This window comes from Tachyglossus aculeatus, chromosome 21, assembly GCF_015852505.1.
Source record: "Tachyglossus aculeatus isolate mTacAcu1 chromosome 21, mTacAcu1.pri, whole genome shotgun sequence".
Classification (NCBI taxonomy): domain Eukaryota; kingdom Metazoa; phylum Chordata; class Mammalia; order Monotremata; family Tachyglossidae; genus Tachyglossus; species Tachyglossus aculeatus.
In genome coordinates this window covers 3,985,022-4,047,230 of record NC_052086.1, presented here as the reverse complement: position 1 = coordinate 4,047,230, position 62,209 = coordinate 3,985,022, and the positions used below count along the sequence as shown (strand labels likewise).

The 62,209-nt window shown below is 47.3% G+C and overlaps 1 protein-coding gene across 1 annotated transcript; it reads left to right on the top strand.

The window, feature by feature from the left end:
- Nucleotides 1–7,354: 7,354 nt before the first annotated feature.
- On the top strand, nt 7,355–42,079 carry LOC119942750 (glycolipid transfer protein). Its single transcript, XM_038763671.1, has 5 exons — nt 7,355–7,488; nt 29,768–29,826; nt 32,312–32,445; nt 34,545–34,695; nt 40,234–42,079. Exons 1-5 carry the CDS (start codon nt 7,386–7,388, stop codon nt 40,414–40,416), a joined length of 630 nt encoding a protein of 209 aa, XP_038619599.1. The 5' UTR covers nt 7,355–7,385; the 3' UTR covers nt 40,417–42,079.
- The last annotated feature ends 20,130 nt before the right edge of the window (nt 42,080–62,209 follow it).

Genomic DNA, 62,209 nt, shown 5'->3' with positions numbered 1-62,209 from the left:
TTCTATGTGGGATAGGGACTGTGTCCAAACTAATTATCTTGTATCTACCCCAGCACTTAGTACACTGCCTGGCACATAGTAAGTGCTTAACAAGTTCCGCAATTATTATTATTATCAATAATAATAATAATTCCCCTCCTTTCCTTTTGAAGAGTTTGCTGTTTACCAATTTTAAAGCACAGCGACCAGGAGGCCAAGCAAATACCAACTGGAGCCATCTGGGCCATATAAAAAATTCAGCAATATTAAATATTTAGTGACAACTAGGTAATGCTAAGGGGAGGTTCTGGCTCGTGGCCACAGAAGTAGGATATGTCCCATCCAGTTAGCTTTACAGACAGGCACTGGCTATGGGGTGGAGAAGGACTTATACTTTGATTTGTGATGCTAGCCAGAAAAGCAGTGTGTCCTAGTGGAAAAAACACAGGCCCGGGAGTCAGAAGGACCTGGGTTCTAATCCCGGCTCGGCCCCGTGTCTGCTGTGTGACCTTGGGCAAATTGTTTCACTTCTCTGGGCCTCAGTTCCCTCATCAGTAAAATGGGGATTTGAGCCTTATGAGGGACAGGGACTGTGTCCAACCCTATTATCTTGTATGTGGCCTCCATGGACTCCCAGTCTAAGGAGGAGGGAGAACAGGTATTTCATCGCCGTTTTACAGATGAGGAAACCGAGGCCCAGAGAAGTGAGGGGACACACAGCAGGCAAGCGGCAGAGCTGGGATTAGAACCCAGGTCCCGCGCCTCTTAGGCCTGTAGTCTATCCACGAGGCCTTGCTGCTTCTCTAAATACACCAGGTACTCCAAAAGTTGTTAGACTCTGGCTGTTGTGTGCATCCAACTCACTCTTCTGCAGCCCAACATCAGCTGAAGGTCAGGAATGATCTATCCGAATCAGGTTTCCAGTTACTCGTGGGGTTACCTAGGAACTGTCCGGATACAATTCCGTGTGGTTGACTGACCCCAGGTAAAGGCGGAGTGGATGGTCTTCCGCTTACCTCCGGATTGTCTCTGTTGCCGAACTGTAGTTTCCAAGCGCTTAGTACAGAGGTGTGCAAGCGGTTAGCACTCAATAAATACGATTGAATGAATGAATGAATCATAAATAAAACCCTGACTTGCCAGGTCATTGCCAAAGTCTATCCCGCCTCCAACCTCTCGCCCATGTCCTGCCTCTGGCCTGGTATGCCCTCCCTCCTCATATCCACCAGATGATCACTCTCCCCACCTTCAAAGCCTTATCCAAGGGACATCTCCTCCAAGAGGCCCTCCCCAACTATGCCTCTTCTCCCACTCCCATCTGCGTCACCCTGACTGCCTCCCTTTATTCATCCCCCCTCCCAGCCCCACGGCACTTATGTTCCTCTCTATCATTTCTCTTCACGTCCATCTCCCTCTCTAGACTGTCAGCTCCTTGTGGGCAGGGAATGTACCTGTTGTATTGTTCTACTGTACTCTGCCAAGTGATTAGCCCAGTGCTCCGCACACAGTAAGCGCTCAATAGATATGACTGACTGAGCGGTCAATGCGCTTTGTGCAGCTGACGGTGAGATTCGATGCGTGAGAAGCAACTTGTCACCGCACTGTGGAATGATGGAAATCCAGCGAGTTTTGAAATTGGGTGGTGGTGGTGATTGGATTTTACGTAGGGCATTGAGGTTGGGTGGGGTGGAAGTGACAGGGTAATTTGGAGCCTGGATCATTATCACCAGGGAGATTTAACTTGACGGGGCAAGTCAGAGCCTGGGCTAGAAGTCACGGTTGCCCCTCCCAAGAAAACCTCTCCAGGTGACCCTGAAACTCCTCCTCATCCATCTCTTCTACGTAAAACAACCTCAATCAATCAGTTTATCAATCAGTGGGATTTACTGAGCACCTATTATGCTCAGAGCACTGCACCAAGCACTTGGGAGAGGGCAACAAAACCGCCTCACTCTAAATCTGCTTTCTTCATCTCTCCTCAAATCCCACCTTCTCTACGGTCTGTCCTGATTCCACCCAAATGAAAGATGAATTTTCATCCACGCACCTCAACCTGAATTCCTTAGGATGCAATCATCTGCAAACTGTATGCGATCTTTAACACATACCTCCCTAATAATAGCCATCACTGGGCTTTGTTAAGCACTTACTATATGCCAAGCACTGTACTGAGCAGTGGGGGAGATTCAAGGTCATCAGGCCAAGCACCTATTTTACAGATGAGGAAATTGAAGCCCAGGGGAATTAAATGACTTGCCCAAGGTCACGCAGTAGACAAGTGTTCTATCCACTAGGCTACGGTGCTTCACTTATGACAGGGCTCTTCACACTATAGCAGCTCAACTAATTGGGAAGCAGAGTGGCCTACCCCGGCCTTGGAATCAGAAGACCGGGGTTCTAATCCTGGTTTCAGCACTTGCCTGTTGTGTGACTTTGCTTCTTTGTGCCTCAGTTTCCTCATCTGTCAAACGGGGATTCACTTCCTGTTCTCCCTCCCGCTTAGATTGTGAGCCCCATGTGAGACAGAACTGTACAGTGCTCTGCACACAGTAGACCGTAAGCTCCTGAGGGCAGGGATCATGGCTACTTTATTGTACTCTCTCAAGTGCTTAGTACAGTGCCCTTCACACACCAGGGGCTCAAAAATACCGTTGATCACCCCTTCAGGGCAAGGATCATGTCGATTGACTCTGTTGTCAATCAATCAATGGTATTTATTGAGCTCTTACTGTGCACAGGAGAGTACCATATGGCAGAATTAGCAGAACGTTTCCCTGTTCTTGCCCAAATGCTCAGTAGAGAGTTCTGCATAGAGTAAGTGCTCAATAAATATCATCAATTGATTGATGGACTGCCCATTGTAACACAAATTCATTCATTCAATCGTATTTATTGAGCGCTTACTGTGTGCAGAGCACTGTACTAGAGAAACAGTGTGGCCTAATGGATAGAGCCCGGGCCTTGGGAGTCAGAAGAACCTGGGTCCTAATCCCAGCTTTGCCACTTGTCTGCTGTGTGACTTTGGGGAAGTCATTTCACTTCTCTGGGCCTCAGTTTCCTCACCCATAAAATGGGGATTAAAGCTGTGAACCCCATCAATGAATCAATCGATGGCATTCACCAGTTTGATTCACCAAAGCACTGTACTAAGCACTTGGGAGGGTACAACCCAACAGAATTAGCAGACACGTTCCCTGCCCATAACGAAGCTATGGTCTAGAGGACATGGGCTGTGTCCAACCTGACAATCCATTCCAGTGTTTAGTACAGTACCTGCCACATAGTAGATGCTTAACTTGTCTGCTGTGTAGCCTTGGGTAAATTGCTTCACTTCCCTGAGCCTCAGTTCCCTCATTTGTAAAAGGGCGATTAAGACTGTAAACCCCAAGTGGGACAGGGACTATGTCCATCTCAATTACCTTGTATCTACCCCAGCGCTTACAACAGTACCCAGCACATTTATTATTATTATCATCAAATGCTGTCGAGTTATTTCCAATTCATAGAGACTCTATGAATCTATTTTCCCTGGAATGTCCTGCCTTCTGCCATAATCCGTAACCTTTCTGACAGTTCTTCCATTATCGTTGTTATGGTCTCTCTCCATCTAGCTGCTGGCCTGCCTCTTCCATGTTTTCCCAGGACTTTTCCTAGCAGTAGCATCTTCTCCAGAGAACGAGTCCACCTGATGTGTCCAAAATATGTGATTCGAGTCATTTAGACTTCCAAAGACCATTTTGGCTTAATTTGCTGTAAAATTCATTTGTTTGTTTTTCGGGCAGTCCACGGGATTTGCCAAAGCCTCTCCAACAGCACATTTCAAAAGAATCTTTGCTCTTTCTATCCTATTCATTCATTCATTCATTCCTTCAATAGTATTTTTAATAATAATAATGTTGGCATTTGTTAAGTGCTTACTATGTGCAAAGCACTGTTCTAAGCGCTGGGGGGAACACAAGGAGATGAGGTTGTCCCATGTGGGGCTCACAGTCTTAATCTCCATTTTACAGATGAGGGAACTGAGGCACAGAGAAGTGAAATGACTTGCCCAAGGTCACACAGCAGACATGTGGTGGGAGGTGGGATCCGAACCCATGACCTCTGCCTCCCAAGCCCTTGCTCTTTCCACTGATCCACGCTGCTTCAGTGTTTGGGAAAGTACAATACAATAGAGAGACACTCCCTGCCCACCATGAGCTTCCATTGGTGGGGGGACATCAAAACAAGTAAACCAACATCAATATAAATAAAGAAATGACAGATATCGACATTAAGTGCCGTGAGGCCGAGAGAAGGGGGAAGAGGAAAAGGAGCAAGTCGGGGCGATGCAGAAGGGAGTGGGAGTTGAGGAAAAGTGGGTTTTAATCTGGGAAGGCCTCTTGGAGGAGATGGTGGATAGAGCATCGGTCCGGGAATCAGAAGGTCATGGGTTCTAACCCTGGCTCTGTCACTTGTCTGCTCTGTGACCTTGGACAAGTCACTTCATTGGGCCTCGTTTCCCTCATCTGTAAAATGAGGATTAAGACTGTGAGCCCCAATGATCTTGTATCTACTCCGGCGCTTAGAAAAGGGCCTGGCACATAATAAACACTTAAGAAATCCCATCATTATTATTTTTATGTGCCTTCAATAGGGCTTCGAAGGTGTGTGTGTGTCGGGGGGGGAGTAATAATAATAATGATGGCATTTCTTAAGCGCTTACTATGTGCCAAGCACTGTTCTAAGCACTGGGGTAGAAACAAAGTAATGAGGTTATCCCACGTGGGGCTCACAGTCCCATTTGACAGATGAGGGAACTGAGGCCCAGAGAAGTGAAGTGGCTTTCATTCATTCAATTGTATTTATTGAGCGATTACTGTGTGCAGAGCACTGTATTATGCGCTTGGGAAGTACAAATCGGGAACATAGAGAGACGGTCAGAGACTTGCCCAAGGTCACACAGTTGACAAGCAGGGGAATGGGAAATCGAACCCACAACTTCAAATTCCCAAGAGGAGAGCAGCTTGGCTCAGTGGAAAGAGCCTGGGCTTTGGAGTCAGAGGTCATGGGTTCAAATCCCCACTCTGCCGCTTGTCAGCTGTGTGACCTTGGGCAAGTCACTTAACTTCTCTGAGCCTCAGTTACCTCATCTGTAAAATGGGGATGAAGACTGTGAGCCCCACGTGGGACAACCTGATCACCTTGTATCCCCCCCAGTGCTTAGAACAGTGCTTTGCACTTAGTAAGCGCTTAACAAACACCATCATTATCTTCTAGACTGTGAGCCCACTGTTGGGTCTCTATATGTTGCCAACTTGTAATAATAATAATGGCATTTATTAAGCACTTACTACGTGCAAAGCACTGTTCTAAGCGCTGGGGAGGTTACGAGGTGATCAGGTGGTCCCAAGGGGCTCACAGTCTTCATCCCCATTTTCCAGATGAGGTAACTGAGGCCCAGAGAAGTTAAGTGACTTGCCCAAAGTCACACAGCTGACAAGTGACGGAGCCGGGATTTGAACCCCTGACCTCTGACTCCAAAGCCCGGGCTCTTTCCTTTGAGCCACGCTACTTCTCCAAGCAGCTTAGTACTTCCCAGACGCTTAGCACAGTGCTCTGCACACAGTAAGCGCTCAATAAATACGACTGAATGAATGAATGAACGAAAGAGGGCGCTTTCCACTGAGCCACGCTGCTTCTCCAAGCAGCTTAGTACTTCCCAAGCGCTTAGCACAGTGCTCTGCACACAGTAAGCCTCAATAAATACGACTGAATGAATGAATGAACGAAAGAGGGCGCTTTCCACTGAGCCACGCTGCTTCTCCAAGCAGCTTAGTACTTCCCAAGCGCTTAGCACAGTGCTCTGCACACAGTAAGCGCTCAATAAATACGACTGAATGAATGAGCGAAAGAGGGCTCTTTCCACTGAGCCACGCTGCTTCTCCAAGCGGCTTAGTACTTCCCAGGCGCTTAGCACAGTGCTCTGCACACAGTAAACACTCCATAAATACGACGGAATGAATGAATGAACGAAAGAGGGCTCTTTCCACTGAGCCACGCTGCTTCTCCAAGCAGCTTAGTACTTCCCAGGCGCTTAGCACAGTGCTCTGCACACAGTAAGCGCTCCATAAATACGACTGAATGAATGAATGAACGAAAGAGGGCTCTTTCCACTGAGCCACGCTACTTCTCCAAGCGGCTTAGTACTTCCCAAGCGCTTAGCACATCATCATCATCATCAATCGTATTTATTGAGTGCTTACTATGTGCAGAGCACTGTACTAAGCGCTTGGGAAGTCCAAATTGGCAACATAGAGAGACGGTCCCTACCCCACAGTGGGCTCACAGTCTAAAAGGGGGAGACAGAGAACAGAACCAAACACAGTAAGCGCTCAATAAATACGATTGAATGAATGAATGAATGAATGAATGAACGAAAGAGGGCTCTCTCCACCGAGCCTCGCCGCTTCAGCCAATCGCAGCGCGGGCTTCCGAGTCCCGGGGAGGTGATTGGCGGGCGGGGAGGAGTCGCGGTCCCCATTGGTCGGGGGTCCCTAGGGGGCGTGCCCCGACGGGGCCGGGGGAGGGGAGGGGGTCGGGCCGAGCGGGTTCATCCGCCAGCCAATCGCAGCGCGGGATTCCGGGTCCCGGAGTTGCGATTGGCGGGCGCGGCCCCCACGGGTCGGGGAGGGGGTACCCCCAAGGGGCGTGGCCCGGCGCGTTCCGCCGCCAGCCAATCGCAGCGCGGGATTCCGGGTCCCTGAGTTGCGATTGGCGGGCGCGGCCCCCACGGGATGGGGAGGTACCCCCCCAAGGGGCGTGGCCCGGCCTGTTCCGCCGCCAGCCAATCGCAGCGCGGGATTCCGGGTCCCTGAGTTGCGATTGGCGGGCGCGGCCCCCACGGGACGGGGAGGTACCCCCCCAAGGGGCGTGGCCCGGCGGGTTCCGCCGCCAGCCAATCGCAGCGCGGGATTCCGGGTCCCTGAGTTGCGATTGGCGGGCGCGGCCCCCACGGGACGGGGAGGTACCCCCCCCAAGGGGCGTGGCCCGGCGGGTTCCGCCGCCAGCCAATCGCAGCGCGGGATTCCGGGTCCCGCGGTTGCGATTGGCGGGCGGGGCGGCGGGCGCGGCCCCCATTGGTCGGGGGTTCCCCAGGGGGTGTATCCAGGCGGGTCCCGCGCCCGCCAATAGGAGGGCGGGATTCCGGGCGCCGCGGTTGTGATTGGCGGGCGGGGCGGCGGGGGCGGTCCCTATTGGTCGGGGGGGTTCCCCGGGGGGCGTGTCCTGGCGGCGGGGGCTGGGATTAGGGGCGGCGGGAGGAGGGGTGGGAGAGGGTCGCCGGGCGGGCGGCGGGGAGGACGGTGGCGGCGGCGGAGTGGGGGGCGGGGGTCCCCAGCCCGGAGGGCCTCCCGGAGGAGGAGCGGGCCATGGCGCTGCTGGCCGACCACCTGCTCAGGCCGCTGCCCGCCGACAAGCAGATCGAGACCGGACCCTTCCTGGACGCCGTCTCCCACCTGCCGCCCTTCTTCGGTGAGCCCAAAGGGCGGGACGCATCATCATCATCATCACAGTAATAACACTATCTGGAAGCGCTCACTATGTGCCCAACCCTGTTCTAAGCGCTGGGGGAGATACAAGATTATCAGAAGGAATAATGATAATCATGATAATGGTATTTGTTAAGCGCTTACTATGTGCCAAGCACTGTTCTAAGCGCTGGGGGAGATACAAGATTATCAGAAGGGGTAATGATGGTATTTGTTAAGCGCTTACTATGTGCCAAGCACTGTGCTAAGCGCTGGGGGAGACCACAAGATGATCAGAAGGAATAATGATAATAGTAATGATGGTATTTGTTAAGCGCTTACTATGTGCCAAGCACTGTTCTAAGCGCTGGGGGAGACCACAAGATGATCAGAAGGAATAATGATAATAGTAATAATGGTGGTATTTGTTAAGCGCTTACTATGTGCCAAGCACTGTTCTAAACGCTGGGGGAGATGCAAGATTATCAGAATGAATAATGATAATAGTAATGATGGTATTTGTTAAGCGCTTACTATGTGCCAAGCACTGTTCTAAGCGCTGGGGGAGACCACAAGATGATCAGAAGGAATAATGATAATAGTAATAATGGTGGTATTTGTTAAGCGCTTACTATGTGCCAAGCACTGTTCTAAACGCTGGGGGAGATGCAAGATTATCAGAATGAATAATGATAATAGTAATGATGGTATTTGTTAAGCGCTTACTATGTGCCAAGCACTGTTCTAAGCTCTGGGGGAGATGCAAGATTATCAGAAGGAATGATGATCATAGTAATGATGGTATTTGTTAAGCGCTTACTATGTGCCAAGCACTGTTCTAAGCGCTGGGGGAGATACAAGATTATCAGAAGGGGTAATGATGGTATTTGTTAAGCACTTACTATGTGCCAAGCACTGTTCTAAGCGCTGGGGGAGCTACAAGATTATCATCAGAAGGAATAATGATAATCATGATAATGGTATTTGTTAAGCGCTTACTATGTGCCAAATACTGTTCTAAGCGCTGGGAGAGATAGAAGATTATCAGAAGGAATAATGATAATCATGATAATGGTATTTGTTAAGCGCTTACTATGTGCCAAGCACTGTTCTAAGCGCTGGGGGAGACCACAAGATGATCAGAAGGAATAATGATAATAGTAATGATGGTATTTGTTAAGCGCTTACTATGTGCCAAGCACCATTCTAAGCGCTGGGGGAGATGCAAGATTATCAGAAGGAATGATGATAATAGTAATGATGGTATTTGTTAAGCGCTTACTATGTGCCACTGTTCTAAGCGCTGGGAGAGATAGAAGATTATCAGAAGGAATAATGATAATCATAATAATGGTATTTGTTAAGCGCTTACTATGTGCCAAGCACTGTTCTAAGCGCTGGGGGAAATACAAGATGATCAGAATGAATACTGATCATAGTAATGATGGTATTTGTTAAGCGCTTACTATGTGCCAAGCACTGTTCTAAGCGTTGGGGGAGATACAAGATTCTCAGAAGGAATAATAACAGTAATGATGGTATTTGTTAAGCGCTTACTATGTGCCAAGCACCGTTCTAAGCCCTGGGGGAGATACAAGATTTTCAGAAGGAATAATGATAATCATGATAATGGTATTTGTTAAGCGCTTACTATGTGCCAAGCACTGTTCTAAGCGCTGGGGAGGATACAAGATTATCATCATCATCGTCATCATCAATCGTATTTATTGAGCGCTTACTATGTGCAGAGCACTGTTCTAAGCGCTGGGGAGGATACAAGATTATCATCATCAATCGTATTTATTGAGCGCTTACTATGTGCAGAGCACTGTACTAAGCGCTTGGGAAGTACAAATTGGCAACATATAGAGACAGTCCCTACCCAACAGTGGGCTCACAGTCTAAAAGAATTCATTATTCATTATCAGAATGAATAATGATAATATTAAGCGCTTACTATGCGCCAAGCACTGTTCTAAGCGCTGGGGAAGACCACAAGATGATCAGAATGAATAATGATAATAGTAATGATGGTATTTGTTAAGCGCTTACTATGTGCCAAGCACTGTTCTAAGCGCTGGGGGAGATACAAGATTATCAGAATTAATAATAATAGTAATAATGATGGTATTTGTTAAGCGCTTACTATGCACCAAGCACTGTTCTAAGCGCTGGGAGAGATACAAGATTATCAGAATGAATACTGATAATAGTAATGATGGTATTTGTTAAGCGCTTACTATGTGCCAAGCACTGTTCTAAGCGCTGATTATCAGGGTGTTCCAAGTGGGGCTCACAGTCTTCATCCCCATTTGACAGATGAGATAACTGAGGCCCAGAGAAGGGAATTGATTTGCCCAAGGTCACCCAGCAAACACTTGTTCGGTTTTTGTCGTCTGTCCCCTGGGCCCCCCCGCCCCGCTTTTCTTTCTTTCAATCGTATTTATTGAGCACTTACTGTGTGCAGAGCACTGTACTAAGCGCTTGGGAAGTACAAGCCGGCAACATATAGAGACGGTCCCTACCCAACAGCGGGCTCACGGTCTAGAAGGGGGAGACAGACAACAAAACAAAACATATTAACAAAATGAAATAAATAGAATAAATATGGACAAATTAGAGTAATATATACGTACAAATATATATACATATATACAGGTGCTGTGGGGAGGAGAAGGAGGTAAGGCTTCTAGTCTGTGAGCCCGGTGTTGCGTAGGGATTGTCTCTATCTGTTCGTTCATTCAATCGTATTTATTGAGCGCTTACTGTGTGCAGAGCACTGTACTAAGCGCTTGGGAAGTCTAAGTTGGCAACCTATAGAGACGGTCCCTACCCAACAGTGGGCTCACAGTCTAGAAGGGGGGAGACAGACAACAAAACAAAACATATTAACAGAATAAAATAAATAGAATAAATAAGTGCAAGTAAAATAAATAGAGTAATAAATACGTACAAACATATAGACATATATACAGGTGCTGTGGGGAAGGGAAGGAGGTAAGGCAGGGGGTGGGGGGGCTGTTGCCGAATTGGACTTTCCAAGCGCTTAGTACAGTACTCTGCACACAGTAAGTGTTCAATAATGTTGCCAACTTGTACTTCCCAAGCGCTTAGTACAGTGCTGTGCACACAGTAAGCGCTCAATGTGGCCGACTTGTACTTCCCAAGCGCTTAGTACAGTGCTCTGCACACAGTAAGCTCTCACTGTGGCCGACTTGTACTTCCCAAGCGCTTAGTACAGTGCTCTGCACACAGTAAGCGCTCAATAATGTTGCCGACTTGTACTTCTCAAGCGCTTAGTACAGTGCTCTGCACACAGTAAGCGCTCAATAATGTTGCCAACTTGTACTTCCCAAGCGCCTACTACAGTGTTCTGCACACAGTAAGCACTCAATAAATAGGATTGAATGAATAAGTACGATTGAATGAATGAAGTGGCGGTGGGATTCGAACCCAGATCTTCCATCTCCCAGGCCCAGACTCTAACCCCTAGGCCATCCTGATTCTCTTGAGCCCCGGAGCCGGCCCAGTTGGGTCCCGGATGGGATCCGGAAAGGCCGCTCCAGGGAATGTCCTGGACACGGTCCGTTTGGCTCCCGGAAAAGTCCCCCCAAATTTCCCGGCCCCTCCCCGGTTTGGTCCCGGACCGGTCCTTGTCCGGTCCTTCCCGGAGCCCAGCCGGGAAGAGCGACTCCTCACAGGTCACTCTTTCATTCAGTCCTACTTATTGGGTGCCCACCATGTGCAGAGAATGGACTAAGCACTTGAAAAGAGCGCGGGCTTGGGAGTCAGAGGATGTGGGTTCAAATCCCGGCTCCACCAGGGAAGAGCGACTCCTCACAGGTCACTCTTTCATTCAATCCTACTTATTGGGCGCCCACCATGTGCAGAGAATGGACTAAGCACTTGAAAAGAGCCCGGGCTTGGGAGTCAGAGGATGTGGGTTCAAATCCCGGCTCCACTGTGCCTCAGTTACCTCATCTGTAAAATGGGGATTAAGATTGTGAGCCCCCCTTGGGACAACCTGATCACCTTGTAACCTCCCCAGCGCTTAGAACAGTGCTTTGCACATAGTAAGCGCTTAATAAATGTCATTATTATTATTATTATTATTATTATTAATAATCCCGCCTCCGCCACTTGTCTGCTATGTGACCTTGGGCAAAATCGCTTCATTTCTCTGGGCCTCAGTTACCTCATCTGTAAAAAATGGGGGAAAAGTGTGAGCCTCATGTGGGACAACCTGATTTCCCTGTATTTGGGCAAGTCTCTTAATAATAATATTAATAATAATGTTGGTATTTGTTAAGCGCTTACTATGTGCAAAGCACTGTTCTAAGCACTGGGGGAGATACAAGGTAATCAATTTGTCCCACGAGGGGCTCCCAGTCTTCATCCCCATTTTACAGATGAGGGAACTGAGGCCCAGAGAAGTGAAGTGACTTGCCCGAAGTCACACAGCTGACAAGCGGCGGAGCAGGGATTTGAACCCACCACCTCTGACTCCAAAGCCCGGGCTCTTTCCATCGAGCCACGCTGCTTCCATAACTCTTAACTTCTCTGTGCCTCAGTTACCTCATCTGTAAAATGGGGATTAAGACTGTGAGCCCCATGTGGTACAATCTGATTACTTTTGTATCCCCCCCAGCGCTTAGAACAGTGCTTGGTACATAGTAAGCGCTTAAATGCCATTATTATTATTATTATTATTATCCCAGCGCTTAGAACAGTGCTTAGCTCTTAGTAAGCGCTTAAATACCATAAATATTATTATTATTACAATCTAGCAATAGAGAGAGAAGCAATCCCTGCCCACAATGAGGTCCTGGAGCCAGCCAGGTTTGGTCCTGGGGGGAACGATCCCCGCCATCCCCCCGTACCCCACCCCATCCGGACCTCCTCTGGCCAGGGGAAAAGAGAAAAGATTCATCAGTAGTATGTACTGAGCGCTCACTCTGGGCAGAGCCCCGGCTAAGAGCCTGGGAGAGTCCAGTAGAGTTCGTGGCGCTCATCTCCACCCTCGAGAAGCTTTCAATCTACTGTACTAAGCGCTTGGGAGAGTGAGATAGAAGGCGTAATCCCCACCCTCAAGAAGCTTACACTCTGTGTGCTGAGCAGTGTACTGAGTGCTCGGGAGGGAATGAGGTAGTAGGCACCCCCCGCCCCGACACACACACAAATAAGCTTACACTCTCTTATTGGCACAGCGCTGTACTGAGTTTTGGGAGAGTATGAGGTAACGGGTACCATCCCTGCCCTCAAATTTGCTCTCTGCTTTGTGCAGAGCACTGTACTGAGAGCTTGGGAGGGAATAAATAGTTCATAGACACGATTCCTGCCCTCAAGAAGCTGACAAACCAGTGGGGGAGACAGATGCTAAAATAAACGACAGGTGGGAGCAACAGAGTTTAAAGGTGTACACATGCAACTGCATAAAGGTACTTAATAATGATAATAATAACTCTGGCATTTGTTAAGCGCTTACTATATGCCAGTCATTGTTCTAAGCGATGGGGTAGTTACAACCAAATCAGGTTGGACACAGTCCTTCTGCCAGCTTGTACTTCCCAAGCGCTTAGTACAGTGCTCTGCACACAGTAAGCGCTCAATAAATACGATTGATTGATTCTCCATCCTCATTTTACAGATGAGAGTACTGAGGCTATAAGCCCACTGTTGGGTAGGGACTGTCTCTATATGTTGCCAACTTGTGCTTCCCAAGCGCTTAGTACAGTGCTCTGCACACAGTAAGCGCTCAATAAATATGATTGATAATAAATAAATAAATATTTATTTATTTATTAAATAAATATTAAAAATAAATATGCCCCAAGAAATGAAGTGACTTGCCCAGGGTCACCCAGCAGACAAGTGGCAGAATTGGGATTAGAACCCATGACCTTCCGACTAACAGGCCCGCACTGTACCAACTCTGTTGCATTGTACTCTCCCAAACACATAGTACATTGCTTTGTATATAGTGTTCAGTCGATTGATCAATTTAAACCCGGAAACAAAACGTTTTTGTTTGGTCTTTTTTTTTTTTTTTTTTTAAATAAGGTGTCCTATTGTTGAACTAAAGCCATTCACCATTTATTTTAATCCCGCGAGAAGTTTCTGGGTCTTTTAGAGACACCACTTCCCAGGAACGCTGACCGGCAGAGAGATTTTCCTCTAGATCAATCAGACGATCGATCTATAGCATCGATTGGGTTCCTACTGTGTGTGGAGCCCAGTTCTGAGGGCTCGGGAGAGCAAAATAGCAGATCTGATACCCGCCCTGGAAAGTAAAGTAGGGATCTGAGAACTAGCCGACCCTAAAGCTCCCACGCGGTCTCCTTCTGCGGCATCTAGAATTGTCTGTTGAGTTTGTTTTCCTGTCTGGAGTGGCTAAACTTGGGATGCAAAGAATTGTTTCCTCTGCACTTTTTTTATTTCCAGTATCAGACAGAATACTGCGTAGCCCTTAATACTCAGCCAGCCTTCCTGCGAGACAGCCTCTTGATTTTTTTTTTTTCATATTGTGGAGTCTCAGCTGGATTTCCAACAGCCTTAGTTTCAATACGTCGCCTCCCTTTAAAGTCTTAGCCCCCTGGGAGTACCTAGATTTTTTATTTTGTAGGACTTGTTAGGCATTTACTATGTGCCAGACACTCTACCGAGCGCTGGGGTAGATACAGGCTAAGCAGGTTGAACACAACCCTGTCTCACAAATGGGCTCACAGTCTCAATCCCCATTTTCCGGATGAGGTAACTGAGGCCCAGAGAATGAAGTGACTGGCCCAAGGTCACCCAGCAGACAAGTGGCGGAGCCACGATGAGAACCTCAGTCTTTCTAGAACCACAAACAGCACATCAATGCCCTTAAAGCTGGCATCTCCGTGAGACAACCTGTTGATTTTTTTTTCATATTTTGGATTCTCAGCTGGATTTCTAGCCCTTAGTTTCAATATTTCCCCTCCCTTTAAAGACTTAGCCCTCTGGGATCATCTGAGTCACGCTGAATCAATCAGTTGTATTTACTGAGTGCCTACTTTGTGCAGAGCACTGTACTAAGCGTTTGGGAGAGGACAATAGAACAAGAGTTGGTAGACACGTTTCTTGCCCACAGGGAGCTTACAGTCCAGCTGAAAAGAGAACACGAACTGTGTAACTCTTTCTCTCCTCACAAGGCTCTTTTGTGTTTTTGCGTGTTTGGAGTACTATGGGGTGATCTTGCTGAAAACAGAAGCTCTTTATGTAACTGCTTTAATGAGGGTTAATCACCGTATGAAAACCTTTATTGATTGTCCATCCTATCTGCCCACTAGAACCTGGGACTTTTCAGAGGTTGGAAATCGAGGCCGTAGTTCCCCGGGACTAAGAGAACATCTTGGCAAAGTTGCAAAAAACTGTTTCGGATGCTAACTCAAAGACCAAGGTCCCGAGGCATGTTTTACAGAAAGATGCTGTGTTTCAAAAACCCTCATGGAGCATTAGAAGCAGAAGGATAGATGGATAGAGCCCGGGTCTGGGGGTCAGAAGGACCAGGGTTCTAATCCTGGCTCTCCCACTTGTCTGTTGGGTGACCGTGGGCAAGTCGCTTCACCTCTCTGGGCCTCAGGCCCCTCATCTGTTAAATGGGGATGAAGACTGTGAGCCCCATGTGGGACAGGGATTGAATCCATCCTGATTGGCTTGTATCTGGCCCGTCGCTTAGAACAGTGCCAGGCACATAGTAAGTGTTTAACAAACACCACACAAAAAAAATGAATCGGATTCATTCTTTGGAGGGTGAGTGTCTGACGTTCAGAAGTGAGTGGTAGCTGCAGGAAAATGAGCTTGCTTACCGTGGCTCAGGATGTTACTATTTATGGGCGTGAATAAGTATTTAATACATGCCAAGCTCTGGGAGAGGTAATCAGGTCGGACATGGTCCCCATTCTACTTGGAGCTCCTTTTCCAAGAGGGAGGGTGGGAATCTTTTCCCCATTTGACAGGCCAGTTAACTGAGGTCTAGAGAAGTTACATGACTAACCCAAGGTCACACAGCAGGCAGGGGCGACGCAGGGACCGGAATCCAGGTCTCCTGACTTCTAGACCGGTGCTTTTTTTCCACCAGGGCAGACTAGGTTGTGTTATTTCTCCAGAGGTGGAAAGTGATACAGGAAGGCTTCAAGTGGATCAGCTAAAATAGTAATAATAATAATAATGGTATTTGTTAAGTGCCTACTATGGGTCGAGAGCTGTTCTAAGCGCTGGGGTGGACAGGAGTTGATCAGGGTGAACAAAGTCCTTGCCCCACGTGGGGCTCACAGTTTTCATCCCCATTTTACAGACGAGATGACAGGCACAGAGAAGTGAAGTGACTTACCCAAGGTCACAGATTAGAACCCAGGTCCTTCTGACTTCCAGGCCTGGATTCTATCCGCCAGGCTTAGTACAGTGCCAAGCGCTTAGTACAGTGCTCTGCACACAGTAAGCGCTCAATAAATACGATTGATGTTGATGTAGGCCATGCTGCTTCGCAGGTCTTTGTTTCTAAATATTTGGAAGCACTGATTGTGGCCTCGAAAAAATCCTATAGCTTAACCAAACAACCGGTCAATCAGTGGTATTTACTGAGCACTTAACTATGTGCAGAGCACTGTATTAAGTGCTTGGGAGAGGACAATACAACAGAATGAGCAGACACGTTCCCAGCCTGTAACTAGCCCATTTAGCTCTCCATCCTTTCAGGAGGTAAACTCGTTATGAACAGGGAATGTGTCTGTTATAGTGTACTCTCCCAAGCACTTAGCACAGGGCTCTGCACACAGTAGGCGCTCAATAAATATAATGGACTGACCGACTGACAGCATAGGAAACCATCCTGGTCTTTCAGTTCTCCCAAGCACTTAGCACAGTGCTCTGCACACAGTAGGCGCTCAATATAATGGACTGACCGACTGACAGCATAGGAAACCATCCTGGTCTTTCAATTCTCCCAAGCACTTAGCACAGTGCTCTGCACACAGTAGGCGCTCAAATATAATGGACTGACAGCATAGGAAACCATCCTGGTCTTTCAGTTCTCCCAAGCACTTAGCACAGTGCTCTGCACACAGTAGGCGCTCAATAAATATAATGGACTGACCGACTGACAGCATAGGAAACCATCCTGGGAAGCAGTGTGGCTCATTGGAAAGAGCACGGGCTTTGGAGTCAGAGGTCATGGGTTCGAGTCCCCACTCCGCCACATGGCCGCTGTGTGACCTTGGGCAAGTCACTTAACTTCTCTGAGCCTCAGTTCCCTCATCTGCAAAATGGGGATTAAGACTGTGAGCCCCACGTGGGACAACTTGATCACCTTGTATCCCCCCAGCGCTTAGAACAATGCTCTGCACATAGTAAGCGCTTAACAAATGCCATTATTATTATTATTATTTCAATTCTCCCAAGCACTTAGCACAGTGCTCTGCACACAGGAGGCGCTCAATAAATATAATGGACTGACCGACTGACAGCACAGGAAACCATCCTGGTCTTTCAATTTCAGTTTTTTAATTTCAGCGCTCAGTACAGTGCCAGGCACATAGTAAGTGCTTAACAAATGCCACTAAAATACCCTCCCCCCACCTTTTCTGCCAGGTAGCCCGTGACCTGATTCTTTGATGAGTACAGAATGCTTGTAGCTGAATCTTTTTTTTATTTGTCCTCTTTAGCTACTGAAGTTCTGTAACTTATCCCCTCTCCGCTGGCTTTGTGTTTCAAACCGGACGGGGAGTTTCCAGAGCTATTGGGCTGTGACCAGCTTCGAAGACCGCAGGTCATGGGAGTGGCAGCTTTGCTCATATTCCCTCCCCAGTAGGCGCTCAGCCAGTCAATCGTATTTATTGAGCGCTCACCGTGTGCAGAGCACTGGACTAAGCGCTTGGGAGAGGACAGTAGAATGAGATAAGACACATTCCCTGCCCACAACGAGCTGACAGTCTAGAGGGCGAGACGGACATGAATAGAAGCAGCAGCGTGGCTCAGTGGAAAAAGCATGGGCTTTGGAGCCAGAGGCCGCGGGTTCGAATCCCAACTCTGCCACTTGTCAGCTGGGTGACTTTGGGCAAGTCACTTCACTTCTCTATGCCTCAGTTCCCTCATCTGTAAAATGGGGACTAAGACTGTGAGCCCCACGTGGGACAACCTGATGACCTTGTATCTACCCCAGCGCTTAGAACAGTGCTTGGCACATAGTAAGCGCTTAAATACCATCATGATTAATTAATGATGGATATGGACAGAAGTGCTGTAGGATTGGGAGGGGGTGATGAATAAAAGGAGCAAATCAGGGCGACACAGAAGGGAGCGCGAGAAGGGTTACTGTATCAGCCTCCTCTCCGATCTCCCATCTTCCTGTCTCCCCCACTTCAATCCATACTTCACGCTGCTGCCCGGATTGTCTTTGTCCAGAAACACTCTGGGCATGTTACTCCCCTCCTCAAAAATCTCCAGTGGCTACCAATCAACCTACGCATCAGGCAGAAACTCCTCACCCTGGGCTTCAAGGCTGTCCATCCCCTCGCCCCCTCCTATCTCACCTCCCTTCTCTCCTTCTCCAGCCCAGCCTGCATCCACCGCTCCTCTGCCACTAATCTCCTCACCGTGCCTCATTCTCGCCTGTCCCACCGTCGACCCCCGGCCCACGTCATCCCCCAGGCCTGGAATGCCCTCCCTCCCCACATCCACCAAGTTAGCTCTCTTCCTCCCTTCAAAGCCCTACTGAGAGCTCACCTCCTCCAGGAGGCCTTCCCACACTGAGCCCCCCCTTCCTCTCCCCTTCCTCCCCCCTCCATGCCCCCCGCCTTACTTCCGTCCCTTCCCCACAGCACCTGTATATATGTATACATGTTTGTACGTATTTATTACTCTATTTTACTTGTACATATTTATTCTATTTATTTTATTCTGTTAATATGTTTTGTTCTCTGTCTCTGTCTCCCCCTTCTAGACTGTGAGCCCACTGTTGGGTAGGGACCGTCTCTATAGGTTTCCAGCTTGTACTTCCCAAGCGCTTAGTACAGTGCTCTGCACACAGTAAGCGCTCAATAAATATGATTGATTGATTGAAGTGGCAGAGTCAGCATTAGAACCCAGGTACTTCTGACTCCCAAGCTCATGCTGTATCCCCTATACTACACTGCTTCTTTTGTATATTAGCTGAGGGGATTCTGTTCATTTTGGCTCAGGGCTGAAACCAGAAAATTTCCATTTTCTCCTCTCAGATTTAAAGAAACTACAAGGGGGAAGTGCATATACAATCCCCCAAAGCAGTTGTGTGTGTGTCTTATAAATTCTCCTACTTCCTCCTATCTGTGATGTACTTGGGCATCTGTCTCCCCTTCCCCCACCGCCCCCAAAGTGAGCAATTTGAGGGCAGGGAATTGTGTCTCTCTTAGCTCTGTTGTATTTTTATTTTTTTAGTGTATTTATTAACTACTTACAATGTTCCAGGCACTGTTCTAAGCGCTGGAGTAGAAACAGAGCTTTCAGGTTGACCACAGTCCCTTGTCCCACATGGGCTCACACTCATAATCCTCATTTTATTGATGGGGTAACTGAGGCACAGAGAAGGGAAGTAACTTGCCCAGGGTCACACAGCAGACAAACGGCAGAGCCAGGATTAGAACCCAGGTTCTGTATTGTCCTCACCCAAACGCTTAGGACAGAGGCTCTCAGGACAGCCCTCTCCCAAGCAGTCAATAAGTACTATTAATGGATGGTTCACGGTTCCTAGGGAAAGTGGGTGGAAAGAACAGCCAGCTGGGAGTCAAACTGCAATTAAACCCGAAAACCCAAATCAAAAAACCCTTGGAACGTGGCAGTCTGGTTCCTGAAAATACTTAGAACTTTTTCAGTAGTCAGTCAGTCAATACAATTGTGTGTAGAGCACTGTACTAAGCGCTTGGGAGAGGACAGTGTAACAGATGCATTCCCTGCCCACAACAAGCAGAGAGACTTAGAAGAGATATTTTCTGTACCCTTCCTGGACCTGTGTACTGTTTTAATTCACTCAATCGTATTTATTGAGTGCTTACTGGGTGCAAAGCATGGAGAAGCAGCAACGCTTAGGGGAAGAGATTAGGGCTGGGAGTCAGGAGACCAGGGTCTAATCCTACGCTGCCTCTTGTCTGCCAGACGATTTTAATCAAATCCCTGAACTGATCTGTGCCTCAGTTTGCTCGAGTTGGGGAAATAACCCATTCCCCCTCTCCCTGAGACTGATTATCTTAGCAGAGTGGTTGGCATGCAGTTAGCACTTAAATACCATTCTTCCATTCATCCTGGCTCCACCACTTGTCTGTTTTGTGACATTGGGGAAGTCACTTAACTTCTCTGTGCCTCAGTTCCCTCCTCTGTAAAATGGGGATCGAGACTGTGAGCCCCACGTGGGACAGGGACCGCGTCCAACCCTATTTGCTTGTATCCACCCCAATGAGTAGTACAGTGCCCGGCATATGGTAAGAGCTTAACAAATACCATAATTATCATTCATTCAGTCATTGAACGCTTAGTGTGTGTAAAGCACTGTAGTAAGCATTTGGGAGAGGACAAGAGAGCAATAAACTGACATATTCCCCGCCCAAGGTGAGCTTACAATCTAGAGGGAGAGACAGGCATTAATAGAAGTAAATAAATGACAGATGTGGACATAAGTGCTGTGGGGCTGGGAGGGAGGGATGAATAAAGGGAGCAAGTCAGGACAACACAGAAGGGAGTGGGAGAAGAGGAAAGGAGGACTTGGGGACAGCTTCTTGGAGGAGATGGGCCTTCAATAAAGCTTCCAAGCGGGGAAGAGTCATTGTCAGATCTACCACTGTTATAATTATCATGGTCCATCGTTGTCTCTTTTATTAAACCCATCTTGGTCTTTGAAGATTCTCAAGCCCAGCCCTACCCTTCCAGCCAAAAAGATAGTGAATGGAGGCGGGAAGGACTCAAGCTTGTGAAACTCAAAGTGTAGGTGGGAAAATCTGTTTTCCCAAGGACAGGGACAATGTCTTTTGCCCTTTGGGTTTGTGGGCGGCGCCTCCGGCATCCAAGAGGGACAGAAAAGATACAGGATGCGAGACGCCCTGGATTTTTAACAGGTGAAGAAATCTGGGGCCACCTAGCTTTTACTTAGATGATTCTCTTCTAGGTTGGCCAAGACTTGTGAAATGATGGGCCCAAATAAGTAGATTGTTAAGGCGGGTGCTTAGTAATTGGACACAGGCAAATGCTGACGCAAGAAAGATGATAGTTTGTGGGGCACACAAGTCAATATTAAAATGGGAAAGCCCAACTTGGAGTCATAACTCCTCTGCAAAATTCCCTAATACACCACCCTGCCCCCAGGGCACCTTCCTCTAGTTTGGAAACTTTGGCGAAATCCCGGTTTCGGGTTGGTAGAGACAGGTGGAGATGAGCTCTCCCAAGCACTTGGTACAGTGCTCTGCACACAGAAAGCGCTTGAGAAATATGATCTGTTGGGTGATTGACAGAGCGCAGATTGCCCTACGTGATCTTTTAGAAATATGAGGGCAGGAAGTGGGGCTCACTGGACAGAGTGTGAGAGTCCTGGGTTCTAATCCCAAGAAGCAGCATGGCTTGGTGGAAAGAGCATGGGCTTGGGAGTGAGAGGTTGTGGGTTCTAAACCCGCCTCCGCCACTCATCTGCTATGTGACCTTGAGCAAGTCACTTAACTTCTCTGTGCCTCAGTTACCTCATCTGTAAAATGGGGATTAAAAGTGTGAGCCCCATGTGAGACAACCTGATTACCCTGTCTCTACCCTAGTGCATAGAACAGTGCTTGGTGCATAGCGCTTAATACTATTATTTTTCCTTGTTCTGCCACAGGCCTGCTGTGGGACCTTGGGCAAGACACTTGAACTCTCACGCCTCAGTTTCCCCTTTGGTAAAATGGGGATAAGACACCACTGTCCCCCTCCCATTTGGGGCAGGGACTGTGTCCGATCTGAATACCCCTTGTCTACCCCAGCACTTAACAGTTAAGGTGCTTAACATGTCCAAAACAGAGCTTCTTATCTTCCCACCCAAACCCTATCCTCCCCCTGACTTTTCCTCTCACTGTAGACAGCGCCATCATCCTTCCAGTGTCACAAGCCTGTAACCTTGGTGCTATTCGTGACCCCTCTTTCAACCCACATACTCGATCCATCCGTTTAACCTTCACATCGCTGAAATCCATCCTTTCCTCTCCAAACTACTGCTTATCCTCTCCTGCCTTGATTACTGTACCAGCCTCCTTGCTGAACCTCCCTGCCTCCTGTCTTTCCCCATTCCAGTCCATACTTCACTCCGCTGCCCAGATTTTTTTTTTTTTTTTTTTTTTACAAAAAACATTCAGCATGTGCTTTCCCACGCCTCAAAAATCTCCAGTGGTTGCTCATCCACTTCTGCATCCAACAGAAACTCCTTAGCATGGGCTTTAAAACTATCATCTTGCCTCCTCCTTTTTCACCTCGTTACTCTGCTACTACCTCACGCTAAACTCCTCTAACAACCTACTCACTGGGGCTCCATCTCATCTTTCTCGCCACCGACCTCTCAACCACATCCTGCCTCTGGCCTGGAATGCCCTCCCTTTTCATATCCGACAGACAACGACTCTCTCCACCTTCAAAGCCTTATTGATGTCCCATCTCCAAGAGGTCTTCCCCGACTAAGCCCTCATTTCCTCTTTTCCCACTCCTTTCTGTGCCACCCTGACCTACCCCCAGCCTCAAAGCATTTCCGTCCATATCCATAATTTTATATCAATGTCTATCTCCCCCTCTAGATTGTGAGCTTGTTGTGGGGAGGGAAGGTGTCTGTTATACTGTTGTGTTGAATTCTCCCAAGCGATTTGTACAGTGTCCTGCATACAGTAAGCACTCAATAAATAAGATTGATTGATGTGCTTAATAAATACCGTAACAACAAATTACTTTAACCAAATCCCTCCGTGTCTTTCGAGAGCAGATGGGGTGAATGAGGCTGTATTTCCAGCTTACTCTTAACTGGTAATATGTGCGTTCACGTATTAAGTGCTCACATTCCCCTAGGCATTTGGCAGGGCAAAAGAGTCCATTGGGCTACTGTGGCTTATATCATGGGACCTGGTAAGCCAGGACTACTGCCCTGTTTCAACTCAGGCTCTCACTCAAGTCAGCATGGCCTAGAGGAAAAAGCCCAGGCCTGAGTGTCGTAGGATCTGGGTTCTAATCCTGGCTTCATCACCTGTCTGCCGTGTGATCTCGGGGCCTGAAAAATGAGGATTCAGTACCTGTTCTCCCTCACCCTCTTAGACTGAGACTGCCGTGTGGGACAGAGGCCGTATCTGATCTGATGATTGATCTTGCATCTTCCCCAACGCTTACTACAGGGCTTGGCCTGCAGTAAGCACCTACCAGATACCGCAGCTAGTAGTGTTATCCTTACTTGGGATTTGAGTTAGGATCATGGAAAAATTTTCCAGCCTTGAAATCTGTAAGCATCTGGAAGAGGCCCCAGGTAATGGCAATCTGGGGGATCTTTATAAATAGGATACATTTTCATTTTTTTTTTTTCAGTGATATTTGTTAAGCTCTTACTATGTGTCAGACATTGTACTAAGTACTGCTAATCAGGTTGAACACAGTCCATGTCCCACATGGGGTTCACCGTTTTTATCCCCCTTTTAAAGATTAGGTAACTGAGGTCCAGAGAAGTGTCTTGTCCAAGGTCACCCAGCATATAAGTGGCGGAGCAGGAATTAGAACCCAGGTCCTCGGACTCCCAGGCATGGGTTCTTTTCACTAGGCCACACTGCGTCTCACTTTTCTCAATGGCCTGGTTTGGGTGAAGAGGCCCGAAGGCAGGGGGATGGACTACATGATCTCTTCGGGTCATTTGCCTGTTCCTGCGAATCTAGGGGTGTGAACTCCTCTAGGCTGGAAGTTCATTATGGCAGGGGACATGTCTGCTAATCCTGTTGGATTGCCCTCTCTCACGTGCTCAGTCCATGCTCTGCACATGGTCAGTGCTCAATAAATAGCTTCAATTGATTGAATCTCCAGTTCTGGAACAAGGCGGTTAGGTGAGCGGTGGATGAGGTGGGGAAATTCGATGGGGAATGGAAACCAGAAAAACAGGAATAGTGGCTTTGGGGCAGGGCAACTTTACTCACACACACGCATGCTTTGCACATAGTAAGTGCTTAATGAATACCAACATTATTATTATTACACAAACAACACCCTCCCAGCATTACTTACACACACTCACACACACACAAAACCACCCAGCCTCAAACACGCACACACCACACAGCCTCAAACACGGACCACACATCTCATCACCCCCCCCCCCCGCCCACAGATCCCCAAACACGCACCACACACCTCACATTACACACACACACACCCACACCCCCCCCCCCGACATGGGTAGGGACTGTCTCTATATGTTGCTGACTTATACTTCCCAAGCGCTTAGTACAGTGCTCTGCATACAGTAAGCCCTCAATAAATATGATTGAATGAATGAATCACATACATCACATCTCCCAGCATTACACACACACACACACACACACACACACACTCTCTCTCTCTCTCTCTCTCTCTCTCACACTCCACTTGTCCCCCTGGCATTATACACACCCACTCAGATACACACACACCCTCTGGTCCTGAGCAGCTCAGCCGGAAGCGAAACACCCACATGTACTAGAAACAGGAAGGCGCCGACAACCTGGTGCGGCTACAGTCGGACAGCTGGGCATCACTTGGAGGCTGGATGATTTCTGGGGTCCGTGTCCCCCCGATATGTTGACAGTGTTGGTCAAGTCACTTCTGGGGGTGGGGGAGCGGTTACTTGATGCCCGGGGACTCCCAAAGGGGAGGCTCCGGGGTTTGGGCAGAAAGGGGCGAGTTGGCATTACTGATAGGAGCTGCTGCTTTCTTAGGGGGTGTGACTTGGCTGGAGGTACTAATAAAGCCTGGCACATAGTAAGCACTTAAATGCCATTATTATTGTTAATGATAATATTATTGATAATAAAGCCTTATCTAATCTCCAGCCACCTCTCACTTTTGAATTTATTTTGGCTCATTGTCAGCACTTGGGCCTGGAGATTTATTTGGTCTTTGACAATCAATCAATCATATTTATTGAGCACTTACTTTGTGCAGAGCACTGTACTAAGCGCTTGGGAAGTACAAGTTGGCAACATATACAGTCCCTACCCAACAGAGGGCTCACAGTCTAAAAGACATGTAGACTGTCTACATGTTTTGTTTTGTTGTCTGTCTCCCCCCTTCTAGACTGTGAGCCCGTTGTTGGGTACAGACAGTCTCTATATGTTGCCGAATTGTGCTTCCCAAGCGCTTAGTACAGTGCTCTGCACACAGTAAGTGCTCAATACGATTGAATGAATGAATAATAATCCCCATTTTATAGATACGATAGCCAAGGCACAGAGATGTTAGGGGACTTGCCCAAGGTCACAGAGCAGACAAGTGGCAGAGCTGGGAACAGAACCCACCAGGTCCTTCTGATTTGAGCTTGATGTCTGTGAGAGTCTAATAAATAGCCTAACAGTTACTACTTCTACTTAGTGCACCCAGACACCATTCCAAGGATGTTGCATCCTATCAATCGATGGTGTTTATTGAGCGCTTCCTGTTTGCAGAGCATTGTACAAAGTGCTTGGGTGAATACATCATCATCATCAATCGTATTTATTGAGCGCTTACTATGTGCAGAGCACTGTATTAAGCGCTTGGGAAGTACAAATTGGCAACACATAGAGACAGTCCCTACCCAATACAGTGTAACAGCTGATGGATAGAGCCCATGCTTGGGAGTCAAAGGAGGTGGGATTCACTCATTCATTCATTCGTATTTATTGAGCACTTACTGTATGCAGAGCACTGGACTAAGCGCTTGGGAAGTACAAGTTGGCAACATATAGGGACGGTCCCTACCCAACAACGGGCTCACAGTCTAGAAGGGGGAGACAGACAACAAAACATGTGGTCAGGTGTAAAGTCATCAGAATAAATAGAAGTAAAGCTAGATGCACATCATTGACAAAATAAATAGAATAGTAAATATGTACAAGTAAAATAAATAGAGTAATAAATCTGTACAAACATATATACAGGTGCTGTGGGGAGGGGAAGGAGGTAGGGCAGGGGAAGAGGAAAAAGGGGGCTCAGTCTGGGAAGGCCTCCTGGAGGAGGTGAGCTCTCAGTAGGGCTTTGAAGGGAGGAAGAGAGGAAGGATCTAATCCCGGCTCCGCCACCTGTCTGCTGTTTGACCTTGGAAAAGTCACTTGACTTCTCTGTACCTCAGCTCGTTGTGGGCAGGGGATGTGTCTCTATCATTGTTTTGTCCTCTCCCAAGTCCTTAGCATAGTGCCCGACACACAGTAAGCGCTCGTTAAATATGATAGAATGAATCTGTAAAATGGGGATTAGGACTGCGAGCCCCATGTGGGGCAGGGATTGTGCCCAACCCCATTTGTTTGTATCCATCCCAGTGCTTAGTACAGTGCCTGGCACATAGTAAGCAGTGAACAAATGCCACAATTATTATTAAATACAGGCCAAGAAAGGAGGGTGGGGAAACGGGTGAGAAAATCCCAGCTCATCCATGTCAGGTCTTAAGCTGAAAAACCAAACACCCGGTTGGGAAATAACCCAAAAAGCCCCATCTGACCAGATTGGGTAAAGAGCGCCACCCGGATAAGGTCGAAGATGGCGTAGGTGAGATAAGAGGGAGTGACAGTTGTTACAGCACTAATTACACTGCTAATCCTCCAAGAGGTCTTCCCAGTCTACACCCTCCTCTCCTCTTGTCCCATTTCCTTCTGTGACACCCCAACAATCCTTCAGTCGTATTTATTGAGCACTTACTACGTGCAAAACACTGTACTTGCGCTTGGGAGAGGACAATGTAGCAGACAGACACATTGCTCCCCAGAATGAGCTCACAACCTAGTCAGTCCCTGACTCACCCCCTTCATTTTTTTCCCCCATGTTCTTTTTCCCAACGCTTTGTGCAGCACTCTGCGCCCAATAAACGCATACTAAATATGACTACCCCCGCTACTGGAGCATGGGCTCTGGGAGTTAGAAGGTTGTGGGTTCTAATCCCTGCTCCGCCACCCTTCTGCTGTGTGACCTTGGGCAAGTCACTTCACTTTCCTCTGGGCCTCATTGACCGCATCTGTAAAAAGGGGGATTAAGACCGTGAGTTCCACATGGGCAGGGACTGTGTCCAACTCGATTTGTGTGTATCTACCCCAGCGCTTAGTACATAGTAAGAGCTTAAATACCACAGATACTATTAGTATTACCTCAGGATCTCTGCTGGGGCCCATCTTGTGAGGAGCCGGGGGAGTCGGGCTGCCTGGGGATGAGCTGGGAGGGGGCAGAGGTCAGCCGGGCAGCCGGAGTGACCGCTGCCTCCCTCGTCATGGGGGGGGGGGGAAGGGGACATTCGCACAGGGCACAGCCGAGTCTGGCACAGGGAGAGAGAGGTGCCCTGTGAGGGGGTGGGGATTGAAAAGGGACCGCACAAGATGGGCCCCACATAATGCAGATAACATAGCCTATGAGATTGCCTGGCTTTCGCTGCTGGTTGGGCCTTGGATTGGGCAGGCCCTCCCTACATGACTGACTGCCATTAATCCATCAATCTTATGTCCCCACTCATGTTTCCCCACTCCTCAAGAACCTCCGGCAGATGCCAATCCACCTCCGCATCAAACAGAAACTCCTCACCAATGGCTCTAGGGACTCACCTCGCCCCCTCTTACCTCACCACTCTCCTTTTACAACTCAGCCCACACACTTTGCTCCTTAATGCCAACCTACTCACTGTACCTTAATCTCCTATCTCACTGCCAATCTCTCGCCCACGCCCTGCCTCTGGCTTGTAACTCCCTCCCTCCTCATATAATAATAATAATAATAATAATGTTGGTATTTGTTAAGCGCTTACTATGTGCCAAGCACTGTTCTAAGCACTGGGGTGGGGATACAAGGTAATCAAGGTTGTCCACGTGGGGCTCACAGTCAATCCCCATTTTACAGATGAGGGAACTGAGGCACAGAGAAGTTAAGTGACTTGCCCAAAGTCACACAGCTGACAAGTGGTGGAGCTGGGATTCGAACCCATGACCTCTGACTCCCAAGCCCGGGCTCTTTCCACTGAGCCACACTGCTTCTCAAGATAGCCCAAGACAATTATGCTCCCTGCCTTTCAAAGCCTTACTGAACGCCTTTCTCCTCCAAGCGGCCTTCCCTAACTAAACCCTCCTTTCCTCTTCTCCTATTCCCTTTCGCATCACCCTGACTTGTTCCCTTTATTCATCCCTCCTCCCAGCCTCACAGCACTTGTGTACATATCTGTAATTTTATTTCCATTAATGTCTGTCTGCCTCTCTAAACCATAAGCTCGTTGCAGGCAAGGAATGTGACTGTTCATTGTTGTATTGTACTTCCCCAAGCTCTTAGTACAGTGCTCTGTCCACAGGATGCACTCAATAAATACAATGGAATGAATACTACTTTAACACATCCTTGATGACATCCCTGGGCTTTACTATCAAAGGCTGGCATTAGCCCTGTCCTGCTGCCCAGCCAATAGGCCAACAACATAATCAATCGGTCGGATTTATGGAGCCCTTACTCTGTGCAGAGCATTGTAGTAAGTGTTTATTCTCTATAAAATTCTGCAAGTAGCTGGTCTGTTCCTAGAAACTCCCAAGCAGGCAAACTAGACATTGAAATAGTCTGTTGAATGTTGGAGCAAACTCTGTAGTGGTTGACAATTTTTTTTTCCTCATTACAATTGTGCCTTTATGAAAAGGCCTTGTCATCTGTCTTATTTAGCATTTGTCTCTCGTCTTTTGTTATTTGTTATCTCGATCATTCAATCAGCCACTGGTATCTATGAGCGCTTGCCGTCCTCATCATCTATGGTATTTATTAATCACTTACTGCGTGCAGAGTACTGCACTAAGCAATTAGGAAAGTTCCAGAAGGGTCAAATCAGAAGGACCTGGGTTCTGTTCCCAGCTCTGCCACTTGTCTGCTCTGTGACCTTGGGCAAGTCACCTAACATCTCTGTGCCTCGGCTACCGTATCTATAAAATGGGGATTATTATTCATTCGATCATATTTATTGAGCACTTTCTGTGTGCACAGCACTGTACTAAGCGCTTGGGAAGTCCACGTCGGCAACATATATAGACGGTCCCTGCCCAACAATGGGCTCACAGTCTAGATATAATGTAATAATAACAACTGTGGTGTTAGTTAAGCACTTACTATGTGCCAGGCACTATACTAAGTGCTGTGGAGGTACGTATAAGCTAATCGGGTTGGACATAGTCCCTATCCCACACAGGGCTCACAATCTTAATCCCCATTTTACAAATGAGGACACTGAGGCCCAGAGAAATGAAGTGATGTGTCCAAAGTCACACAGCAGATGAGTGGAGGAACTGGGATTAGAACTCAGCTAACTCCCAGGCCTGTGCTCTTTCCACTACGCCATGCTGCTTCTTTAATATTCATTTGATATTCACCCCCACCCTCAGCACTTACGTACACATCCGTAATTTATTTATATATATTAATGCCTGAGTCCCCTTCCAGACTGTAAGCTTGATGTGGGCAGAGAACATGTCTACCAACTCTGTTTTATTGCCTTCTCCCAAGTCCTTAGTACAGTGCTCTGCATAGAGTAAACTCTCAATAAGTGCCATTAATTGATTGCTGTCAGACTAACGACCTTCCAGTCTAGAGGGGGGGAGAGCCATTAATATGAATGAATGCTTAATTTATTATATATATATATATATATAAAAGATACGTACATAAAGGGTGTGGGGTTGGGGAAAATAGCAAATGTACAAATGTCCACTGACTCTCCACTAGTCCACCCCGCCTCCACAATCAATACCATGAGAAGCAGTGTGGTCTAGTGGCTAGAGCCCAGGCCTGGGAATCAGAAGGACCTGAGTTCTAATCCCAGCTCCGCCACTTATCTGCTGTGTGACTTTGGGCAAGTCAGTGCACTTTTCTGTACCTCAGTTCCCTCATCTTTAAAATAGGGATTGACTGTGAGCCCCATGTGGGACTGTGTTCAATCTGATTAGCCTGTATCTACCCCAGTGCCTGACACATAATAGACACTTAACAAATCCCATAAAAAAAATACCATTTCAAATTGCCAGTGCGTGGAATATTTCGTTCAACAGGATATAAGCCTCTACCCTTCTTTCCCTTCCTAGACTGCTTCGGATCGCCTATATTCACCCCAATCAAAGCGGACATCAGTGGGAACATCACGGTACGTTTCAACGATCTCCGGCCTCAGTGTTGGACTCTGATAGATGTCTTTTACCTTAAACCCCACCTTAATTATTAGAGGAAATTCCGGCGACAGTCACGGTAATTAAGACCTTGCTCCGTGATGGGAGGAAGAGGATCATAAAGAGAAACGCTAACGGGAAGAGGATGAGGGAAACCAAATTGTCCCCTGCTGAGACATGAGAAGCAGCGTGGCCTAGAGAATAGAGCCCAAACCTGGGAGTCAAAGGACCTGGGTTCTAATCCTGTCTCTGCCACTGGTCTTAGTACAGTGCTCTGCACATAGTAAGCACTCAATAAATACGATTGATTGATTGATCTGCTGTGTGAACTAGGGCAAGTCACTTCACTTCTTTGGGCCTCAGTTACCTATCTGTAAAATGGAGGATTCAATCCTACTCCCTCCAACTTAGATTGTGAGTCCCCTGTGGGACAGGGACTTTGTCCAACCCGATTGATTTGTATCAACTCCAGTACTTAGAACATTGCTTGGCACGTAGTAAGTGCTTAAGAAGAACTATTATTATTATGTTATTATTCCAAATGAGTCCTGCCTCGCTTGTGAAGTTCAAAATTTCTACGATTCCCACCGGGGTTTATGTTGGTGGAAGGCTCAGGGTTTTCAAGTTGAAGAGAAAAGCCACAGAGGCTATTTTTTTCTGAAAACCCCATGCGAGGCAGGGACTGTGTCTAATGTGATCGGCTTGTATCTACTCCAGCGCTTGGTATAGTGCTTAGCTGATAACAAGTGCTTAACAAATACCATTACAAAAACAAACAAAACCCCTCAATTCTCCCCTTCAGAGCCCCCAGATTATCATGCCTTTTTGACTATCCTTTCTCCTTCCTAGAGACTGTAAACTCTGCACTATCAGCCAATCATATTTACTGAGTGCTGGCTGTGCACAGAGAACTGCACTAAGCGCTTGAGAGAATACGATATAGCAGAGTTGATAGACACAATCCCTGCCCACAACGCGCTTACTAGACTGGAAGTTTCTTGAGGGCAGGAATGGTGCCTGTTAACTATATTGTCCCCTCCCAGATGCTTAGTACAGGGCTCGATAAAGACCGTTAATTGGTTGATTATTAGTCAATCAATGATATTTATTGAGTGTGTACTGTCTGCAGAGCACAGTACTAAGCACTTGGGTGAGGATGTTACGAGCCCCCGGTTTATACCAACCTGGACCTGGGGAACCTCGGTGATACATAGAAGAGTCAAACCACACCTCTGATCACCCAGGTTACCGTGGAAAAGTTTTTACTTAGCTTTACCAAAGTGCAAAGCAGTGACACATATACACATTCACTCGCTCATCCCATTAAGGGTCCAATACCAGTCTGCTGGTCAAGGGAGCCGTTCTGCTGATGCTTCTTCTTTCTGTTTCCAAATGCCACAGCCTTCTGCCACTTAACAGTGCTGCACTCCTGCTCTCCTCCATGCTTCTTTCCTGAGTGCTTCCTCCGGATTCAAAGCCACGGCCTTTTAGCTGCTTTATGCATCGCAGCTGGGCTCCACATGCATTCATTGATTGGTCCAGGCCTGTTGCCGGGTAGAAGAGAAGGCTACCACTCCCTCCAAGCCCCCAGGCCAGCAATCACCTGTCTTAGAGGTAGAATTCATCAGTGCCTTGGCCAGTCTCTTCCTTGGGATCACAAACAGTCACTAATAAGGCAGCTAGTTGTGGGCTCCCCACAGAGGACAGTCCAACCAAGTTGGCAGACACGGTCCCTGCCCACAATGGGCTTAAATTTTAGAGATTACGAAGGCTTTTATCTCTAGACTGGATCTCACATCTCCACAGACAGCAGGATTTTGTAGAGAAAATCCTACGGCTCTGCTGTATGTCTGCTTTGTGACCTTAGGCGAGTCACTTCACTTTCTGGTCCTCGGTTCCCTCATCCGTAAAATGGGGATGAAGACTGTGAGCCCCACACAGGGACTTTGTCCAACCTGATTAGCTAGTATCTACCCCAGTGCTTAGAACAGTGCTTGGTACATAGTAAGCACTTCACAAGTAAGCTCGACCTCTAGACTAGGGGATGTGTCTGTTTATTGTTGTACCGTATTCTCCCAAGCGCTTAGTACAGTGCTCTGCAAACAGTTAATGCTCAATAAATGCGATTAAATGAAAGTACCATAATTGTGATTAATTATTATTAGCCTACACAATGGATGCTTTTCCTTTGGAAGGGACTTGCCTGGAAAATTTTGCCACTGGGCTGGGGGGGTCCACAGGGGACAACTTCAATCATTCAGCCGTATTTACTGAGCGCTTATTGTGTGCAGAGCACTGTACTAAGCCTTTGGGAGAGTGCAATAAAACAATAAACGGACACATTCCCTGCCCACAGCGAGCTTACCGTCCAGATAAGATAAGACTACAGCAGGCCTGAGCTTCCTTAACTGCTGTGCGTGGGAAGCCGTTTCAAGTAGGAATCCGTTTTCTGGTTGGTTTCAGAAAATCCGAGCCGTGTACGACACCAATCCCGTAAAGTTCAAAACGCTGCAGAACATCCTGGAGGTGGAGAAGGAGATGCATGGAACAGAGTGGCCCAGGGTGGGAGCTACACTGGCACTGCTGTGGTTAAAAAGGTGAGATCCAGCCCGTCCTGAGCCCCAGCGGGGGCGGGGGCAGGCCAGGACCACCCCCAGAAATGTCTTCTACATGCCCTTCCTCCCACCCTCTCCCATTCCAGGCCAAGGTCAAGCAGCCCCAGGCTGCCAGAGAGGCAGTGGGGTCTAGTGGGTAGACCCTGGGCTTGGGAGTCAAAAGGATCAGGGTTCTAATCCCGGTTCTGCCACTTGTCTGCTGGGTGACCCTGGGCAAATCACTTTACTTCTCTGGGCCTTGGTTCCCTCCTAATAATAATGGCATTTGTTAAGCGTTTACTATTTGCAAAGCACTGGTCTAAGCACTGGGGAGAATACAGAGTGAGCAGGTTGTCCCACGTGGGGCTCACAGTCTTCATCCCTGTTTTACAGATGAGGTAACTGAGGCACAGAGAAGTGAAGTGACTTGCCCAAAGTCACACAGCTGACAATTGGTGGAGTAGGGATTTGAACCCATGACCTCTGACTCCCAAGCCCATGCTCTTTCCATTGAGCCACTCTGCTTCTCAATATTATCCATGTTATGTTATGGATATATAATATCCTCATCCATCCTCATCTATAGTAAAAAAAAAAAAAAATGGGGATGAAGATCGTGAGCCCCATGTGGGACAGGGGCTGTGTCCAACCTGATTACTTTGTACCTACCCTAGCACTTAGTACAATTCCTAACAAGCAGTAAGAGCTTAACCAATACCTTTTTAAAAAATCAACAACAAAAAAATGGTGACCTTTTTCCTCCAACTTGGACTATGAGCCCCATGTGGGACAGGGATTCTGTCCAACCTGATAAGCTTGTATCAACCCCTGTGCTTAGTACAAGGCTTGGCACATAGTCAGTTCTTAAGAGAAGCAGCGTGGCTCAGCAGAAAGATCATGGGCTTGGGAGCCAGAGGTCATGAGTTCTAATCCTGCCTCCTCCACTTGTCAGTTGTGTGACTTTGGGCAAGTCACTTCGCTTCTCTGGGCCTCAGTTACCTCATCTGTGAAATGGGGATTAAGACTGTGAGCTCCTTGTGGGACAATATGATCACCTTCTATCCCCCCCATCGCTTAGAACAGTGCTTCGCACATAGTAAGTGCTTAACAAATGCCATCAGTATTATTATTATTAAGAAATACCATTATTATTGTCATTATTTAAAGACTGTGTCCAATCTGGTTAACTTACACCTATCTCAACGTTCACTACCGCCTTTAATACATAGCAAATGCTTAAAAAATACCACCATTATCATTAGTATAATAATTAAGCCCTTTTCCCACCATTATCATTAGTATAATAATTAAGCCCTTTTCCCACCATTATCATTAGTGTAATAATTAAGCCCTTTTCCCACCATTATCATTAGTGTAATAATTAAGCCCTTTTCCCCCTAAGCGCTTGGGAGAGTACAATATAACATACAAATTCCCTGCCCATAATGAGTTTAAGAATCTAGCGGGGGAGACAGTCATTAATGGAAATAAATAAATGAGAGATATAGATATAAGTGCTGTGGGACTGGGAGGGGGGATGAATAAAGGGTTTCCTTGATCTTTTCTCAATCTCTTAGAGCAGCGCATTACACCTGGTGGGTGTTGGATAAATGCCACCACTACAGGTTTTGGGGGGGGGGGGTGTACCCTTCCCATCCAGACCCTCCTCCCCACCTCAAACAATTCACTCCAAGTTGGCTTCCCAGAGCTTTCTTGCTTTTTTTTTTTTAAAAAAAAATTGTACTTGTGAAGCACTTACTATGTGTCTGGCACTGTACTACACGCTGGTGTGGATACAAGCAAGTCAGGTTGGACACAGTCCCTGTCCCACAGTCAGTCCCCATTTTACAGATGAGGCCCAGAGAAGTGAAGCGACTTGCCCAGGGTAACACAGGAGACAAGTGGCAGGGTCAGGATTAGAACTCAGCTCCTGCTGACTCCCGGGCCCGGGTTCTGTCCGCTAGGCCACCCTGCTTCTCTAGAAAGAATGGAAAGTAGAGGATGACCAGCTGCCCTAATCCCCCCCATCCCCTATGATTCCCCTGGGATTTTTACCCAGTTTTTTGCGTTCCCGGGTAACCCATCCGGCCTCGTCCTCCCAGAGGCCTGCGGTTTATCCAGGTGCTCCTGCAGAGCATCTGTGACGGCGAACGAGACGAGAACCACCCCAACCTCATCCGCGTCAACGCCACCAAGGCTTACGAGATGGCCCTGAAGAAGTACCACGGCTGGTTCGTGCAAAAAATATTTCAGGTCAGTCTCTCGGACATCCGGTCTCTCCCCCCGGCCCTCCCAACCCAGGCTGGTGGTGTTTTCTCTCCATCGAGAGTTGCCCCGATGTGATGGGGTTAGGTGAAGTAGGGTGACACACAGCCCTTGAGATAGGCCTGTGGGAGATGGAGTGGACACGACAGTGGCCCAACTGAGGAGACGGCGGAGAAGCAGTGTGGTCTAGTGGCTAGAACCTGGGCATGGGAATCGGAGGATTTGGGTTCTAATCCCGGCTCCGCCATATTGCTCACTGTGTGATTTTGGGCAAGTCACTTCTCTGCCCTGGGCCTCATTTCACCTGTTCTCCCTTGTATTTAGACTGTGAGCCCCATGTGGGACAGGGACTGTGTCCAACCTAATTAACTGTATCTGCTCCAGTGCTTAGAACAGTGTTTGACACATAGTAAGGGCTTAACAGATACCATAAAGAACAAAAAGGCAGAATGAACTCGAACTCTGCCCCAGGATTGAAGATGGACAGAGTACCCCCAAGGGGTGGGCTGGACTAAGGGCAGCTCTGCCTTTCCTTTCCCTCTCTTTCCATCTCACCTTCCTTTCCCTCCTCCTCCTCTTCCCACCTCACCCTCCCTCTCCTGAGTGGGTAATGAGGCACTGGAACGATTTCCTTTTGAGGAGACCAGACACAGAAGGAGAAATAAGAGGGTGGACCTCCAAGGTGAAGGGTTTTGCCAGAAGGAGGGCCTACTGGATAGAGCCCGGACCTAGGAGTTAGAAGGACCTGGGTTCTAATCCCGGCTCCGCTACCTGTCTGCTGTGTGAACTTGGGCAAGTCACTTCACTTCTCTGGACCTCAGTTACCTCATCTGTTACCTTGGCGACATCCTTGACTCCTCTCCCTCATTCAACCCACATATTCAATCCATCACCAAATCCTGTCGGTCCCACCTTCACAACACCGCTAAAATCCGCCCTTTCCCCTCCATCCAAACCACTACCACGTTAATGCAGTCACTCATCCTCTCTCGTCTGGATGACTGCATCAGCCTCCTTTCTGACCTCCCAGCCTCCTGTATCTCCCCACTCCAGTCCATACTTCACTCTGCTGCCTGGTCTATAAAGATGTTCAAGAAATATCACCCCACTCCTCAAAAATTCAGTGGTTGCCCAACCATCTCTACATCAAACAAAAACTCCTCACTGTTGGCTTTAAAGCAGTCCATCACCTTGCCCCCTCCTACCTCACCTCACTACTCTCCTGCTACAGCCCAGCCCACACACTTCACTCCTGTAAGACCAACCTTCTCACTGTGCCTTGATCTCACCTATCTTGCCTCCGACCCTGTGCCTTGATCTCACCTATCTTGCCTCCGACCCCTCGCCCACATCCTACCCACATCCTACCTCCGGCCTGAAGTGCTGTCCCACCTCAAATCCATCAGACAATGACTCTCCCCACTTCAAAATCTTATTGATGACCTACCTCCTCCAAAAGGCCTTTCCTGATGAAGCCCTCCCTTTCCTCTTCTCCTGCTCCCTTCTGTGTTGCTCTGATTTGCTCCCTTTGTTCTCCCCGCCCCCAACAACCCTGTCCCAGACCCACAACACTTATATACCTATCTGTAATTTATTTATATTAATGTCTGTCTCTCTGCTCTCGACCATAAGCTCATTATGGTCAGGGAATGTGTCTGTTTATTGTTGTAGTGAACACTCCCAAGTGTTTAATACAGTGCTCTGCACACAGTAAGTGCTCAATAAATACAATTGAATGAATAAAATGGGGATTAAGACTGAGTCCTGAATAAAATGGGGATTAAGACTGAGCCCTACGTGGTTAGGGACTGTGTCCAACCTAATTATCTTGGGTCTACCCCAGTGCTTAGAACAGCCCCTGGGACATAGTACGTGCTTAACGAATAGCAATTAAAGAAGAAGAAAAAAAGCCATGTCTGCTGAGATGGCATTGTCTCTATCAAAAAATCACTAAATTCTGCAGAATTTATGCTAATCCATGCTTTGAGGTCTGAGCACTGGGGGATATTGGATGAGCTCATTGTGGGTAAGAATATGTCTGTTGTTATATGGTACTCTTGCAAGCACTTAGTATAGTGCTTTGCGCAAGGTAAGTGCTCAATAAATACGATTGAATGAATAAATGAGGTGTGGGTGAGAGGACATGTCAGCTGTTAAAATTGGAATCCATTAACAATGTGTGCAAAGCACTGTGCTCAGTACTTGGGAGAGGATAGTAGTGTGGGTAGGCCTGAACCGTGCCCTTGATTACTGTACTTAGTGCCTGGGGAGAAGACAATAGAGTTGGTAGACATGATCCCTGCCCTTGAGGAATTTACAGTCTAGGTAGAGAGACAGATATTGAGCTGCCGCCCCCTTTCTTTTTTTTTAAAAAAAAGGGGGGCGGGGGGGTATTTGTTAAGCACTTACTCTGTGCCAGGGATTGTACAAAGTCCTAGGGTAGATACAAGCTAATCAGGTTGGATACAGTTCGTGTCCCACATGGGACTCACAGTTTTCATCCCCATTTTACACATGAGAGAACTGAGGCCCAGAGAAGTGATGTAACCTGCCCAAGATCACAAGGCACACAATGGGTGGAGGCACAGATTAGAACCCAGGTCCTCCGACTCCCAGGCTGGGGCTCTTTCCACTACTCCACACTGTTCTCCTTGATTACCCTACAAAGAACAGGTTGCCTCAGTGAAGCTAAATATTTTCCCCCATAAAGCACTGCATGTAGCACTGACCTGCTCCCGGAGACTATAAGTTTGTCCTCTAGACTGTAAACTCCTTGTGGGCAGGAAATGTGCCTGTTCCATTGTTGTACTGTACTCTTATTCATTCGTTTATTCCTTTAATCATATTTATTGAGCGCTTACTGTGTGCAGAGCATGTACTAAATGCTTAGGGGAGGACCATACAACAATAAATGGACACATTCTCTGCCCACAGCCAGCCTAAAGTCTACAGTGGGAGAGACAGACATTAACTGAAATAAATAAATGGCAGATATGGACATAAGTGGTGTGGGGCTGGGACGGGGGGAAGAATAAAGTGAGCAAGTCCGGGCGATGCAGAAGAGAGTGGGAAGAGAGGAAAGAGGGACTTTGAAGGAGGGGAGAGGAACTGTGTGTCAGATTTGAGGAGGGAGGGCAGGACGTGGGTGGGGGGTTGGCAGTGAGATAGACGAGACCAAAGCACAGTGAGAAGGTTAGCATTAAAATACTTACTCTTTGTACAGTACTCTGAACACAGTAAGCACTCAGTAAATACAATTGACTGACTGACTTAAGCATGCTGTCATTAATCAACTAGTCCCACTCACTTTTTTTATGGTATTTGTTAAGCGCTATGTGCCAGGCACTGTTCTAAGCGCTGGGCTAGATACAAGGTAATCAAGTTGAGCCCAGTCCCTGTCCCACATGGGGTTCACAGTTTAACCCCCACGTTTTTACAGATGACATAACTGAGGCGCAGAGAAGTTAAATGACTTACCCAAGTTCACACAGCAGACAAGTGGCAGAGCTGGCATTAGAACTCAGGTCCTCTGAATCTCAGGCCCGGGCTCTTCCCATTAGGCCACTCTTCTTCCCAAATAATGAAGACACAAAGTTAGTCATTCACAAAATTACTTACCCACCTTCCACATGTATGCTCTACATGTGGAATTAAGCTCTAATTAAGCTACAATTAAACTCTAATTCGCACCCATGTTCCTTCTTCCTCCATCCTACCATTTGTTTGATCATCTCTCCCCCAATTAGCTCATAATCTGCATGAATGTAGGGTGACTTTTATCTTTATAGTCCTCTCCTGCACAGGTAGTATATGCCCTGCACACAGTAGGCATTCCGGAAATACTACTGATAGATGAAATAAATGTTTCTCTCAAGTTGAAGCTTTCTCCCTGCTAGAGGATAAATTCCTCGAGGTTAGGGATCCTGTCTGTTAACTGTATTAGACACAAGTGCTTAGTACAGTGCTCTGCTGGGAATGAGAGCTCAGTGGCTAAGTTTTGTTTTCATTCATTCATTCATTCATTCAGTAGTATTTATTGAGCGCTTACTGTGTGCACAGCACTGTACTAAGCGCTTGGGAAGTACAAGTTGGCAACATATCGAGACGGTCCCTACCCAACAGCGGGCTCACAGTGTAGAAGGGGAAGACAGACAACAAAACAAAGCATATTAACAAAATAAAATAAATAGAATAAATATGTCCAAGTAAAATAAATAAATAGAGTAATAAATATGTACAAACATATATACAGGTGCTGTGGGGAGGGGAAAGAGGTAAGGCGGGGGGATGGGGAGGGGGAGAGGAAGGAGGGGGCTCAGTCTGGCTCAGTCAAAACAACTTGTTTTGTTGTCTGTCTCCCCCTTCTAGACTGTGAGCCCATTATTGGGTAGGGACCGTCTCTATATATTGCCGACTTGTATTTCCCAAGCGCTTAGTACAGTGCTCTGCACACAGTAAGTGCTCAATAAATACGATTGAATGAATGAATAGGTCGATTTTGAGTGATTAAATATAATGGAATATCGCCCTCTTGAGGAAAAGTCAGGTAATAGCACCAACTAATAAGAATTGCGCTATTAGTTAAACACTTACTATGTGCCAAGCACTTTTCTAAGCGTTGGGGTTCATCCAAGATAACCACGTCCCACATGGGGTTCACATTCTAAGTTATTGTCATTATTATTATGGTATTTGTTAAGCACTTACTATGTGCCAAGCAGTTTTCTAAGCGCTGGGATAGATACAGGGTAATCAGGTTGTCCCACGTGGGGCTCACAGTTTTAATGCACAGAGAAGTGAAGTGGCTTGCCCAAGGTCACCCAGCATATGCTTGGTGGAGCCGGGAATAGAACCCACATCCCCTGACTCCCAAGCCCGTGCTCTTTCCACTAAGCCATGCTGCTTCTAGGAGGGAGACCAGGTATTGAATCCCCATTTTACAGTTGAGGAAACTGAGGCCCAGAGAAGAGAAACAGCATGGCTAAGTGGAAAGAGCACGGGCTTTGGAGTCAGAGGTCAAGGGTTCAAATCCTGGCTCCTAAACTTGTCAACTGTGTGACTTTGGGCAAGTCACTTCACTTCTCTGTGCCTCAGTTCCCTCATCTGTAAAATGGGGATGAAGACTGTGAGCCCCCATGGGACAACCTGATCACCTTGTAATCTCCCCAATGCTTAGAACAGTGTTTTGAACATACTAAGCGCTTAATAAATGACATTATTATTATTATTATTAAGTGACTTGCCCAAGGTCACCAGCAAGCGTCAGAGCCGGAATTAAAACCCAGACCCCCCCAACTCTGCTCATCTCTCCATCTATTTCATAAACACCGCACCAGGGCCCGTTTGCAAAACCTCACTTCCAGTCACTTAACTTCTCTGGGCCTCAGTTACCTCGTCTGAGGTAAGAGGAACACTTTATGCTAGGGAAATCTCATCTCCCAGATGTCAGCGGTTCGGAAGTTTTATCCCGGGGCTGGATCCATTCAGAACGTCTCCCTAATGACAAATGCTCTCTGCTTTGCTCAGGGAGCACTGTACGCTGCTCCCTACAAATCCGACTTCCTCAAGGCCCTCTCGAAGGGCCAGAACGTGACCGAAGAGCAGTGTCTGGAAAAGATCCGCCTCTTCCTAGTCAACTATACGGCCACCATCGACATCATCTACGAGATGTACACCAAGATGAACGCCGAGCTGAATTACACCGTCTGACGTCTGGCGGCCGGGCTGAAGCACACAACTGTCCTCTTAAAGAAAAAGAAAAAAAATTCCTCAATCACTGTGAATAAGAGCAGAGGCCTCAGGGGCCTCCTCCGTTCTGGGCTTGGATCTCCGGGGAATGGCCTGCTTTTTAAACCGTTTTGATTATTTTTTTTCCACTCCAAAGGAGCAATAATGGGTCATGATTGTATTGCCTTAGACCCTCACAGTCGACACTGTCTTGAATCTACGTTTGAGTGTGATAAAAACGGGATTAGCGTTTTCTACTAAATCAAGTCCTAAATGTCTCTCTGCCTCACGTGACTGAGTAACCATGTACTAATAGAGATGGAAAAAAAAAAAGGTCTTCACCTCCATTTGGAAACAGGCACAGGTCACGGAGAAGCTGTTTTTTTTAGGTTGGAAGGACGAGGGGCGTTGGGGAAACGAGATTTGGGGTTGAAACTGAGGACCGCGTGAAGCGTGGAGAGGGAAGAGCAATGCGTGTTCCGTGATGGGATTCACAGGACACGGCTCTGTCTATCCCGGGGTATCTTGGGCACTAGCTCGGTACGAACGAATCTTGGATTCCTGGAGGACGCTCACACACTCGAGGGTTTAGAGTGTTGAGCTGAGAGGGACTGGATTTCTGCCCTCTGCATGATCAGGCTTCTTCACGGTCAACTTTTCCAGTATCAGTCAATCGCCCTCTGTTTGAAGCAAAACACCAAACCCCGGGATTTCTCTCCACCACCGTATGTGTTGGCTAACGACGCCCGGCTTGGGAATTGTTGGAAAAAACAACCTCGGATGAATTGCTAAGTGTTAATAAAGAAAATGGATTGGCGATTTTTTCTTAATGCACATAGAACTTATTAAAACTCTATTTTGGAACCCTATCTATCCTCTGTTCCGTTTCTTTCTGCATATGGGAAAATGGAAAATGGACCTTTTATTGACTGAATGGAATCAGTTCCTGTCCCTAGAATTTCTCTCCTCCGCCTTAACGTTGGCTAACGGCGCCCAGTTTGGAAGTTGTTGGAAAAAACAACCTCAGATGAATTTGCTAGGTGTTAAACTCAATAAGGAAAATGAATTGGTGATTTTTTTAAATGCAAAAAGAACTTACTAAAACTCTATTTTGGAATCCTACCTGTCTTCTGTTCTGTTTATTTTGGTGAATGGGGAAATGGAAAAGGAATCTTTCAGTGATTGAGTGGGGTTGTTCCTAGAATTTCTCTCCTCCGTACCTAGAATTTCCCTCCTCCGCCTTAACATTGGCTATCAGCGCCCGGCTTGCAAATTATCGGAAAAAACCACCTCAGATGAATTGCTAAGTGTTAAACTCAATAAGGAAAATGGCTGGGTGATTTTTTTCTTAACTCCAAAAGAACTTATTAAAACTCTTGTTTTGGAGTCCTACCTGTCCTCTGTTCTGTTTCTTTCCGCATATGGAGAAACGGAAAACGGATCTTTTATTGACTGAATAGAATCAATTCTTGTGCCTAGAATTTCTCTCCCCCCTCCTTAATGTTGGCTAGCAGTGCCCGATTGGCAAATTGTTGGAAAACACAACCTCAGATGAATTGCTAAGTGTTAAACTCAATAAGGAAAATGGATTGGTGATTTTTAAAAATGCAAACAGAACTTATTAAAACTCTATTTTGGAATCCTACCTGTCCTCTTTTCTGTTTATTTCGGCGTATGGGGAAATGGAAAAGGAATCTTTTATTGACTGGGTGGGGTCATTTCTTATCCCTAGTTAGAACCCTGATTGGAGCCCAAAGATCTCCTCTCATTTTCCTTTTCCTTCTTCACTTTGTTCACTTATTCATCGTGGTCCCTGGAGCTGCATTTGGAGCCAGAGAAAGTTGTCTCTGCCTGATGCCTTAAATGTCCCCTTTCCTCTTCTCCCACTCCCTTCTGCATCACCCTGACTTGCTCCCTTTATTCATCCCCCCTCCCAGCCCCACAGCACTTGGGAACATATCTGCAATTTATATTAATAATTGTCTCCTCGACTCTAGATTGAAAGTACATTGTGAGTGGGGAATGTATCTGTTTATTGATTTATTGACCTCTCCCAAGCACTTAAAAATACCGTCTTTTTTACTTAGATGCTACTGTGTCAGTCTATCAAGGATAATAATACTAATTGTGGCATTTGTTCAGCACCTACTAGGTGCCTGGCACTGTACTAAGTGCTGGCGTAGACACAAGGTAATCAGGTTGGATACAGTCCCTATCACACGTCGGGCTCACAGTCTTAATCTCCATTTTACAGATGAGGAAACTGAAGCACAGAGAAGTAAAGTAACTTGCATACAGTGAGCGCTTAATAAATACAACTGACTGACTGACTGATGGATCTCTCATTCCCCCTCTAGACTGGAAGCTTGTTGTGGGCAGGGAATGTGTCTCCCAACTGCATTATACTGGACTCTCCCAAGCATTTAGTACAGAGCGGAGCTCACAGTAAGAGAAGCTGGGTGGTCCAGTGGATAAAGCACAGGCTTGGGAGTCAGAAGGACCTAATCCCAGTTCCACCACTTGTCTGCTGTGTGACCCTGGGCTAGTTACTTTACTTCTCTGTGCTTCAGTTCCCTCATCCGTAAAATGGAGATTAAGACGGTGAGCCCTATGTGGGATAGGGACTGTGTCCAACCTGATTATCTTGTGTCTACCCAACGGTGAGCCCTATGTGGGATAGGGACTGTGTCCAACCTGATTATCTTGTGTCTACCCCAGCAGTTAGTACAGTTCCAGGCACATAGTAAGTGCTCAACAAATGCCACAATTAGTATTATCCTTGACAGACTGACACAGTAGCATATAAGTAAAAAAGATGGGTTTTTTTTAAGTATTTACTATATGCCTAGTAATGCGTTGAGTGTTGGGATGGAGACAAGAAAGTTTGGATCTAGTCCCTGGCTCCCATGGGCTCACAGTCTAAGAGGGAGGGAGAGCAGGTATTTTATCCCCATTTTACAGCTGGGGAAGCTGAGGTACAGAGACGTTAAGCTCCTCATCTGGGATCACAGAGCAATCAAGTGGCGGAGCTGGGATTAGAATTTAGGTCTCAATTGATCATATGTTTGTGGCAGAGCTGGGATTAGAATTTAGGTTTCAATTGATAGTATGGATTACCAACCATCATCATCATCAATCGTATTTATTGAGCGCTATGTGCAGAGCACTGTACTAAGCGCTTGGGAAGTACAAATTGGTAACATATAGAGACAGTCCCTACCCAACAGTGGGCTCACAGTCTAAAAGGGGGAGACAGAGAACAAAACCAAACATACTAACAAAATAAAATAAATAGAATAGATATGTACAAATAAAATAAATAAATAAATAGAGTAATAAATATGTACAAACATATATACATATATACAGGTGCTGTGGGGAAGGGAAGGAGGTAAGATGGGGGGATGGAAAGGGGGACGAGGGGGAGAGGAAGGAACCATGTGCTGAGCACTGCACTAAGCTCTAGAGAGAGTCCAATAAATTTGGTAGACATGATGCCCGCCTTCAAGGACAATACAATCTACTATGTGCAGAGCACTATATTAACGCTTGGTAGAATACAACAGAGTAGACATGATTCCTGCCCTTGAGGAGTTTACAATCTACTGTGTGCAGAGCACTGTACTAAATGCTTGGGAGGGTGCAATAGAATCGGCAGGATCCCTGCTCTCAAAGAGTTTACAGATTAGTCGGTCTTCTGACTCCCAAACCTGCGCTGTCACCACCAAGCTACACTGCCTCCCATTTGTACGGCTAGGCTGGTCTGCTCGCTGCTTGTTGGGGGCAGGGACTATGCCCGTTTATTGTTCTATTGTCCTCTCCCAAGTGCTTAGTACAGTGCTCTGCACACAATAAGCGCTCCATAAATACAACTGACTGATTGACTGACAGCTGGGTCTTCCAGCAGTTCTCAGCCATATGGCCCTGAGGCTGGACACCACTGAAATAAATACCTGTTAGACTTCAGTCTGAAGAACGTCAGTCAATCTCAGATGATTCCAGAAGGGAGCACCCTTCACATGTACAAGCCGCCCTACCCCCCCATTTAATAATAATAATAATAATAATAATGGTATTTGTTAAGCACTTACTATGTGTGAAGCACTGTTCTAAGCGCTGGGGGGATACAAGGTGATCAGGTTGTCCCAGGTGGGGCTCACAGTCTTAATCCCCATTGTACAGATGAGGTAACTGAGGCACAGAGATGTTAAGTTGATTGCCCAAGGTCACACAGCTGACAAGTGGCTCAGCCCGAATTCGAACCCATGACCTCGGACTCCCAAGACCGCGCTGCTCCCACTGAGCCACGCTGCTTTCCTCACCTTCCTCCCTCCCACTTCCCCAGTTGAGCCTTCTGCCATTGACCATCCTGTCTCTGTCGGCTGGATTCTGCCCTGTGGTGAAGTGAAGATGGACAACAGATAGCCACCGTCTCCCTCACATCAGGGCTTTCTGTGGAATATATTTTTTTAATTAGTGTTTGTTAAGCACTTACTTGTGCCAGGCACTGTACTAAGCGCTGGGGTAGATACAAGGCAACCAGGTTGGACACAGTCCCTGTCCCACATGGGACTCACAGTCTTAATTCTTGTTTTACAGATGAGGGAACTGAGGCCCAGAGAAGTGATTTGCCTGAGGCCATACAGCAGAAAAGCCAGGCAGCTGTGATTAGAATCACTTTTTCTTTCTGCTAGCCGCTTCTTATGCTGGGTTCTAATCCTGGTTCTGCCACTTGTTTGCTGTGGGACCCTGGGCAAGTTACTTCACTTCTCTGGGCCTCTCTGTTCTCTCATCTGTAAAGTGGGGATTAAGACGGTGAGCCCCACGTGGGATTCATTTCATTCATATCATTTATTGAATGTTTACTGTGTGCAGAGGACTGTACTAAGCACTTGGGAGAGAACAATACAAGAATAAACAGACACATTCCCTACCCATAGCGAGCTCACGGTCTAGTGGGAAATGAACTGTGTCCAACCTGATTACCTTCTATTTAGTACAGTGGTTGGCACAGAGTAAGCACTTAACAAATGCCATTTAGAAGAAATGGTCAGCAGCTCTGGACCAATTTGAATCCAGCAAGGGAAAAAGAAACCATCCCCTGATGGTTTTCAGGTTAGGATCTGCTTCAGATGCAAGAACCTTGCACTTACAGCTCAGGTTGATTACTTTAAAAAAAAAAAACGAAGTGAGAAATCATAGCATCTATTTACTCCCATCTGGCTGACCGCTTCTGCATTTGCTAACTGCCCGTTATGATTTGGGAGATAATAATAATTATAATCATGGCATTTTACAGACGAGGTAATGGAGGCCCAGAGAAGTCAAGTGACCTGCCCAAGGTCAGACAGCAGACAAGTAGAGGAGAAAGAATTAGAACCCAGGTCCTTCTGACTCTCAGGCCCGGGCTCTAACCACTAGGCCAGGCTGCTTTGTTTTACCCACTCTATTTCTGGAACCCTTCTTTCTCCTAGGTCTAAATTTTATGTCTTCCCCTCTCCCCTGCTGGACTATAAGCTCCATGATGACAGGGATCAGGTCTTTGACCTCTCCAGTCCTCTCCCACATGTTTAGCTCAGTGTCTCACCCGTAGTAAGGACTCAGTACAGGCTTTGAATGGATTGAGTGGCTATCAGAGCACCGAGCCTAGGAGTCAGAAGGATGTGGGTTCTTATCTGGGCTCTGCCACTTGTCTGCTGCATGACCTTGGGCAAGTCACTTAACTTCTCTGAGCCACAGTTCCCTCATCTGTAAAATGGGGATTAAAACTGTGAGCCCCATGCGGGACAGGGACTGTGTCCACCCTGATAAGCTTGTATCTACCCCAAAACATAGAACAGTGCCTGGTACATAATAGTAAGCACTTAACAAATACCACAATTACCACAATTGTTATCAGGAAATGGGCCTCTTTCTGGTTTGAAAAGTGAAATTTTTCAATCAAACCAACCCCCGTTCAGCTAAAACCCGCAGCCCTCGGCCTTAAGCTAGCTCTTCTCGACCCGCAAGCTGGGTACTAACTCTGCCACTGTCTTCATCAGCTCCAGATTCCGGGTCAAACAAGGAAACCTTATCAAAGCCCCAGGAGCAATGGTTTCCCTGGATACAGACTCTTTGCAAAGTGGCCTGGCAGGGAAGGGCAGGGCAGGGCTGGGCTATGGTTTCGGTCGAATGAGAATACCCAGTTGACTGAAGGAAACTGCTCCTCCCATCCCTCTGAACAAGAATACCATTTAAATAAAGAAGAAGGAAAAAAAACCCCCCAAAAAACCCAAAAAACCCAAGAGCCCAACCCTAGGCCCTCATTCTCCATGCCTCAATTTCCCCATCTGTAAAATGGTTATTCAACATCTGATCTCCTTCCAAATTAAAGAATGAGCCCCATGGGGGACAGGGACTGTATCTAATAATAATAATAATTGTGGTATTTGTTAAGCACTTACTATGTGCCAGGCACTGTAGTAAGTGCTGGGTTGGATACAAGCAAATCGGGTTGGACACAGTCCCTGTCCTGTTTGGGGCTCACGGTTTAACTCCCCATTTTACAGATGAGGTAACTAAGGTCCAGAGAAGTGAAGTGATTTACCCAAAGTCACAGAGCAGACAAGTGTGAGAGAGGGATTAAAACCCATGACCTTCTGACTCCCAAGCCCATGGTCTCTCCACTATGCCATGCCTGATTATCTTCTATCTACGCCAATGCTTAGTAAACTGCTTGGCACATAGTAAAAATAATAATTATGGTATTGGTTAAGTACTTACTATATATACTGTACTAAGTGCTGGGTTCAGTATAACAATAATAATAGTATTTGTTAAGTGCTTACTATGCGCCAAACACTGTTATAAGCACCTGGGTAGATACAAGGTTATCAGGTCAGACACAGTCCCTGTCCCACATGGGGCTCACAATTGTAATCCTCATTTTACAGATGAGGTAAATGAGGCCCAGGGAAGTTAAGCAACTTGCCCAAGGTCACACAGCAGACAAATGACAGAGCTGGGATGAGAACTAGGCCTTTTGACGCCCAGGCCTGTGCTCTTTCCATTAAGCCAAGCTGCTTCCAATATATTATTATTATATCATTATTATCTGGGAAGGGTCTCAAAGGGAGGGCAGGTGGAGGGCAGAAGGGGAATGGAGCAGCTTCTGGGAAAAATCTGTTGAGTTGTCAAAAGTAATACCACCAATCTCACAAACAGGATTCTCTCTACTTCCCCCCAAGGTTAAAGTGGATCATTTTGAATCACCTGCCTGACATGGAGCTTGAACTATATCCCTGGCTGCCTTCACACCCAAGGAGATCAGTTGATGGCATTTATTGAGCGCTGACTGGGCGCAGAACACTGTACTAAGCACTTGAGAGAGTCCAAGACAGTAGAGTTGATAGTTGTGACCCCTGCCCACAAGGGAGTTTACAGGTTAGAGGAAGAGATAGTAAGCTTCTAATGGTATTATTAAATAACTCAGAAACTAAACAAGTAGCCAATGAGTTGTAGGTACAATATAATTAAATTGGATATAACCCCTGCCTGACCCAAAAGGGCTCAAAGTCTAACACGAAGGGAGAATAGTTCTTTCGTCCCTTGCCCCTAATGACCTGGCTCTTTAATGAAAAAATTGAAACCCTCAGGCGTGATCTCCCTAAAATCTCTCCTGCTCCTCTGCAGTGCTTCCCCTCTCCCGCCCCTTCTTCAACTCTCCCATCCTTCCCAGCAGTATCTCGAGAGGAGATCTCCTGCCTTCTCTCAAAATCCACCCCCTCCACCTGCGCATCCAACCCCATTCCTTCTCACCTTATCAAAACACTTGCCCTCTCCCTCTTTCCCTCCCTGACTGACATCTTCAACCACTCGCTCTCCAATGGCTTCTTCCCTACTGTTTTCAAACAAGCCCATGTCTCCCCATCTTAAAAAAAACTTCCCTTCACCCCACAGTCCCCTCCAGTTACGGCCCCATCTCCCTCTTACCCTTCCTCTCCAAACTTCTTGAGTGAGTTGCCTACACCTGCTGTCTCAAGTTCCTCTTCTCCAATTCTCCCCTTGACCCCGTGCAATCTGGCCTCTGTCCTCTTCACTCCAAATGAAACTGCCCTCTCAAAAGTCACCAGGGATCTGCTTCTTGCCAAATACAATGGCCACCCCTCCATCCTAATCCTCCTCGACCTCCCAGCTGCCTTCGACACTGTCCCACCACCTTCTCCTGGAAACGTTACTCAATCCCGGCTTCACTGACTCTGTCCTCTCCTGGCTCTCCTCTTATCTCTCTCGCGGGCTCCTCCTCAATCAATCAATCAATCAATCGTATTTATTGAGCGCTTACTATGTGCAGAGCACTGTACTAAGCGCTTGGGAAGTACAAATTGGCATCACATAGAGACAGTCCCTACCCAACAGTGGGCTCACAGTCTAAAAGGGGGAGACAGAGAACAGAACCAAACATACCAACAAAATAAAATAAGTAGGATAGAAATGTACAAGTAAAATAAATAAATAAATAGATAAATAGAGTAATAAATATGTACAACCATATATACATATATACAGGTGCTGTGGGGAAGGGAAGGAGGTAAGACGGGAGGATGGAGAGGGGGACGAGGGGGAGAGGAAAGAAGGGGCTCAGTCTGGGAAGGCCTCCTGGAGGAGGTGAGCTCTCAGCAGGGCCTTGAAGGGAGGAAGAGAGCTAGCTTGGCGGATGGGCAGAGGGAGGGCATTCCAGGCCCGGGGGATGACTTGGGCCGGGGGTCGATGGCGGGACAGGCGAGAGCGAGGTACAGTGAGGAGATTAGTGGTGGAGGAGCGGAGGGTGCGGGCTGGGCAGTAGAAGGAGAGAAGGGAGGTGAGGTAGGAGGGGGCGAGGTGATGGAGAGCCTTGAAGCCCAGGGTGAGGAGTTTCTGCTTGATGCACAGATTGATCGGTAACCATTGGAGGTTTTTGAGGAGGGGAGTAATATGTCCAGAGCGTTTCTGGACAAAGATAATCCGGGCAGCAGCATGAAGTATGGATTGAAGTGGAGAGAGACACGAGGATGGGAGATCAGAGAGAAGGCTAGTGCAGTAGTCCAGACGGGATAGGATGAGAGCTTGAATTAGCAGGGTAGCGGTTTGGATGGAGAGGAAAGGGCGGATCTTGGCAATGTTGCGGAGCTGAGACCGGCAGGTTTTGGTGACGGCTTGGATGTGAGGGGTGAATGAGAGAGCGGAGTCGAGGATGACACCAAGGTTGCGGGCTTGTGAGACGGGAAGGATGGTAGTGCCGTCAACAGAGATGGGAAAGTCAGGGAGAGGACAAGGTTTGGGAGGGAAGACAAGGAGCTCAGTCTTCGACATGTTGAGCTTTAGGTGGCGGGCGGACATCCAGATGGAGATGTCCTGAAGGCAGGAGGAGATGCGAGCCTGGAGGGAGGGGGATGCCTCCCATCCCCTAACTGTGGGGGTCCCTCAAGGTTCAGTTCCAAGTCCCCTTTTATTCTCCATCTACACCCACTCCCTTGAAGAACTCATTCACTCCCATGGCTTTAACCACCACCTCTAGGCCGATGATTCCCAAATCTACATCTCCAGCCCTGACCTCTCTTCCTCTCTGCATTCTCACCTTTTCTCTTGGCTTCAGGACATCTCTGCTTGGCAGTCCTCCCATCACCTCAAGCTTAATATGTCCAAAACAGAACTTCTTATCTTCCCACCCAAACCCTGTTCTCCTCAATCAATCAATCAATAGTATTTATTGAGAACTTACTGTGTGCAGAGCACTGTACTAAGCGCTTGGGAAGTACAAGTTGGCAACATATAAAGTCTTTACCATTACTGTAGACAGAACCACCATACTCCCAGTCTCAGAAGTCTGTAACTTGGCATTATTTTTGACTCCTCTCTGTCAACCCACAAATTCATTCTATCACTAAATCCTGTCCTTCCAACCTTCACAACATCTCTAAAATCTGTCCTTTCCTCTCCATCCAGACTGCTACCACATTAATCTACAATTCTATTCATCTATTTTGATGGTATTGATGCCTGTCTACTTGTTTTGTTGTCTGTCTCCCCCTTCTAGACTGTGAGCCCATTGTTGGGTAGGGATTGTCTCTATCTGTTGCCGAATTCACTATAATAATAATAGTGCAAAGCACTGTTCTAAGTGCTAGGGAGGTTACAAGGTGATCAGGTTGTTCCACAGGGGGCTCACTGTCTTAATCCCCATTTTACAGATGAGGGAACTGAGGCCCAGAGAAATGAAGTGACTTGCCCAAAGTCACCCAGCTGACAAGTGGAGGAGCCAGGATTAGAACCCATGACCTCTGACTCCTGAGCCTGCGCTCTTTCCACTTAGCCACGCTGTTTCCAAGCACTTAGTACAGTGCTTTGCACACAGTAAGTGCTCAATAAATACAATTGAATGAATGAATAATCCAAGTGCTTTGCTATAGGCAGAAAAATCTGTCTGTGTTGTCCTCTCCCAAGTGTTTAGTACAGTGCCCTGCACACAGTAAGTGCTCAATAAATACGGTTGATTGATTGATTTAATCCCCACTTTGCAGTGGAGGAAACTGAGGCCAGGAGAAGTAAAGCTCAATATCTGTCTCTCCCTGGCAATCCCTGGCACACAGTGAGTGCTTAACAAATGTTAGAACCCAGGTCTCCTTTTACTCCTAGTCTCGTGCGCTTCCCATTGGGCCACACGACATGGCTGCTGTTCCATCTTGACAATTAAGGAGACTGTTCGGTTGATATCGACTTAATGACTGACTCAAAGAGTTGGCTGGCGGAACAACCCGGAACTTTAACTTCTGACCTGGAATGTTGGGATGAAAGATTAGATCATAAACTCCAGGAGGGCAGGGGAGGCGTTTGTGCTTCCTGCTACTCCTGTACCCTCCCCAGCGCTTAGTCCAGTGTCTAGTAACACGACCTGCCACTTGTCCTCTGTGTGACCTTGGGCAAGTCACTTGGCTCTCTAGGCCTCAGTTACCTGATCTGGAAAATGGAGATTGAAACTGAGAAGCCCAGGTGGGACAGGGACTGTGTCCAACTCGATTTGCTTGTATCTGCCCCAGGGTTTAGTACAGTGCCTGGCACATAATAAGCGCTTCACAAATACCATAATTATCATGATCATTTATTGAGTGCTTACTGTATGCAGAGCACTGTACTGAGTACCTGGGAGAGAACAGCATAACAGTTAGGAAGGCATGTTATCTGCACACAAGGAGTTGGGGGTTTTTTAATGGTATTTGTTAAGCTCTTTCTATGTGCCAGGCACTGTACTAAGCACTGGGGTAGATACAAGATAGTCAGGTTGGACACAGTCCCTGTCCCACAAGGGGCTCACAGTCTAAGTAGGAGGGAAACCAGGATGTGAAAATTCCCATTTTACAGATGAGGAAATTGAGGCACAGAGAAGTGAAGTGACTTACCGAGGTCACGCAGCAGACAAGTGGCAGAGCCGGGGTTAGAACCAAATTGATCGCTCTCCTTCTCTGCAGTCTCGCATTTCCTCCTGTCTTCAAGACATCTCTGCTTGGAGGTCTTCCCCTCACCACAAACTTAACATGTCCAAAACGGAAGTCGTTATCCTCTCATCCAACCCCTGTCCTTCCCCTGACTTTCCCATCACTGTAGACAGCACCACCATCCTTCCTGTCTCACAAGCCTATAATCTTGGCATAATCCTTGAGTCCCTTCTCTCATCCAACCCCAGATCCCTAACAAATAGTGGTATTTACCGAGCCCTTCCTCTTTGCTGGGCACCGTGCTACGCGTTAAGACTCGGTTTGTCTCCGTATGTTTACAGAAATCCAGTGATTTCATCCAGGAGCTCTGCTGAAAGAGTGGGGGACCTCCCAGAGTCTATTTACAATTTGTAAATATTTTTTGGCTAACCCTCTGGCACAAGCTCTTGTCTTGCCCGAGCTACACTACTGCATCAGCCCACTTGCTGGTCTCCCAGTTTCTCCCTGCTCCAGGCTAGATTTCATGCTGCTACACGGATCCTATTCCTGAAGCAACCCTTGAAAACTCCCATAAAACCAAGCAGACCAAACTGCATGCTCCCAGGGGGCAGGGATCCTGACTATTTCCTCTGTACAAATCCCAGTGCTTAGTACAGTTCACTGAGTAAGAGTTCAATAAATAGAGGCAATGGACTTTGTGGATAGGGCATGGTCTTGGGAAGCAGAAGGACCTGGGCGCTATTCCCGCCTCTGCCACATAATAATAATAATAATAATAATAATAATAGAATAATTATGGTATTTGTTAAGCACTTACTGTGTGCCGGGCACTGTACTAAGTGGATACAAGCAAATCCAGTTGGACACAGTCCCTGTCCCACAAGGGGCTTACAGTCTCAATCTCCATTTTATAGATGAGGTAACTGAGGGCCAGAGAATAGTAATAATAATTATAATAATTAGGATATTTGTTAAGCACTTAATGTGTGCCAGGCACTGCATTAAGTGCTGGGGTGAATGCAAACAAATCCAGTTGGATATAGCCCCTATCCCACGTGGGGCTCACAGTCAATCCCCATTTTACAGTTGAGGTAAATGAGGCCCAGAGAAGTGAAGTGACTTTCCCAGGGTCACACAGCAGACAAGTGGCAGAGTTGGGATTAGAACCGTGCTCTAGCCGCTACACGTCCTGCTTCCCTAGCAGAGAAATATCTTAAAATGAAATGTCATTCTATTCACACTCTCCAAGTGCTCCCCACTGCCCCAAAATAACAAATACACATATCTGCTGTGTGACCCCAGGCAAGTCAGTTAACTTCTCTGGCCTCAGTTCCCTCCTCTGTAAAATGGGGATTAAGAGTGTGAGCCCCATGTGGGGCAGGGACTGTGTCCAACCTGATTAACTTGTACCTGTCCCAGTGCTTAGAACAGTGTTTGGCACATAGTAAGCGCCTAGTACCATAGTTATTATTCATAATAATAATAATAATAAATGCTATTGATGGTGTGATTATTAAACACCTCCCTTGTCAGAGGGCAAACTCCTTAGGGGCAGAGAATGTGTTTTGCATCTAATAATCAAAATCATAATTGTGGTATTTGTTCAGCTCTAACTATGGGGGAAGCAGCCTAAAGAGAATGGGTTTGGCAGTCAGAGAGCCTGGGTTCTAATCCTGCTCGGCCACTTGCCTGCTGTGTGCCCCTGGGCAAGTCTGTTAAATTCTTCCACAATTTCCTCATCTGTAAAATGGGGATTAAAACAGAAACTGTCTCTCCCCCCTCTAGACCTGGAGCCTACGGGGATGGGGTGGGGGAAGGCCAGACCTGATGATCTTCTACCTAGAGAAGCAGCATGGCATAGTGGATAGAGCCCGGGACTGGGAGTCGGAAGGTCCTGAGTTCTAATCCTGGCCCTCCCATTCGTCTTTTGTGCGACCTTGCGCAAGTCACTTCACTTCCCCCTGCCTCAGTTCCCTCAACTGTAAAATGGGGATTGAAACTGTGAGCCCCAAGTTGGGCAGGGACTGTGTCCAATCCAATTTGGTTGTATCCACCCCAGGGCTTAGTACAGTGCCTGGCACATATTAAGCGCTTAACAAATCCACCAGACAATTACTGTTCCCACCTTCAAAGCCTTACTGAAGGCCCATCTTCTCCAAGAGGCCTTCCCAGACTAAACCCCTCTTCTTCCCATCTCCCACTCCCCTCCGCGTTCCCCTGACTCAACCGCCCGTCCTCGCCCCACACCACTTATGTCCATAGTTGTCATTTTATTGATTTGTATCGCTGTCTGTCTCCCCTCCTCTAGACTGTGAGCTCGTTGAGGGCAGGGAATGACACTTTTTTATTGTTGTATTGTACTTTCCCAAGCGCTTAGTACAGTGCTCTGCACACAGTAAGCGCTGAAAAAATCCGCCTGAAGGGATGAATGAAATACAGTGATTATTTATTTAATTTATATCCCCCAGCGGCACCCAGTAGGCACTTAAGGAATGCCACAACTATGTGTGAAGCACTGGATCGGGGCAAGATCATCAGGCTGAACACCGTCCCTGCCCCTCAGTGGGGGCTTCCAGCCTCAGCTGGGGGCGAGGCCTTCCATCGAAGCCTTACCGACAGTTCAGTCCAGTGGCAGGCTCCCGGGAGGCGCTCAGTACGCAGTCTTCGTTGGGGGCTGAATCGGACGAGGTCGCCTAACTTTTGGAAGTTGGGCTTTCTCTGGCGGCCGGCCAGGGAATTTTAAAAGGGGGGGTGGCGAGGATGGGGGGATAGTGGGGATGGGGGTGGGGGAGAGGACGACCCCCCCCCCACCTCTTGGCCCCACCCCCACCCCCATCCCCATCCCGAGGACTGGGGGGGAGGGGCGGGGCGGGAAGCGGGTTTGGAGGGAAGAGGAGGAGGAGGGAGGAGGGAAGGGGCAGGGAAAGAGGAGCCGGGGGTTATTGAGGGAGAGGGACAGACAGACAGAGAGAGGAGAGAGGAGACACACACACACACACAGACCAGGGAGATACAGAGAGAGGTGAGGGGGACACACAGAGACAGAGAGAGGAAGGAGACAGAGAGAGAGGGAGAGACACACACAGAGAGGAGACGCACAGAGACAGAGAGAGGAGACACAAAGGCACAGAGAGGAGACAGAGAGACACACAGAGGGAGAGGAGAGACAGAGAAAGAGACAGAGACACAGAGAGGAGAGACACAGAGACAGAGAGAGGAGACAGAGAGAGACACAGAGAGGAGACAGAGAGAGACACAGAGAGAGGAGAGAGGCAGGAGACAGAAAAGGAGAGGAGAGACAGAGAGAGGAGAGACGCAGGAGACAGGAGACAGAGAAAGGGACAGGAGAGACAGAGAGAGGGAGAGGAGAGACAGAGAGAGGAGAGAGACAGAGAGGAGAGAGGCAGGAGACAGAGAGAGGGAGAAGAGAGACAGAGAGGAGAGAGACACAGAGAGAGGAGAGAGGCAGAAAGAGACACAGAGAGGAGAGACAGAGAGGAGAGACACACAGAGAGAGGAGAGAGGCAGGAGACGAGAGGAGAGAGACAGAGAGAGAGAGGAGAGAGACACACAGAGAGGGACAAAGACACACATACACAGAGGAGAGAGGCACAGAGAGAAGAGGAAGAGGAAGAGGAGGAGGAGGAGGAGGCGCCCCGGGCCGGTGAGTGTTGGGGGAGACCCGGACTCCTCGGGGGTCAGGCGTCAGGCCGGGCCGGGCCCCAAAGTTTCCCCTGCCGCCTGCGACCCCCGATCCCACCAGCTCCGCCACGTGTCTGCCGGGTGACCTTGGGCTAGTCACTGCACTTCTCTGGGCCTCAGTTCCCTCAACTGGAAAATGGGGGTGAAGACTGTGAGCCCCATGGGGGACAGGGACTGAGTCCAACCTGATGATCTATCTACCTTAGCGCTTGGTTCAGTGCTTGGCACATAGTAAGCGCTTAACAAATACCATCACCATTCTTATTCTTCATGCATTTCACGGCGGGGCCTGGAACCCCCCCCCCCCCCACCAATTCCCTTCCCTCCTCTTCCCCCCTTCTCAGTCAATCAATGATATTTATTGAGCACTTACTGTGTACGGAGCACTGTACTAGGCGCTTGGGAGAGTCCAATCCAACAGAATTAGCAGGCATGTTCTGTCCATAAAGGAGCCTTCCTCCTCTTTCTCCCTCCATCCACCTCTGGGGTTGGGGGGGCTGAGATGAGACCCCCATGTGCCCCTCATCCCCCCCCACCCCTTTAACCCCCAAGAATGGAGGAGCTTTGCTCTGGCCTGACCCAGGCCTCCAGGGACCACCGTGGGTCAACCCATCCAGCCCCCTGTCGCTGCATCTCCTAGGGAGGCCAGGGGAAAGGGTTTGAACACCTCGCTAATAATAATAATAATGATGATGATGGTATTTGTGAAGCACTTACTGTGTGCCAGGCACTGTACTAATTGCTGGGGTGGAGACAAGCAAATTGAGTTGGAAGACGTGGGGCTCACAGTCTTCATCCCCAATTTACAGATGAGGTAACTGAGGCCCGGAGAAGTGACATGTGCTCTGCACACAGAAAGCGCTCAATAAATACGATTGAATGAATGAAAGTATATATCTGTCATTTTATTTATTTGCATTGCTGTCTGTCTTCCCCCCTCTAGACTGTGCGCTCATTGTGGGCAGGGAATGTCACTGTTTATTGAATTATACTTTCCCAAGTGCTCAGTGCAGTGCTCTGCACACAGTAAGCACTTAATAAATACGATTGAATGAATGAATGAATGAAAGTGACTTGCCTAAGGTCACCCAGCAGACAAGCATAGGAGGGGGGATTAGAACCCATGACCTTCTGACTCCCATCCACTAAACCATGCTGCTTCTCTCTCTGTCAGCATTGGGGTGCCCCTTCTCAGCCCTGGCCACCTGGGTCACCCAGGCACCACCACCTGTATATATGTATATATGTTTGTACATATTTATTACTCTATTTATTTATTTATTTATTTATTTTGTACATATCTATTCTATTTATTTTATTTTGTTGGTATGTTTGGTTTTGTTCTCTGTCTCCCCCCTCTAGACTGTGCGCTCATTGTGGGCAGGGAATGTCACTGTTTATTGAATTATACTTTCCCAAGTGCTCAGTGCAGTGCTCTGCACACAGTAAGCACTTAATAAATACGATTGAATGAATGAATGAATGAAAGTGACTTGCCTAAGGTCACCCAGCAGACAAGCATAGGAGGGGGGATTAGAACCCATGACCTTCTGACTCCCATCCACTAAACCATGCTGCTTCTCTCTCTGTCAGCATTGGGGTGCCCCTTCTCAGCCCTGGCCACCTGGGTCACCCAGGCACCACCACCTGTATATATGTATATATGTTTGTACATATTTATTACTCTATTTATTTATTTATTTATTTATTTTGTACATATCTATTCTATTTATTTTATTTTGTTGGTATGTTTGGTTTTGTTCTCTGTCTCCCCCTTCTAGACTGTGAGCCCGCTGTTGGGTAGGGACTGTCTCCATGTGTTGCCGACTTGTACTTCCCAAGCGCTTAGTACAGTGCTCTGCACACAGTAAGCACTAAATAAATACGATTGATTGATTTTGGTTGACCACTTCAGGGCGGGCTGTGCCTGGGAAGCGGCTAGTGGGGGAGGGAAGAAAATTTCAGAGGGAGTGACCTTCTGCAGGACAAAGCCTGCCAATGGTCACCCCCATCTCTCCCCCAACACCCCTAAGGCCTTTCTCCTGAAAGGGAACATGACTGTGTGCCTTGTGTCTGGAGATAATAATTATAACGATGGTATTTCATCCAATTGTATTTATAGAGTCCTTATTGTATGCAGAAATACTTACCTTGTGTCAAGCACTGTTCTAAGTGCTGGGGTAAAGCATGGCTTAGTGTCTAGAGCCCTAGAGCCCGGGCGTCTGAAGGACCTGGGTTCTAATCTGCCACGTGAGTGTTGTGTGACCTTGGGCAAGTCACTTATCTACGCCTCAGTTCCCTTTCATTCATTCATTCAATCGTATTTATTGAGTGCTTACTGTGTGCAGAGCACTGTACTAAGCGCTTGGAAAGTACAGTTCGGCAACAGATAGAGATAATCCCAACCCAACAACGGGCTCACAGCTAGAAGGGGGAGACAGACCAAAACAAAACAAGTAGACAGGCATCAATAGCATTAAAATAAATAAATATATAATAAAATAAATAGAATAATAAATATGTACAAATATACACAAGTGCTGAGGGGAGGGGAAGGGGGTCGAGCAGAGGGAGGAAGTAGGGATGATGGGGAGGGGAGGAGGAGCAGAGAAAAAGGGGGGCTCAGCACAACTGGCGCCAGGGAGTGAGCCCCATATGGGACAGTGACTGTGTCCAACCTGATTGGCTTGTATCTACTTCAGTGCTTAGAACAGTGCTTGGCATATAGTAAGCACTTAACAAGTACAATAATAATAATAATAATAATAGGTTGGACACAGTCCCTTTTCCACATGCGGCTCACAGTCTTAATCCCCATTTTGCAGATGAGGGAACCGAGGCCCAGGGAAGTGAAGTGACTTTCATTCAGTCGTATTTACTGAGCACTTGCTGTGTGCAGAGCACTGTACTAAGTGCTTGGGAAGTCCAAGCTGGCAACATACAGAGACGGTCCCTACCCAACAACGGGCTCACAGTCTAGAAGGGGGAGACAGACAACAAAACCAAACATGTAGACGGGTGTCAAAACCGTCAGAATAAATAGAATTAAAGCCAAATGAACATCATTAATAAAATAGAGTAGTAAATATGCACAAGTAAAATAAATACAGTAGTAAATACGCACAAGTAAAATAAATACAGTAGTAAATATGTACAAGTGACTTGCCCCTGGAGGAGTCAGGATGAGAGCCCAGGTTCTCCTGATTCCCAGGCCCCAGGCTCTACCCATTAGACCACACTGCTTTCTTCAGCCCAGCCCAGCACGTCCAGAAATCTCCCCAGGCCCAGCTCCTCTACAGCAATGTAAAAGGGGCGGGGAGGCGATGAAAGGAGGGGGAGAGGGAGAGAAGCCTGGGAAAGACCTTGTTTGCCTGAGGGGCATTGTTATTGACACGTGAAAATTGACACTTGAGAAGCAGAAGCCTAGGGGAAAGCACCCCGGTGTCAGAGGGCCTGGATTCTAATCCAACACCACTTGCCTGCTGTGTGGCCTTGGGCAAATAATAATAATAACGGCATTTGTTAAGCGCTTACTATGTGCTTAGCACTTTTCTAAGCGCTGGGGGGGATACAAGGTGATCAGGTTGCCCCACATGGGGCTCACAGTCTTAATCCCCATTTTACAGATAATAATGTTGGTATTCGTTAAGCGTTTACTATGTGCCAAGCACTGTTCTAAGCGCTGGGGTAGACACAAGATAATCAGGTTGTCCTACGTGGGGCGCCCAGTCTTCATCCCCATTTTCCAGGTGAGGGAACTGAGGCCCAGAGAAGTTAAGTGACTTGCCCAAGGTCACACAGCTGACAAGTGGCGGAGCCGGGATTTGAACCCACGACCTCGGACTCCAAAGCCCAGGCTCTTTCCACTGAGCCAGGCTGCTTCTCTTTCCACGCTGCAAATCACTCCACTTCTCCTATTACTTCTATTGTAAAATCAATTGATCAATCACATTTATTCAGAAGGGCCTGGGTTCTAATGCCACCTCTGCTACTTAATGATGGCATTTGTTAAGTGCTTCCTATGTGTGAAGCACTGTACTAAGTGCTGATTTGCCTGCTTGGGCAAGTGTCTTAACTTCTCTGGGCCTCAGTTCCCTCATCTGTAAAATGGAGAATACGACTGCGATCCCCATGTGGGACAGGGACTGTGTCCAACCTGATTAACGTGCATTTACCCCGGTGCTTAGATCAGTGCTTGGCACATAGTAAGCACTTAGCAAGCATAATTATTGTTATTATTTTTAAGCGCTTCCCTTGTGCAGAACACTGTACTGAGCACTTGGGAGAGTACAACAGAACATTGTAATAGACACAATGCCTGTCCAAAATGGGAATTAAGATTGTGAGCCCCATGTCGGATAGGGTTTGTGTCCAACCTGATTAGCTTGTATCTACCCTAGCCCTTAGTACAGCGCCTGGTCCATAGTAAGCGCTTAACAAATACCATTAAAAATATTAAATATTTAGTTTGGTGAGTTTTTTAATGTTGGTATTTGTTAAGTGCTTACTATGTGCCAAGCACTGTTCTAAGCGCTGGGGTAGATACAAGGTAATCAGGTTGGCCCACGTGGGGCTCACAGTCTTCATCCCCATTTTACAGCTGAGGTAACTGAGGCACAGAGAAGTTAAGTGACTTGCCTATGGTCACACAGCCTCTGCTCCTCTCCTCCTCCCCATCCCCTCCCCGCTCTACCTCCTTCCCCTCCCCACAGCACTTGTATATATTTGTACAGATTTATTACTCTATTTATTTTACTTGTACATATTTACTACTCTATTTATTTTGTTAATGATGTGCATACAGCTGTAATTCTATTTATCCTGACGGTTTTGACACCTGTCTACATGTTTTGTTTTGTTGTCTGTCTCCCCCTTCTAGACTGTGAGCCCCTTGTTGGGTAGGGACCGACTCTATATGTTGCCAACTTGTACTTCCCAAGCACTTAATACAGTGCTCTGCACACAGTAAGCGCTCAATAAATACGATTGAATGAATGAATGAATGACAAGTGGCAGAGCCGGGATTAGAACCTAGGACCTCTGACTCTCAAGCCTGTGCTCTTTCCACTAAGCCATATTGATTCAGTCCATACTATGGGCCTAAGCGCTGGGGAATAGAGGAGGTGAGCAGATTGGGTACAGTCCCAGTTCCCCCAAAATGTTCACAGTCCTAACAGAAAGAGAACTGATATTTTACGCCCATTTTGCAATTGAGGAAACTGAGGCCCAGAATGGTTTCACGATCTGTCAATGGCCACCGTTAATCACAGAGACCATAAGGTCTTGAATTTCTACAGAGGTCTTTTTCAAAGCAGTGTGACCTAGTGGATAGACCACAGCCATGGGAGTCAGAAGGAGCTGTGTTCTAATCCCGGCTCTGCCTCTTATCTGTGCGTAACCTTGGGCAAGTCACTTCACTTCTCTGTGCCCCAGTTCCCTCATCTGTAAAATGGGGAGTCAATACTTGTTCTCTCTCCTACTGAGATTGTGAGCCCCTTGTGGGGCATGATTTATCTTATATTCCTACCCAGTACTTGGAACAATGATGACACATAATAAATACTTAATAAATACCGCGATTATCATTATTTTTCCATCATTTATCATTTTGTCCTGTCAACACCCCTACGAGGCGGAGTGTGGCCTGCATTATCCCCATTCTACAGATGAGGACAACGAGGCCCAGAGAGGTTAAATGATTTGCCCAAAGTCACACAGCAGGCAGTTGCCAGAATTAGGATTAAGACCTGGGTCTTCAGGCCCCCAGTCCCATGATCCTTCCCCTAGGTCTTGTGGGTTGGCCTGTGTGACCTTGGGCAAGTCGCTTCACTTCTCGGTGCCTCAAAAATGTCCTCTGTAAAATGGGGATTAATATCTGTAAAATGCAGTAAAATGGGGACAGAGACGATGTCCAACCTGATTAGCTTAGATCTACCCCAGCGCTTAGAACAGTGCTTGACACAAAGTTAATTATTATTATTATTATTCTCTGGTGCCCACACCCAAAGAGCACAATGAAAGGTTCAGAAGGGAAGACTTCCTGGAGGAGGTGGGCTTTCAGAAGGGCTTCGAAGATGGAGAGAGGGCCTCTGTTGAACGTAACTCTAAGCTTGAGACCAGAAGCTCTCCGTGGGCCGGGAGAGCTGCCTTGTGTTCTCTCAAGCGTTTAGTACAGTGCTCTGCACAATAGTAAGCACTCGATAAATATCACTGATTGGTTAATCGATTGAATTGTATTCTCCCAAGCACTTAATACAGTGCTCTGCATGCAGTAAGCGCCCAGTACCATTGATTTTACTGTACTCTCCCAAGTGCTTAGTACTGTGCTCTGCATACAGTAAGCACTCAGTAAATAATATCAATTGATTGAATCGAAGAGGGAGGGAGTGCCAGACAGAAGGAAGTCAGTCAATTGTATTTATTGAGCACCTACTGTATGCCTAGCACTGTAATAAGTGCTTGGGAGAGTACACTATAACAGTTGAATATATTGCCCATCCACAGCGAGCTTACAGGAACAAGAAGTAGTGGGGAGAGAACCGATTGCGGCCTTTCAAGGGATTGTCTCTACTTGTTGCCGAATTGTACTTTCCAAGCACTTAGTACAGTGCTCTGCACACAGT

What these genes read in the sequence shown, in the direction of transcription:
- LOC119942750 (XM_038763671.1), top strand. Translation starts at nt 7,386, where the DNA reads ATGGCGCTGCTGGCCGACCACCTGCTCAGGCCGCTGCCCGCCGACAAG. An exon ending in GCACTGCTGTGGTTAAAAAG is followed by an intron (nt 32,446 to 34,544) that starts GTGAGATCCAGC and finishes TCGTCCTCCCAG; the next exon opens with AGGCCTGCGGTTTATCCAGG. An exon ending in TCGTGCAAAAAATATTTCAG is followed by an intron (nt 34,696 to 40,233) that starts GTCAGTCTCTCG and finishes TGCTTTGCTCAG; the next exon opens with GGAGCACTGTACGCTGCTCC.